This window comes from Bos taurus, chromosome 28 (assembly GCF_002263795.3).
Source record: "Bos taurus isolate L1 Dominette 01449 registration number 42190680 breed Hereford chromosome 28, ARS-UCD2.0, whole genome shotgun sequence".
Lineage (NCBI taxonomy): Eukaryota > Metazoa > Chordata > Mammalia > Artiodactyla > Bovidae > Bos > Bos taurus.
In genome coordinates this window covers 44,105,112-44,160,090 of record NC_037355.1, presented here as the reverse complement: position 1 = coordinate 44,160,090, position 54,979 = coordinate 44,105,112, and the positions used below count along the sequence as shown (strand labels likewise).

At 42.9% G+C, this 54,979-nt stretch overlaps 1 protein-coding gene and 1 long non-coding RNA gene across 2 annotated transcripts; one reads left to right on the top strand and one right to left on the bottom strand.

The window, feature by feature from the left end:
- Positions 1 to 2,271: 2,271 nt before the first annotated feature.
- On the bottom strand, positions 2,272 to 47,204 carry WASHC2A (WASH complex subunit 2A). Its single transcript, NM_001205767.2, is given in 32 exon segments — positions 2,272 to 2,610; positions 3,398 to 3,575; positions 4,704 to 5,309; positions 6,965 to 7,177; positions 7,531 to 7,593; positions 8,555 to 8,677; positions 9,260 to 9,340; positions 9,465 to 9,593; positions 11,826 to 12,008; positions 13,840 to 13,995; positions 16,063 to 16,165; positions 16,770 to 16,933; positions 18,688 to 18,819; positions 20,235 to 20,336; positions 22,309 to 22,395; positions 23,450 to 23,577; positions 25,691 to 25,864; positions 26,243 to 26,302; positions 27,320 to 27,377; positions 28,084 to 28,202; positions 28,909 to 28,980; positions 29,586 to 29,673; positions 30,242 to 30,352; positions 32,806 to 32,853; positions 34,088 to 34,149; positions 35,960 to 36,033; positions 36,035 to 36,054; positions 38,271 to 38,444; positions 40,285 to 40,347; positions 45,954 to 46,118; positions 46,892 to 47,014; positions 47,100 to 47,204. Coding segments are annotated over 32 exon segments (4,002 nt in total). The 5' UTR covers positions 47,103 to 47,204; the 3' UTR covers positions 2,272 to 2,470.
- A 103-nt stretch (positions 47,205 to 47,307) lies between these two features.
- Positions 47,308 to 48,492, top strand: LOC100848205 (uncharacterized). Its single transcript, XR_009493284.1, has 2 exons — positions 47,308 to 47,421; positions 47,717 to 48,492. It is a non-coding gene; the product is annotated as an uncharacterized lncRNA (long non-coding RNA).
- Positions 48,493 to 54,979: the final 6,487 nt, after the last annotated feature.

Genomic DNA, 54,979 nt, shown 5'->3' with positions numbered 1-54,979 from the left:
TCTTGTGACTCAGAGGAACCAGTCTAAAATGAACTGCAGTATCTAATCCTTGTCACCCATCCTTTCACATTCTCTGAGAACCTACCCACCAATTTATCTCCACAATTCAGAAAATTGAAAATACACTGAAGTTTATGAGGAGGTACTGGGGCTTTCACACATCTTCAGGCTGTCTCGCCAATGATTCCTTCTTAAATTCTGAGTAGATTGGAGCTCCTTGAGGAACAAGATAAGATTATTATCTTTGTAGACAGCCTATGATGGAGTGAATCTTACTGAATCAAACCTTAGCTTCCAAACCTGCCTGCCTCCCCTCCCAGTCAGGAGAACTGAGAGAACAAGCTAGAGTCAGGTGAATGAGCTGATGTCAATGTATGGCAACCAGCACCACAATATTGTAATTAGCCTCCAATTAAAAAAAAAAAAAAAGCCTTGGGTTCCAACACTGGAAGCCAATTCATTATCATCATCATCTACCAAGTTTCAAGTGCCAGATAATTAATGAAGATCTTTGCATATTCTCTCTCTTAACAATCCTGCAAGGTTGGTACTGAGGCCCCTACATGAATGACAAAGAAGGAAATAACTAAGGTAAAACAAGTTGCCTACACTCAAAACAGTTCTAAGTGGCAGATTTAAATCTAGGCCTCAACACAAAACTCCAAACTTGTTCCACTATGTTACTTTGCTTCCACATTTTGCCTCATCTGTGAAATGAGGGCAATATCTGTATCTGGTAGAGTTATGGAGACTGTATGTGTGTGTGTGCATGCTCAGCCAGGTCCAACTCTTTGCAACCCCATGGACTGTAGCCACCCAGGCTCCTCTGTACCTGGAATTTTCCAAGCAAGAATACTGGAACAGGTTGCTATCTCCTCCTCCAGGGGATCTTCCCAACCCAGGGATCAAACCCACACCTCTCGGGTCTCCTGCACTGGAAGATCAATTCTTTACCACTTGAAAACAGGAATAGTGCCAACCATTGAACCAGTGAGTGTTAAGTTCCCTCTCCCTTTCAAGCATCTCAAAATAGCAATTTGCATATTTTCTAACTTTACTGTCTCTTGAATTCCCTGGAATCAGTCCTAATGGTGGGTCAGTAGATTTTATCATTCCAAAAGAAACACATGTCTAACAAATGCTTACTGAGTGAGGAAGATCCCACATTGGGCTCTGACTCAAGAGCATACAAGTAGCTCTGAATACAAATACCCTAAGGCACAGAAGGAAGATGCATTACATGGGTAGGGAAAAGGAACAGCAAACTAGTATGTACCATCTGGGTCACTCTCTCGGCAGAGCAGGACGAACAGCTGATCTGTGACAGCTATACAAAATCTCCTGAGAATAAACAATTCTCAATTCAACTTTATAAAGTATCCAAGAAAGAAAGAAGTTAGTGGCTTCAGAATGGGTGAAGCCAACTGGGTCTGCTTACAAGATTGCACCACGTTACGGACTGAATACTCGTAAGCGAGAGAGCACCACACAGGAAAAGAGACTAGAAGTATCCGCCATCCACAGGGGACAACAGTTACAGAAAATTCCCATCAATGTGGAGTTCTACGGAACAGTGGTACTCTAGAAGCCGACATTCCCATCCTCAGCATTTCTCCCTACCATTATCTGGGTTCATTCCGCTGCTTTCAAAAAATAATGCAAAGCTCCAAGGAGTGGAGACGGATGCATTATGACAACGTCAGCAAACTGCTTCTGTAAAGGGCCACAAAGGACACACCGTGGACTCAGCCGTCCAGTCTCTGACGCGGCCGTCAGCTCTGGCGTTTACCTACTACGGGTGCAACAGCCATCAGTTCCGTTGCTCAGCTGGGTCTGACTCTTCGTGACCCCATGGACCGCAGCATGCCAGGACTCCCTGTCCATCACCAACTCCCAGAGAAATGAATGGGTATGACTGCCTCCCAGTAAAACTCTATTTTCAGAAATAAATAAATAAACAAACTGTAGAGGACTGTAGTTTGCCAACTCACTGTAGCAGACCTGTAAGGTCTCTTCAAAATTCAGTGGAATGCGAGGAAACCTGCTCTCCTAGCACAAAGACACGTGAAGTGTATAATCTCTCATCCTCTTCTTCTATCTAGTGCCCAGGCTCTAAGTTAGGGCTCCCATTTATTTAGGGAAGACTTCTGGTCATGTCAGGCATTTGCTTCCTCTGGGAGTCTCTACCCACCTATGAAAGGCACAAACAGGTTTCTTCTCTAATAGACCCTAAACCCATGGCCCCACCAAGGCTAATCAAAATATGGTTTTAAAAAATAGTAACACTGTGAAACATTTATTTTTGTTTGCAGAATTAAGCATGATTTTAAAACCAGTACAGAAAAATATTAAGTATGCTGGGCAAGAGGTGAGCAAGTTGTTTCAGTATTTGTTTTCTATAATTCAGTTAAGGAGCACAGAAGAAAGCATCATTAACTCAAGGATGTAGCTGAAAGATACCCTGTACACTCTACTGGCCTCCAAAGGCATTCAAGGGATCATCAAATATGTTGGAAACCTTCTGTCCAGATCTCGATTCAGTCACTTTCTGTGAAGATCGACTTTTTGATTTGGTTGTCTTAGTCTGGATACCAGAGGAGAAGATATCATCTTTAAAAATGGGGAAAAAAAAAGAAAGAAAGAGTCACAGAATAGACAAGAAAATGTGTGCTTTTAAGACGTATCTACACAAACCAGCAAAGACTCAAGTCTGATAATAGCACAGGATACCTAAAACCACTAAGAGGAGGTTAAGCCTCTAAGACTCCAGTCGGTCCTGACTCTGCTACTAACCAAGTTTTCTGATCACATACAAGTTATAGTTTCTGTCTGAGTATAATTTTCTCAGCTACAAAGCCGTGTGTGCACATGCAGGAGAGGAAACGCAGGAGGATAAGTTAATCTCCAGTCCAGCCCATGACTTTACCATCTGTGTTATTATACTTATTTCTACTCTACATTCTTTTGCCTTTGGGTTTTAAAAGGAAAAGGCACTAAAAATAAGCAAAGGGAAAAATCCAATCTCAGTCTTTCAGAATAAACACATCAATTTGCAGGATCTCAATGCCAAAACGCAGTCTAATGCCTACTTTGGATGACTGGCAGGGGGCACAGTAAGATGAAAGTTAAATTAGACTTCACAGTCAAGCTCCAGGCTCTTCACCACTAGGATATTTATCAAATTTCTCGACATCCATCATAACAAAACATGGTTTCAACAAAATGACTAGTCGATTTACTTATCCACCGTCAGTCTATCCCAGAAATATAGAGCAGGTCAAAGGAAACCGACTAGGGAATGTCTTTCAGGAAAGGGTCAAGACAAAGACAGCGAGAGAAATATCAAGTCACTGAACGGTGATGACTCTCTCTGTCATGTACAGAAAACCAAACTTACCTGTATCATCGTCAAATATAGACTTAGCTTCCACTTTCTTTTTGGACTTTTCTTTTGGTTTTACAGTTAGGTCAGCAAAGATATCAATGTTGTCATCGAACAAGTTGGAGTCAAATGTTCTTTCCTTCTCTCTTGTTTTTTGTGAGGGTTTATTTGCTTCTGTAGCAAATATATCATCCTTGTAAGCCAAAAAACAACCAAAACAATTTTTAATCAAGGTTTTTTTTTCTTTACTACATACATTCATTTCAACAAATTAAAGAAATGCCGACTGCCACGGTGTTCTGTGACAACCACATTAGCTGCTCCTCTGTCTGGAGAGCACTACCCAAAATCTCTGCCTGGCAAAGTCCTTTTCATTCTTCCAGGTCCCAGCTAAAACACAAGCTGCACAGAGAGCCCTTCTCTACCAGTGCTACCTGAAGAAGCACCTCGCACACCAATCTACCACTCTGCCCCACTGCCCTGGGTTGTTTCAGGCACTTAACATTACCTGGAAACGTTACTGCCCTGTCTGATCCAGTTCCCCTCCCTGAGAGCTCTGGGGAACAGAGCATGGGTCCTGGTTCACCTTGTGTATCCAGTATCCAGATTCTCAATAAACATCTGCCTAATGACATGCAGTATCCAGACGCTCAATAAACATCTGCCTAACGACATCCAGTATCCAGATGCTCAATAAACATCTCCTGAAGAGTATCACCCAAGGCCTTGCTGTCTGTGTTAAATCATCAGCTCCTGCCATGGCCCGTTTCCCCAAGAACCAGAGATTAAACATCCAAGCTGTAAAGATATCACTTTATATATGCTGACTGCAGCAACATCTATATAAAAATGATAAAAATCAAGACCTGTGTCAATGGTAATGGCCAAGAACAAAACAGAAAATCACTTCTGAATAAGTTTCAGAGTTATTTAATAAGAGAAAGAAAGTGAAAGTCACTCAGTCGTGTCGGAGTCTTTGCGACCCCATGGACTATACAGTCCACAGACTTCTTTAGGCCAGAATACTGGAGTGGATAGCCTTTGCCTTCTCCAGGGATCTTCCTAACCCAGGGATCAAATCCAGGTCTCCCACATTGCAGGTGGACTCTTCACTGTCTAAGCCACCAGGGAAGCCCTAATAAGATAACCTAATAAGAGAACCTAAGTATAATTAGTACGAAAACTTAAGTATAATTACTAAGCAAGCAGATACTGAGCAGCCACAAAACAGCTTTAATGTAATCTCTGGTTCGAATGAGCCAATCAGATATCTTCCTTAACAAAGAACCAGGCACAAAGATGTATTTTTATGTCCTATTACCTCAAATATATCTTGTGCTTTTGAGATAATATCCTGTTGACTGTTGGATTTTGACCCATTCTTCTTGCCTCTCTGGTCTGTAAACAGATCGTCCTCATCTTCCAGGAAAGGGAAAGGATTTGTTTTCTTTGCTGGTTTTGGTTTAATGGACTGAAAGAGATCATCATCACTGCCTGTCTCACCGAGAGCAGGGAACATGGGGCTTCTGTCTTTACTTCCCTCTGCCAGGTTGGCCAGGCTGCTGGCTGCCTTCACCTTGGCTTTTCTTCCTGCGGACTGAGATGCAATGCCCTTGGAAAAGATATCTCCAGAATCAAACAGATCATCCTCAAGAGGTTGACCCACAGATTTCACAAATGGGCCTCTGTTCATTCCAGGCACAGGACCACCTGCCCATGTTGGAGTGGCAGCTGCCACTGCTTCTTCTGCTCCACCAGCTGCCCTCAGCGGTGGCTGACGACCATCTGGTGATGTGGCACCATCTGTCAACTGTGCCACAAATCCCCTGGGGGAACCCACATCCTCGGCCTCAGTGGACTCCTGGGCAGCCAGGTGTCGAGCTGCGCGCGTCTGCGGTCTGCGCTTCCCTCTCACTTTGACCCGGGTCTGCAATGGCAAGAACCACATGTTGATCTGATGGTTTTTTAAAAGGTGCTCCAAGCTAACATAGCAAATAACCAACATCTCAAAATACTGTAAGGTTGTCTGGTCTGTTTCAATTAAGATACTATGTAACATACAGACAAGGTTATTTGTTAAAGATTTCCAAAGGCATTTCATAGCTCCTACTACTCCAAGACTAAGTCATTCTTAACCCTTTAGTATCCCCCATTTTTGAGTCTTTTGAGGACAATTTTTGTTCAGTTTGATAAGGCTTCCCTTACCTAGAGGCCACACCACTCTGTGTCCCACAGTGCTCCCTGGGCCCTACTCTGCCCTAGTTTAAACGCAGGTATCTTTCAAAACAGGAAAGAATCGGGGGGATTCTGGCACTAAGCTTTCTCAGAGGGCTAATGAAAAATCAGGCTCCAGAAACAGGGAACTAAGACAATGAAGAAAGAGAGGGGCTCTTTCCTTCCAGTCAACAAACACTAAATCCAAATTTAAATATTTCACATAAAAAAAAAAAAATGTGGCCTGGGAATCAGAACTTTCAATATATGCATCACTTATTAGTAATCACAAAATATGCATCACTTATTAGTAACAACCCAGTATTTATAATACTTTTCCAAAATACACTGTCAAGTAGTTTTAAAAAGGCACATGCTACTTTAGGCAAAGTACTCAATGGTGTTTGCCTATTTCAAGGAAATTTCCTAAATTATTTCAAGAAGTAGTCCATTTAAACTTAACAGGAACAACAAAAAAGCTAACAGAAATATAACAAAACGAGGGATGTTTTATTTTTTTGTAAGGAAAACAGTTTTGAAAATACTTAAAATGCATGTATTTGCAGGGTCATCCTATGTACTACTGCTTACTCAAAGTACAGCTAAGACTTCTTAGAGAAGGAAGACTGGATAGAAAAAAAAGAGAACAAACTAAAATAAAAGTAAACCCCCAAAGAGGTCACGGTCCATGCAGCACAAGTCCACAGTCTTGCGCAACAGTGTGACATGGGATAACTGCCATGGGATCTCAGAGAGGGAGCCCAGGACAAGGAGCAGGAGGGGAAATATGCCAGAAGCTGTGACGTCTGTGCAGAGTTGCCAATGAGGAAAGAGCACTGCTGACTCAGAAGGTGGCATGAAGGGATGGCAGCATCGCACTGGGGCATGTGTGTTCAGGGAATGGTGCCTGAGGACTCGATTTAGACTGACGGTGTGAGGGGACTGGTGGGAGCTGGAAGCTTCAGTTAGCACAGACTGTAAATGGCTTTAATACTAAACCACGGAGCTTGAACATTCTCTTTTGAGCAGTAAGGAGACAGCAGAGGAAGTACATGGTGAGGATATGATCCGCTCAGTGTCTAGAAGGTCTCCAGGGAGCAGCCAGAAGCTGGTGAGCCAGCCACTGAGTTAGAACATAAACATAACAAACATGGGTGGTGGAAGGGTGGACACAGAACTAGGGAGGTGGAAGGAAGGCGAGGAGGCTGAAGGAAAGAAGAGGTGCCTCCTTCAAATGAGGAATCGCGGTCAGCGGATCCTGTGTTACCGATGAATTCAGAAGAAACATGCAAATTGTTCTGGTTTGTTTTTCTTTTAAAAAAAAAAAAAAAAAAAGGGCAGGCAGGCAAGCAAAGAAGGCTTCAGTACCTTGTTCGCACAGTGTAAGGTATCTGCCTGAGCTGGAAGGTCAAAGCTCACACCAGCCTCCCCACTCCCAGGAGGAGTGGGCACACGGTCCAGACTCTGCATCCTCCCAGGTTCCGACGAAGGAGCACCAGATTCTGGCAAAACAGACTTCATTCCAGAGATCTGGGGAGCTGCTGGAGGCAGCAAGGCTGCTGGGTTGATCGCTAAATTTGCCTAAAAAAACGAAAGGAAGCTGACTCTGTATTGTTTTCTTAAACACAACAGTCAATTATTGTTACTGTGACACATGAGGAAAGACTTGGTGTACATGATGTATATAATATGAGAGGAGAAAGAGAAAGGCAGGGAAATCTCCTGATCCACTCTGAGCTGAGATGGAGGGCTATCACCTGTGCCCATCAAAGGGCCCAAGAAGAGGTGTTACAGACCCAGCACACAGGAAGCAACGACTAGAGGGTGGGGAAGGGATGAGAAGACACCGGCAGCAGCTGACAAAAAGGAAAACCCAAAAAAGTGGATAGATGCCACAAGGCAGGCAATGAAGATTCCAGACATGTTATAATTACTTGTATTTTCCAGATCCGAGGGGATGGCTCTTTGGTTTTAAGTGGAGCGGGACCTGGTGAGTCCTGCGTGAAATTACATTCAGTTAAAAATCCACTGGGGAAAAGAGAAGTGTCTCTTGGATCACATTTATATCTGAAAATAAATTTGTGATGGAACAAAGCTATCGGTTTCTGTAATTCTACAATGGAAAAAGCATTTGAATCTTTCCTGGACTCTCAGAACATTTCACGAACATTACTTCATTTGTGCTTCCTTATCCGTTGAGTTAGGGGAAGGCTGTTAAGACCATACATGGAGTAAAGGAGAGACAGATCATGAATAAGATTCGTAAGAATTATAGTGTTTAGAGCACCAGCTGGAAACATTATCACGCTGGTTATCTCACACAGTAAATATTAGCGCACACAGAAATTCACCCACAGCTTAATGCACTAGTTCTAGAAGCAAAAAAGAAGCTGAGACTTGAGTTACTGGAGATGTGCGAGTCCTGGAGCTTCATTTCCACAGCTCAGATCACCGAGGCCTCAGTGAGGTATCCCAGGACAGCTGTGAGCCAGGGCCGGGACACACTGTCGAGTCCTGGTCTGCTCTCAGAAGGAGCGCCTCAGAGAAGACTGCTGAGGAGGCCGGACAGCAGCAAGCTCAGAAGAGCCACAGAGAGGGAATCAAGAAACTGGATGCAATTGATACTTAATTCAAATGAAGTCCTACTCCAAGGTAGCCCAAAGGCAGAAATGAGGTTCCAGGGGAAGAAAACGTTCATTTTATCTTCACTCTACCTTGGAATCGAGTCTGCAGGCACTCCAAAAATAATAATGGTCAGTGTAGATTCATGGAAAGACCGTGCAGTGAGGAGAGGAGAGAGAAGCAAGGGCTGGGGAAGCAGTAAGCAAAGAAGCAGTCCCAGTCGCTATTTCTTCCTTCATAAAGAGAACTCTGAACGACCCTGGGGCGGCATGGTGGAGTTCATCTGTGTTATAAGGCAAACAGGAGACGCAAGTCCTTAAAGAGATCAGTTCTAACCTGAGGTGTTTCCGATTTCCATACGTCTTTTTCTTTGATACCCTGAGTGGACTCAGGATGTTTCTGGTTCTTGACAGAGGAAATAGAGTTGTCTTTTTTCACTACCTTCTTCTTTTCTGGGATCTTCAAAAACAAAGAACACCCAAAGTCTGTCAAGTATCATAAGACATTAAGGAAAAGTCATAATGCAAAAAAAAAAAAAAAAAGGCTTCTGAGTTTAAAGTCATTTCTCAAGGGTTGAACAAACAAATACAAGGGCAGCATTTCAGAAATAGCTTTCTGAAGACTGACTTTGCCGGCATCCTCTCTATGGTAAAGAGAAAACAGAGTCCTTAGAAAAGCTACTGCAGAAGCAGGGGCGGGGCGGGGGTGCGGGAAATGACAACACAGATGAACATTCAGATTTGTAACTTTGCGCCTGAAAGGCATGAGTGCTCAGCCATCCTATCACATGCAGTGGTCTTTCAATGAACAACTTTAGAACCACCCAAGATTTGTAACACAGTGAGAAAACCTGGTTAGTTATTGCTTTAATGCTAGTTAACTAGGAAACATAGGATGGGGACAACATGAACGCCCTCATCGGCACATCATTTGCTGTTCATTTACTTATGAGCATTTTCCTTAACTGTACAATTGGATAATTCATTTCCTTTCCCAGAAGTTTCCCCACATGCCATAGTATTGAGAACAAAAGGCTGGTACCAAAGGCTGCGACTTGGCAGAGCTGAAAAGATCATCGTCTTCATCATCTCCAAACAGGCTCCCAACACTGGGCTCTAACAACTAGAACAGACAAAACTCAAATTCAACATCCAAAACAAAACCAGTTCAGAGAGTCAGGTGAGCGGCAGAAGTGCTAGTTAATACAGTAACAAAGCTATGTTGTGCAGAACCACTTGGAACTGACCCTGGATTTTTTGGTGCCAGAGAAAAGGTCAACATCTGGGTCGTTGTCCTTTTGGAGCTTGTGACTAAAAAGGAGCTCTTCATCCTGAAAGACACCTGTGCTCTTGGGGCGGGTACCAGGATCAGGACTCTAGGAAAGAGGGAAGGTCATGTCCAGACTCCCAGCGATTTATCCAAGGAAATCACACAGATATAAAGATTAGACAACAAAGATGTCCCCTGTGGCTCTGTTTATAGTGTCCAAAGGTTGGACACAAGCTGAGTGTCCATCACAAAGGGAATGACACATGCACAGAATGGAATACTCAGGAGATACCAGCCACAGTGGAGAATGTATTTATAAAAACAGATAAAACATACATGATCTGGGAAGATGATCTTTCAACCTTTGTGTGGTATCTGAATTGTTATTTAACATCAATCTTTAGTTCTAGTTCTATACTGAGGAACATTTTAGGAATGAAAATACAAAATTAAACAAGTTCTTTCTATCTCATTCCCAGAGGGAAGAAGAGACGGCAGGTGACTTAATAGCAGAAACTCACAGGTGGTCAAGCACATTTACCTAACTTCTGCTTACCAGCACCTTAGGCCAAATACCGGGCACAGGCGGATGCGCCAACCTTCCACTTTGTCCATCCTCATTCCACCTCATTACCTTCAGATTCCAAACAAGTTCTTTCTGTTTGCTAGGGTATCTGACATTTGCAAATTACTACTCACATTACTTGGTTTGATACTATAATGCCCCAGACTTCACATTCTAAAATTCTTCCCTTCATTCTTTAGTATCACAAACACAGATAGAAACAAACACACACACTCATTTCTGACAAAATGTGTCTCATTAAAATTAACTAATGATTGATTACACATAAAAGTTAGTGTAACACAGCAACTAAGATTAAAAGTTTTATATCCGAAATCTACATACAAAAGCATATACAGTAAGAGAAGGGAAGAAAATACAGCAAATTATTACATTTACTGTGTGTAGCTCTCATTTATAAGCAAGGCTATCCTACTAGTGTAATAAAAAAATCATAGAACATTTGTTGTTGGACTATATCCTCAGTTTGATTTACAGAAAGTACTGGCAATCTACGGCCCAGAGCTGGTTTTTTTTTTTTAACACCTCTGTTGAGATAAAATTCACCTAAGTGTGTAATTCAATGGTTTATATTCACAGGGTTGTCCAAATACCATTCCGATCTAAGTTTAGCAAATCCTCACCATCCGAGAAAGAACCTCCACACCTGCCAGCTGTCACTCTCCACTTCTGTCCACTTCTTTCCCCAGACGCTGGAGCCACTCATCTAATACTTTCTATCACCATGGATTTGCCTATTCAGGACATTTCACATAAATGAATTCATATAATAACGTGGTTTTTTTGCCCCTGGCTTGTTTCATTCAACACGCTTCCGAGGTTCATCTGTGTTGTAGCATGCGTTAATAATTTACTCTCTTTATTGCCAGAGAATATTCTCTCGAATAGCTATACACATTTTGTCTATCCATTCATCAGCTGGTGGACATCTGAGCTGTTTCCATCTTTTGGCTATTATGAATAATACCTGTTAGGAACACTGCCTTCGAGTTTCTGCATGAACGTGTGTTTCCACTTCTCTTGGATACACACCTAGGTGTGGGACTGCTGGGTCACGTGGTAACCTTGCTGTTTAATAATACCTGTTAGGAACATCACCTTCGAGTTTCTGCATGAGCGTGTGTTTCCACTTCTCTTGGATACACACCTAGGTGTGGGACTGCTGGGTCACACGGTAACCTTGCTGTTTAATAATACCTGTTAGGAACATTGCCTTCGAGTCTCTGCATGAGCGTGTGTTTCCACTTCTCTTGGATACACACCTAGGTGTGGGACTGCTGGGTCACATGGTAACCTTGCTGTTTAATAATACCTGTTAGGAACATTGCCTTCGAGTCTCTGCATGAGCGTGTGTTTCCACTTCTCTTGGATACACACCTAGGTGTGGGACTGCTGGGTCACGTGGTAACCTTGCTGTTTGAGAGTCTGAGGAAGCCCCAAACTGCCGTCTGAAGTGGCAGCGCCACTTCACCCCCCACCAGCAGTGAAGGAGGGCACCCGCTTCCCCACCTCCTCACCAGCAGTGAAGGAGGGCACCGGCTTCTCCACCTCCTCACCAGCAGTGAAGGAGGGCACCGGCTTCTCCACCTCCTCACCAGCAGGTGGCCGCCATCAGAGCAGTCAACAACAGTGACGCCAGAACGTGAAGAAACCGGAACCCTCCATGATCCAGCAACTCACATCACAGAACTGACAGTGAGATGAGACACTCTTGTCCTTCTGAATGCCTGAACCTTCACAGCTTTGGCTCACCTTTCCTACTTCTTTTCTCAGAGCTTGGAAGCTGCTTTGATCTTCCGTTTTATCCTCTTCCTCATCAAATAAGCTAAGAACCGTTTTGGTTCTACTTTTAGTTCCTTTGTCCAATGGGGATGATGAAGAAAATAAATCAGAGTTCTTGGCTGTTTCCTGAGTAGGTACATTCAAAGATCCTTCCTGAAAATGGAAATAGTAAGGTTAAGGGAAAAAAGTGAGTAACATCTGGAAACACAAATACTATTGTGGGGCCTACCAAGCTCCTCACTAATTCAGTTACTAACATATCTGTTTCAGGGCACGACAGCTAATCACACTTATCCTAGGTGACAAAACACTCCAGCCAATTCTTGATCAGTCACTCTAATGGAAGGTCTAGAACAGGTAATTCGTAATCAAAGATGATTTTTCCAATTAAAGATGATTTTTTTTTCCCCAAAAAAAGATGATTTTTTATACGTACAGTTTAAAACCTGTATGTATAACTCCATCCAACCAAGATACATTATGTATCAGTTATAACCCTGAGTCACACAGCTTGCTCATGAGCTAGAAATAACTTCAAAGTCACAGATAGAACACAAAAGCCAATCACTACGAATGGATTATATATTCTCTACTAACTAACTAACACATAACTCCAAGGGAGGAATCTAACTGATAGAACTGGACACTTAAATTGTAGAAGCCTTTTCTATACTCTGCAACTAGAAGAATCTCTAAAATAATCGTAAAATGCAGCATTCATTCATTCAACAAGCACCACGTTTCAGGCAAGATACCATTGATTAGGATAACTACTGTTCCTGTATGAACTGCCAAGAAAAAAAAAGGAACAACTTCTAATTAAACATGCCATCAATTGTGAGGTGCATCCTAATTTCACAATGGTTAAACCGCGAAGAAAATAAGCTTCTTTAAATAAAATATGTGAGTTTGAATGTGGATACTTGGTGCAAGGTAACGCACTAAGCACTCTCACAGATATCATGGATAGCAAAACGAACGTGGCCCCAACCCTCAAGGGGCTTATCTTCAAGCAAGGGAGGCAGCAGTGCAACCCGCAGCTGGAATCCAGGGAGAAAGCGGCCGCAGCACCACAGGAAAGGCCCACGAGGAGGTGATGAGAAGAGAAAGTCACACAACGACGCAGATACAGAGAAAACATCTGCATCACTGTAGCCCCACGGAGCCTCAACAGCAAAAGTGTTTGTGACATTTCTTCACGTAGGCGCTAGAAGAGAGCCGATCACACACAGTAGAGAAAAGTTACCAGTGAGAGAAAGGCAGAGACTGAACGAACTGCCGATTCCCAGATGCAGCCAGCAGTCTTATTCACAGGCCTCCTATAGGAGAGGACAGACATCCCAGGAGAAGAAAGTTAATGCAGAAGAAACAATTCACTCCACTCTGTAATTCACAGGCAATAGCATCAAAGACTGGTAAATGAAAATGGAAATCTTCTTACAAGTTGTCACAGTGAATGTGATATCCTGGAGAAAAAGGGGGTGTATCAGGTTAAAAACTAAAGAAATCTGAATAAAGTATGAATTTTAGTTAATATTTTTTTTTTAAAGCTGTCACTATGATTCAAGTACAAGTGGAAACTAAAAGAAACCAAAGGGAAACAGACTCCAGAGAACAGAGTAAGTCAAAAAGGACAGATGTGCAGGGAGAAACCAAAAGGAAAAAGGAGCTGAGACAGAGAAAGGCAAAACACTGACAGTAACATAACCCGGGAAACGCGCGTCACGGCGTGCACACACGCGTGTCACGGCGTGCACACGCGCCTAGAAAAGAGAGCAAAGGCGCGAGCAGCGCTGGAGACCTCCGGGAACAGTGAGAGCAGGTATTGTCTTCTTCATGCTTTTCAGTGTTCTCAAAAGTTTCAACAACTGAGTCATCATTTTCTGTGGTAGAAAAATGTAAGGGTAAGTGCGTACATGTATAGGTTTTACAAGAACATCTGAGAGACAAAAATAACAGATGATACAAGAAAAAAAGAGTCCACCTTTCCTGACTCCTCGACCGCAGGAGTTCTCCCAAGTTCTGAGGTCCCCTTGGCGCTCCCAGCCTTCTTAGCTGCAGGTTTCACTCCAGACTGAGCCGCCTTTTCTTCCTCATCGCTGAACAGCAAAGGCGGTACTTCAGGGACAGTCTCTTTTTTCTATCAAAAGAGGAGTAAATGACATCCTCAAAAACAAACAAAAGGAAAGGGGCTTCCCTGCTGGCCCAGTGGTTAAGACACGGCGCCTCCACTGCAGGGGGCACGGGCTCGATCCCTGGTCAGGGACCCAAGATTCTGCATGGCTCACGGTATGGCTAAAGACAGAGAGCAAAGTGTGCCTGACAAGCATGGCAATGTATAGAGGAAGACAAACGTGTGCTCCTCTTCAGGGTTACTAGCTAAACATTGGGGTCAGCAGAGACAGGACAGGAGAGGAAAGGGGCACGAACAGGGAGGAGCAGTAACTACCACTGTCTCAGACCTGCCGGCAGTTTCTGCCCTGAGTCTGTGGTTGACTCCTGTGTCGTTAACCCCTCGTGGACGCCGTCAAGCAGCCTGTAACCTCTGCCACCAGACACTCAGCAGCCTCTCCTCTCTGCCCCACTCCCTCCCTGCACATTTCAGCTGTATGTCATCACCCAGAGCTGACCTGCTAAAAGAAAACACCTACCAGATTACTTCGTCTCCCATCCCAAACGTGCACAAGTTTGTATTAACTGTGGAAATGGCAATCCACTCCAGGACTATTGCCTGGAAAATCCCATGGACAGAGGAGCCTGGTCAGCTACAGTCCATGGGGTCACGAAGGGTCGGACACAACTGAGCAACTTCACACATAATCAACAGGCCCCGCTTTAAACCCGCATCTACCTGTGCCTCCTCAACCCTCACGCTTCCTGACACCTACCGTAAACTTCCACTCTTCCACACCGGATCCCCACTGTCCAGAGAAGCCAATCCTCCATCGTCCTAGCAAGGCTCAGCTCGGGTGTCACCCACAAAGATCTTCCCATTCCCTTTGGTAAGTTACAGCTGCTTCGTTGCTAAGAATATTTATATCTATGCCTGGCCTTTACTGCCTTCTTAACTTACACTGATAGCTGTCATGCATCTTTATCCATTCATTTCAAAGGATCAAGCAGTATATTTCTCTAGCCAGTCACAGCATTTTATACCAAGTAAGGGCTCAGCACAAGCTCGGCACAAACACGACCATAATGCCACCATCCTCTCACCCCTCAATACTCCTTTTGATGTAATTAACGTGAAGACTTGCTAATTCTTCAGCTCAAGTGATCATGGTGTAATGCCGTTTATATGTGATTGCTGAAAGCTATTTAGACTGGACAGGCACTAATGGAGTTTTCCTATCACACACCATTACCAGTGTTTGAAAAACTTTAATGTTGATTTAAAAAAACACAGAATTTACCATCTTAATCATTTCTAAGTGGAGAGTTCAGCACTATTAAGTACATCCACATTATTATAAAACCAACCTCCAGAACTTTTTCATCTTGCAAAGCTCTCTACCCATTAAACAACTCCCCATTCCCCTCTCCAGCACACTCCAGGCCCTGGTAACCACTGTCCTACTGTTTCCATGGATCTGACTGCCCTAAGCACTCACGCAAGAACGATGACACAGCATTTGTCGTTCCATGGATCTGACTGCCCTAAGCACTCACGCAAGAACGATCACACGGCATTGTCCTTTTGTGACTGCTTTATTTCACTCAGCACTATGTCCTCAAGCTTCATCCGTGCTGTAGCCTGTCAGAATTTCCTTCCTTTTTTACTTGTTTACTATTAATAATAATAGTGAATAATTACAATCCAGGACCAAACTGTTAGTTCTTGAAACCTGCTCCTGTAAGGGATAACCTGTCCATTAACTGGCCTGCTCTGATGCTCGCGGAATTCCATGCTCCTGGACTAAGCCCAGCAGCTCCCCCCGGAAGGGAGCAACCGTGCTGCTCCCTGGTCTCCCTGAGACTCGGATGCCTACAACTCGCACTGAAGGGGCTGTGTGATGCTTTCTCCAGGCTTTGCACGTGTACTTCACCTGTAAAACACCATTATCAGGAGATCTCTAAAGTCAGGCAAAGGAGTTTTTCCACAAGATTCAGGCTCCAAGGTTAGGTTTTAGGACCTCATTGAGGGGACCATCAGTATTCACATAACATCATCTCAAGGATACTTCATGGGCTAAGAGGTTAGGAATACCGTTGTTGCAGGAGGAACAGATGTGGGAGGAGAGCCGAACAGAGAGCTTCCGCTGTCAGCATCATCTTCAAACAGAAGTGATGCTCTCTGGGCCTTCTTTTGGCTGTACAAACAAACAAAGAGTCCAACTGGAGGCAAATGTGATTTTAAAAATATAATATTCTTTCCAGGCCATACCTACAGGAACCCACATACCACCAAGTCAATCGTTGACCTTACACAGTTGCATTTCTATCCAAATGACAAACCTAAGTAACTTGGACAAAACTCCACATTCTTTAGGGTATCCCGGGGGGAAAAGAAAAACAAAAAAAGACAAATCATACTTAAACCCCTAACAAACTTAGGAAAAACAGTATTTTAAGGTTAAAAAAAAAAAAGGGAGAGCACTTCCCTGGCAGCCTAGTGGTTAAGACTCCATGCTTCCAATGCAGGGAGCATGGGTTCCATCCCTGGTTGGGAAATGAAGATCCCATAAGCCATGCAGAGATAAGCAGAAGAAATCAGGTAAGGATCTATGAAGAAAAACATTTCACAGTACCAAAGGAGAATACCGTGCAAGTGAAAACCAAAGACATTCTCGTTTGGACCATCACCAGGTGATGAACCATCAGCATGTCACTCCCAGAAACTGACATCTTGCACATCAAATACCTTCACCTGTTACCAGACACTGACGAAATGATTTCTTACATGGACTATCTCACCTGTCCTTGGCAATAGCAAACAGGTCATCCTCGTCATCCTCCTCAAACAGGCTGGTCTTTTTCACGGCCTTAACCTCCTGGTGGGTGGGCTCAGGGTCCCTAGGTTCTCCTTTAGATTTGTCAGATGTGGAGTTGGTCTGTGAGTCAGTAACATGCCACTGGTCCTTAGAAGATAAAATACATGTTAAAGTCCTCTGGCAACCCCGAGTAAGAAACCTGAAAAATAAAATACAATCCTGCTCATTAAGCTGAGCTGCATGCAAACCAAGTGCCACTTTGGAGGCGAGTCCACGTCCACGGCTCCCGTGAGCTCAAGTCCAGACAGCTAGGCCCGCGGAGCCCACACAGCTGCTGGCGTCTCCCTCCATCACTGCCTACCACACTCTCTCTCCCCCTGTGTTAGGATAAGGGTCTTCTCTACTTCAGAGAACAAAATTAATTATGAAGGGGAATGAGAAGGAACAAGAATGTTTAAAAAAAGTCAAGAACTCTCAACTTTAGAGGAGAATGATATTTGAATTACAATTTTTTTAAATTCCAAAGTAAGCTGGGGAAAAAAATGCATAAAAAGCTCATGCAGGGGATTTCCCTGAGATTTCCCTTAGCAGTGGCTAAGATTCCAGACTCCCAACACAGAGAGCCCAGGTTTGATCCCTGGTCAGGGAGCTAGCAGTGACACCCCACTCCAGTACTCTTGCCTGGAAAATCCCATGGACGCAGGAGCCTGGTAGGCTGCAGTCCATGGGGTCGCTCAGAGTCGGACACGACTGAGCAACTTCACTTTCACTTTTCACTTTCATGCACTGGAGAAGGAAACAGCAACCCACTCCAGTGTTCTTGCCTGGAGAATCCCAGGGATGGGGGAGCCTGGTGGGCTGCCACCCATAGGGTCGCACAGAGTTGGACACAACTGATGCAACTTAGCAGCAGCAGCAGCAGGGAGCTAGATCGCATGTGCCACAACTAAGAATCTGCAAGCTGTAACTAAAGATCCCACATGCTGCAAATAAGACCCGACTCAGCCAAATTAAAAGAAAAAAAAAAAAAAATTCACACAACATAAATAAGACACAATGAAATCTGCAGGTAATCCTTATTCACAAATTATTAATCATGGCCTTCAGAAAGTTATAGGCAAACCACCTGGCCTAATGCTCACCCCTTCAATAAGGATTCTGAGCACTTGCTTAAGTGATCCTTTGGTCTCTGGAGTTTAAGAGCTTTCAATCAAGTGGGTTTTTGATTGATCTTCGTTCTTACACTAAAGCCATTACCACAGACACTAACAATGCTATACATCAACACAGAGTTACTTTATCATTAAGTGAATTTATGATTGATTATCCTGTAATTACCTCAAGAACACTTAACACATGTTAAAACAGAGTAATGTATATGAATAAGAATTCTTTGATTCTCACAGTTTTACTTATCATTATACTTAGTCTTTTCCTACACTGCTAAATCTGAACAGCTGCTAAACTGTACTCTCCGCTGGCTCCAACAATATATACGCTCCAGACACCAGATGGCAATCCTGTGAAGACTTACAGACGAGGAGTGAAACCAGCATAAGCCACTCCTGCCTTGTCGAGCTACAGTCCTTGATCAGTGAAACACAGCGATCATTCAGCAACGTGAAATAAGCCCTAATTCATTTGGATAAGTATGTATTATAAATTTGAGGACCATACTCACTTTATGCCCAAGTATTTTGAAAAGATTAACCTTTAAGTTAATGTACTATAATAAATATCTTTCTTCAAGAATAGAATGACAATTTTGTGAATACAGTCTTTAGTAACCAAATTTCACTAGATCTACACTAAGGAGAAAAAGAAGATGTTTAGGACAGCCGTAACTCTTAAATCCATCAAACCAACCCCGACTCCCCATTAGGAGATAAATTTCCACCCACCTCCTCATCACTGCTGAACAGTAAGGCAGATGCTTTCTTTTTGGGAGGCTCAGAGGGCTTTGTTTTCTTTTGGCTCTGAGTCGGTAGAGACGATGTCTGCTTCTTAGCAGCTGGAGTATCAAAAAGATTATCCTAGAAAAAAAAAAGCGGGGGGTCAGAAGAGTATGACAGCTTTGAACACATAAAACAAAAAACTAGATATTCTCTTGTGTTAAATTATGAGAGAGTAAGTCTCCAGTGAAGTGAAACATATATATAACATCTTTGGGGGGAAAAATCATACAGTGCCAGTAGATGCCACTTCTCTCTTATTATAACCCTGCAGCAACCGCTTACCATATTCTCTAACTGTATTCAGTCATAGAAGTGAAACAGAATTCAAAGGCAGCACACTCGGGTGGGAGCACAAGGGTGAGTAACAAGACAAGGTCACAGAAACAGGAAGGAACTTGGCTCCGTCTGGGCCTCCTGTGGGGGCCTTCTATGCTCACTGGGAGGGCCCAAAGCCTACAGAAGGCGGGGAAACAGCACAGCCCCTGCAGCAGCCGGCAGCCTGCACCTTTCTTTCTATGAATTACAAACCAGAGCAATGAATAAAAAGAAAGAAATGGGAAGCTTTCTCTACTCTCTTACATTTATGAAAGACACATACCTGGGGAAGAGAGAACAAACCATCAAAGGGCCTGAGCCCAGGTTAGACAGAAAAACACTCTTAACAATATACCACAACAGGTGAATGGCCCTGAAGCGTTAAGCTCAGATAAAGGGAGCCCTTAAGGAAATCGTGCAAAGGCAGGAAAGGCCGTGAGAGTAATGACCTGGCCCTCGCTGGAGATGCCCGAGACAGAGTAACATTCACCACGCATTTACTGCGTGCCAGGTGCTGTGCCGTCACAATGACGCTGTGGACTGTTAAGCCAGAGGAGACTCGGCAAGGTTGTTATCAGTACTTGCCCAAAGTCCCTGATCTGCATGTGGGGACCTACGGTATGAACATGGGCCCTGATGACAGAGCCCGTGAGCTCAGCCTCCCCGTGATTCTGTGTAAGAGCAAAGGCTTGGCTTTTCTTCCCTCTCATTTCTTTCCCCCACTTTGCTCTCTCATCCAGGGTGGCGAAGAAAAGCAAAGCAGGGACATGGCTGTCTTCTCCCCTCTACTCCCACTTCATCTGAGACACTCTTGTAGATCACTGGGTTTCATCCCCTGAAACTATTCTTTAAAGGCAGATTATACAAGTGCAATCTACAAAGTCTTGCACAGAGCTGGGTCAAGAAATCTAAGGGCTGCCCACTGTGCAGCTGAGAACTTAAGAAAGGAATCACTGAGATAAACACCGAGATGTGTGTGTTACGTGTGCCTCAGACGGCTCGGCTGCCTTCCCGCCGCCCCTCAGACGGCTCGCCTGCCTTCCCGCCGCCCCTCAGACGGCTCGCCTGCCTTCCCGCCGCCCTGTTCTACTGTAAGAGCCTCTGGATGCACAGCCATGTTAGCAATGGTTTTCTACCAACTGAAAACTCGATTAGCTTGTGTTGCAGAAAGTGTTTACCTGTCCATCTTCATCATCAAAAAGCAAGACTGAGCTGCGGTGTTTGCTAGGCAGGACACTTGCATCTTTTGACTTACTCACACTTTGAGAAGAAAACAAATCCTGTTGGATCAAGATTAAAGCTCCTGGTTAATAAAATGTATCAGTTTCAAAGTATCAGATATAAAATACTGAAGTTTATGGCACAACAGATGCCATCCATCCAGGTCTCTCTTGTCAGAGAGGAAAGCGGGCTGTCACAGTCCTCGAGGAACACACACCAGACTCTGTCCTTGCTGTGTGCAGGTGAGAAGGAAGAGACCCACACCTGACTCCAGGCGGCCTCACAGGAGCCCAGAGGCTCCATTCTCCCACCTGGATGGCAAAGGACAGGGTGAACTTTGCCAATCAATTTCCTACCATGCTTAAAAAATAACTTCCTTTTTCTGTCCAGAGAATCAGAGAGATAAACACATGTAACAATGGAAATAGAAGCTAGATTCTCAAATTACTGGACCTGTGACACTGTTTAATGTAGTTATACCCCTTTTTCCTCTAATAAGAGTAGGATACCAGTCAGTTCAGTTCAGTCACTCAGTCATGTCCGACTCTTTGCGATCCCATGGACTGCAGAATGCCAGGCTTCCATGTCCATCACCAATTCCTGGAGCTTACTCAAACTCATGTCCATTGAGTCAGTGATGCCATCCAACCATCTCATCCTCTGTCATCCCCTTCTCCTCCTGCCCCCAATCCCTCCCAGCATCAGAGTCTTTTCCAATGAGTCAACTCTTCGCATGAGGTGGCCAAAGTACTGGAGTTTCAGCTTCAGCATCATTCCTTCCAAAGAAATCCCAGGACTGATCTCCTTTAGATGGACTGGTTGATCTCCTTGCAGTCCAAGGGACTCTCAAGAGTCTTCTCCAACACCGCAGTTCAAAAGCATCAATTCTTCGGCCCTCAGCTTTCTTTATAGTCCAACTCTCAGATGCATACATGACTACTGGAAAAACGGAGCTTTGACTAGATGGACCTTTGTTGACAAAGTAATGTCTCTACCAGACCACCTCACATGCCTCCTGAGAGTAGGAATATGATTTCTTCTAAATAAATATATATTCAGTTTTAACTTTAAAATCTTTTGTACTCTTGACATGACAGCTAGGAAATGTTGCAAACTAGACAAAGATCTGGTAGATTATGAAGAAACTTCCAAAATGCTGTAAAATGTCAGCCTACAATGCAAAGCAAGACCTGCAAACTGAGTTACATGAATCAGAAACATGAAATAGGACAACTATTCCCTCGGGAAGAAAATCTTCAATGTGTAAGAGTCAGGCAAGTAGGACAAGAACACAGTTTCAAAGACTCTCTCGATGAAATCGTTTTAATCATGGAATCAATGTTTACTCAGTGCAGTGCTAATGAGTTCATTAAGTGAAAAGAGCTACACTCAGCCCCGTGGTTTTTGCCTGGGCCCCAAAGAGCCCCATAGGTCTGTTTAGGTAGAAAGAGCCACACAGGAGGAGCACCAGCTTCCCATGCCTCTCCTGCCTTTTACACACTGGCAACAGTTCACTGAAAGAAAGGGCTCTGTTGCTTTAAAAAAAAAAAAAAAAAAAAACCACAAGCATCTAACCCAGAGTTCACAATTTCCTGAAATTACATGTAAATTTCTGCCATGTCCACATCTTTTTCTGTGAAGGAAGTCTATTACTTCCAGGGATACAGAGTGTGTGTGTCACTACATACGATACCCACTGTTCATACGATACCCTATTCCTCCTGAAAGACGAAGCTGTGTGTGTACTTCTGTTCTGGAAGAAGCACCTCATTACACTGCACATCAATTCACAGCCTGAAATTCGAGCATCCTGAGTTTTCCTCCTAGGAGATGCACTGGATTTAAACCCAACAGTGACAGGACTGTACGCACATTGCTTTCTAAATGCCATGTGTTCTCAAAACATTGTTTTCAAAGAAAGAACTAAAGTACTGACTGAGTCTTCTACCTCTGAGACATCCTGAATCAGAAATAGTTCCCATTGTCATATCCATGAAGTAATTTCCAGAACTGAGAAAAAGAATTCCTTACCTCAGAGTCCTCCTCATCTGAAAATAAACCTTTGTGAGTCTTTGTTTCCGACGAGAGCTTGAGATTTTTGCTGGAAGGTAGCATAACCTTTGTTGAAAAGAAACAATTAAAGAATTAACAAACCAGAAACCTGGAAATAAGGGTTCATTCACTCACTTGTTCAGGAGATGCACTGACTCTCTGCTAGGTAAGGTCCCAGGCCACGCACCAGAGGAATGAAAACATCATGGCCGTTGGCCGCACATCAGGTGCATATAAAGAATTAATGCAGAAAGAGAAGCACCATGGAAAAGGATTTAAAAATTGGTATATGTTAGGGAAGAAGGAAGCAGCAGTCCTTGTAAAGTAAATTTCTCAGGACAGATGGGACCTAGACATGGGCCATGGTTCGAGCAAGGACATTCTGGGCAGAGGGAACCATCAAAGAAAAAAACCAGGTAAAGCAGAGGGCTCCTCTAGGGGCGTCAGTGTGGAACGACTGCCCACAGCGTGCAGAGCACAAACGGGATGTGTATAGCTGGAGCCGGGGTAGCAGCCTGCTGAGTTCTGAATGCTGGCACCCAGGTGGATGGCAGCAGCAAGGCCAGGGTTTCATAGGAACACATGACAAGAGATGTGCTTCAGCAAGAGGACAGATCGAGCTGTGCAGGATAGCAAGGGAAGCGACAGGAGCGAGCAGGGCTTCAAGACTGAGGTGGACGCAGCCCTCTAGCCAAAGACAGGTCAATCTGAGCATCAAAAAAACAACGACGTTAATGGATTATAAGATAATGAATGGAGAATCCATGATTCTATAATGATACTAAAAAGACAAGAAAGAAGGGGGAGAGAAAGCTCTTCTGTTCAGAAGAATCGCAGCTAATCCACACAGGAGGAATGACAGAAGTAAAGCAATGTTCTTTTGCACATGATAATGCGTCCATCTAACACACCCATTAAACCACTTGGGAAGGTAAAACCCAGTAACCGCTTACTCTAGGCGGTAGCAGTTACTTGGGTGTTTGCTGTATTCTTTCAACACTCTACACATCTGAAGTTCACCGTACATTTGCAAGGAAGCAATAACTCCCTGTGGGTTCCAGATGAATTAACAAAATGCCCCACAGATTCACACCGAAGTTCAGTCTTCCCTCCTGCTCACCTTTGTTTCTGCTCTTGCTTTGTTTCCATCTGTCTGATTCACAGTAGCTTCTGGCAAAGCCACTGTTCTTTCTTTGAACAGATCTCCTTCTTCATCGTCAAAGATACCGGCAGTGGACTCGACTTTGTCTTTAGAAAGAAACCACGGCGTAAAGTTACACAAAGTCAGAAATCCCACCACAGAATTCCACGATGAAAACAACTTCGCTCTCAAAGAATAAACAGAACAAGCATGTTACTGCTCGATTAGTTACAGAAGAAATATTAAGTGGACCAGCTGGAATTTTTCACAGAGCATGAGAGCTGCTCCAGTGAAACACACAGGGCAGACAGCTTCACTATCTCCTGCATCCTCTCCAAGCAGCGGCACGCGCTTCAAGGGGTCTGGACTGGCCTAAGAGGCAGAGAGGGACCTACGGAAAGATCATTGGCAAGTCAACCGCTCTAGGAATCTGAGAAGTGAGGGCTGGCTTCTGCTACCCAGGTTCAATCCTTGGGCAGAAAACCAAGATCCCACAAGCTGCACAGCCAAGAAAAAAAAAAAAAGCCAGGGACTTCCCCGAAGATCTAGGGGTAAAGAATGCTCCTACCAATGCAGGGGACACGGGTTCTGTCTCTGGTCCGGGAACATCCCACACGCTTCAGGACAACTGAGCCTGTGCTCCCAAGAGCCTGTGCACCCAACAAGAGAAGCCACCCAACGAGAAGCCCACACACCGCTCCCCACAACTAGGGAAAGGCCACGAGCAGCAAGGAAGATCCAGCACAGCCGTAAATAAATACTTCTTTAAAAGCACCGAACTACACAGAATCAAATAATGAAACATGCCCCATAATTCCACCTGCCCACCCAAACGGGAAGGCCAGCAGGAAGAGTTTGATGCACATACTTCTAATTTCCACAAAAGATATAGTAACATGTTAACTCTAGCAATTCACAAACATGGCTCTAAATAACATCATTAAAAAAAAATCTTATGATTTGCAATTTTCCTTCCAAATACCTAGGGTGTAATATCTTACCATGTCAACACAGATAAACTTCCATTTTTTCACAGCTTCACAAAATTCCACTAAATGGAAGGACCGTAGTTTGCCCCACTGGTGACTATGTGGGTGGTTTTCAACCTTTCGCAACCACAAGCACCGCGTCACTGAATGAGGTGTGAGGTGTGTGTCCCTGAAATGAGGGCACTGGTTCCTGAATGTCCCAGGAGAGCAGCAGGCCCAGCAGAGTGGCGCCCACTTACCTGGGATTCCAAATGAGTTAATGACACGAGTGAGACGCCTTCCAAGCCCCGGGAAGCAGTACAGCCTTTACTCACTGTCCTCTCAGTCAGCCTAGATGTGAGCGTATCACGTGTCCAGTCTGCACGCTTTTTAAAACCAGGCCATTACTTCCCTTGCATTTCTGCTGCTATCCTTACTCCACACTTATTGCTGGAAAATAAGCTAAAGTCGAACAGCCTGCTTCTCGATGCATCCTGGTCCACGTCCTTAGGAGAAAGAGCTCTTTGCTCAGGTAGCTGGAAACTGTGTGCACCTCAGCAGTGTCTACCTTTCTCTTCCGGAAAACAAACCAGTGAATCAAACCCTCTGCCACTCCAAGTGCAACAAACGGACCAGTGATCTCTGCCCACCAGGGAGCCTGTTAGAAACGGAGACTCAAGGGCCCCACCCTAAATCCACTGAACTGGAATCTGCATTTTTACAACAGTCCTGGGAGAGCCATCTGCTCATTAAATAACTGATTCAGAGGAGTGACTTCAGGAATGCAATGGCTGAGATTTGAGGGGTGAAGAAAGGACAGTGCCAAAGCGGTAAAGGGGCCAAAAACTCCATCACAGAAGAGAAAAGCCAAGGTCACCTGGAACTGGATACCTGGCATAGATGGTCTGTTCACATACAGTTTACTAAGGACGCCGGAAGAAAGCACAATTAAAACTGTCTTGGTAACTGAGAAGGTCCAAGCTAGAATCCTGATCATAGTAGAGGGGAGCAGCTTTTTCTCCCTCTGAGGAAGACAATCCTAGTAATTAGTTTCTAAAGAGGAAAAGCTCGGTCCATAACAGAGAGACTGTCGAGGCTCCGTAACCGACTCGAGATGAGACGCCCCTGACAGAAACGCTTGAGAAGGGACTCTCGCACTGTACGAGAGCTGAGGAACCAGAGGAACTTCATGCCTTTTAGGTCAACATTCTTCATCCAGCTACCTTCCCGGAAACACAGGCTGGAGCAGTACCTGTCTTGGGAGGTTTGCTACGGGATGCCGAGAAAAAGTCATCGTCATCGTCGTCATCATCGAAGAGGCCAGCCGACGCTGGGACGTACGCGCTTTTCCCTGGAGGGGGCCGCTCGTGCTTCTGGGGCTCCCTCGGTGCCGGGGCAGAGGTGGCACCAAACACATCAGTATCCCCTGTGGGTGGAAGGACAGGACAGACCAGCTGCGAGCCACTGTGGGTGGGCTTCCTGACTTCACAGAAAGAAAAAAAACAGTTCCACCACCAGAACTTGTAGTTCCGATTCATCCACAAACTAACAGGCCCCAACAACGTGCATCCTTTACTGATACAGATCGTCCCACAGTGGGAAACCAACTGATCACCCAGACTGGAAAAACCCAAGGCTGCTGGTTTCTAAGGGAACAGGAGCTAACACAGGTGAGTGAGCTCTCTGTGGATGCCCTCTGAAGGTCTTCCTGCTCTCCTCCCTAGTCAGCTCTTGGAAGAGGACAGTATTAAAAACACAAAACTACAGTATGTAGTTATCAAAAACAAACTCTGAGTTATGATACCTAAAAATACAGAAACAGCTCCTGCCGGGATTTTCTTTCCAGGTTTAGAAGATGAAGATGCTAAAATGAGAAAGAGAGAGAGAACATTTCAACAAAGAAAGCAACCTTCCTTGCTAAACGCAACTTCCTAAAATATGTACAGCACAACACAGAGCTAACAGGAGACTCAAAAGCTAACTTTTCCTCACAGAGCCATTCACAAGTTCCTTAGTATTATCTTCTCTACAGACGCCATGACTTTTCTCTTGGTATTAAACCAATCTAGGCCGTGACTCCCATGGAAGATCACGGACCCTGGACAATCACAGTGGGGCTGGCGGCCGAGGCCAAGGAGATGCAGAGCACAGATGGGGAAGGCGGGAGCAGAGCAAGCAGGGCTCAACAGTTCTGACTCCATCCATCCCGTTTATGAGAACATGCAAGTAAAAAACGAGCAGCAAAGTATCTGAGACGTCAGTGCCCAAAACGAAGACAGTAACAGGAAAGCGGGAAAGCAGGCAAGTCACAGATGCCAAAAAGTGGAGAGTAGGAACCTCAAGACAATCAGGTCAGCCAGCACCATAGCAGTCCAAAATCTGATGACTTCTGGCCTGGGGAGACCAGGTCACTTAAAATAACTCATTCCCAATTCTCAAGACTATCATAGACCTAACGGATTTTAAGTTTTTTAATAGCATATGTGTGCTTAAAAATGTCACAAATTATTCTAATGTACACTGGGCTAAGGCAGTACTGGTCTCCAATTTAGATGCAGAATTGCAGAAATGTTTCTTTGAACTGAACTTGATTAAATTAAGATGTCCTCAACAGTGCCAGAATGCTTTCCCTGGTTGACTTTTTCTGCTTTCTCTATGAAAGAGACAAAATTGTGATATGGGTTTACAAATGGTACTTTTTTGTTTTTGCAAGACACGAATTAGTGCAAATGAACCGCTTTTAACTAGATGAAGGCGAACGTAACAGCTTCCTGCCTAACAAAGTTTGGGGATAACTTCAAGGGCTCCATCTCCTGACAGGAAGGAACCAGTTCTGGAAATCTATAACGAAGAAGCACAGTCAGCCTCAATCCACGCTCACCTTCATTAACAGGGGTTCGAGCTCCCCGATCCTGAGGGGCTTCTGCAAAGAGGTCACTCTGCTTATAATAAAACAACACAGTTCAAAAACAGCACAGGAAAACGGAGCTGTATTTCAAGATTTCTAAAGAAAAGTGTCTTATAAAGTTTAAAAAATACACATCTACTGTCTTGACAGAAAATCAATTCCAAAGTGAAGACTATGATGAAATCAGACCCTGAAACAGTTTAGGTCTTATTGTTATTATTCAACCGCTAAGTCATGTCCAGCTCTTTGTGACCACATGGACTGTAGCCCCTCCAGGATCCTCTGTCCATGGGATTTTCCAGGCAAAGATACTGAAGTGGGTTGCCATTTCCTTCTCCAGGGTATCTTCCTGGACCAAGAATCAAACCCACATCTCCTGCATTGGCAGGCAGATTCTTTACCACCGAGCCATCATGGAAGCCCAATTTAGTCTATAGAGAAATTAAATACAAACATGTAAGAATATGATAAAAGACGTTAAGAAACAACCACTTAAGCAGTAAATGTAAATTTTTCACTACTAACACTCTCACATCCTCTCCCTACTTAACAAAGGCATCAAGATACAGTATTTCCTCACTTTGTGACCCTTAGTTCAAAATCTCCTAAAATATGAAAGTAGAAGCAACTTCCAACTAAAAAGCCATTGTTTCCTTACTAAAGGAACTGAAAGTTCTTTCTTCCTTGCAAACCCATGACACAGCTATGGAGAGCTTCACTGATTACCACGGGCTTACCTCCTCATCCTCATCATCAAAAAGTCCCTTCCCTCCACTGAACAGGCCGCCTCTAGAACCAAACGGCGAGAAGTCTTCATCTGTCAGCTTCGGGGGTGCGAATAAGTTATCTTCTTCATCTAGCAAACAGAAGGGAATGCTGTGCATGGAGAATTAAAGATGGGTTTGGAACTCCAGTTCTGGGGATTAACATTACAATACCTCCACAACCGGCAGGGAGTTTATCTAACCATATGTAATAAGCACTATTTGAATGCTGGTGGTCTGAGGGCCTTCAGACAAAAACCCATCGAATTCCTTAAAAGGTTCTTTGGGTTCCCACTCTCAAGTCTGTTAAGCGTCTGGAGCAGAGTGAACTCTGCAGGCGATCCCTTTCATCTCATTTCTTCTGAAGCAAGTATATGCTTCAGTTGCCATCAAGACCTATCCCACCAGAATTTGAGCGACAGAAGGGTAGACTGAGGGGAGATGAGACTGACACAGCCCCAAGTGGAAATACAATGGACATTGCTGCTGAACGTGAAAGGGCCTGATATGATATTCCTTACTGAAAACAAATGCTAGCAATCCCTAGTTTATAAATGTCTAGAAAGACAGCTAATGGTCCCTGTAAAATCCAGTAAATCAAACCTTTAAAGCATTTTTAACCCACACTCACTTCTCCCCACACCCCCAAAAGCATGCTGTTAAATCCTTTCTAAAAGTGAACGGAGACAGATCTCATTTGTCAGCTTTAAAAGAGGCATTTTAATGAATTACGGAAGCGATATTCCCCTTCCTGAGTCAAGAGCCTCCTAAAGAAGAGGATCAAGGGGAAAGACCTACCATCTGAGGGAGTTTTCCTTTCCTTCTTCTCTTTCAACGTCTTCTGAGGTTTTGCTTCCCCTGGGGATAAGGCTTGAAGAATATTTCACAGTTTAGTAACACTCAGTCTACTCTACTGAAGCTTCATGCACATCCGCCACCCTCACAATTCTTAAGATGAGAGCAAGACATTCAACTTTGTGTGTCTGCTCCACCAGAGCACCCACTCAGCGCCCTACCCAGAGAAGACACTCAGAAGTGCCTCTTTTTAAGGCAGAAGGGTCCAGCTATCACAGCAGGTCACACACATACCAGGATTGCACTTGCTGAAAGATTTCTTCTGATATCTTTCCACTTTGTTAAACCACTAGAAAATATTATATGCTACATTGTTAGTCAAAATAAAATACAGGAGTAAATACTAAGCCAGGGATTTTTAATCCGGGGCCGATGGTTCTCTCCGTTATTCATTAATCCCCTGAAACTTCATATATAGATGTGTGTATGTGCATTTTTCCTGGGGAAGGGGGCAGTCCAGTGTTTACTTATCAGAGAATCTATGAAGCAAACCTGGTAAGAACTGCAATTTATGCTTTTCATGCCTTAGTAATTAAACAGGAAACCCACCTCAGGGCAGCCCAGAGAGGGGTCCCGATGGCCCACCGCCCTGTGAGTGCCTCTCAGAGGCAGCGATGTACCTGTGCGCTCCCCTTCCATCCTGCTCGAGGCGTCCCCTTTGATCCGAGCTGCCAGTTCATCAGCAAATGATGTAGGCCTGCTTCTTTTCTACAGCCAGGGAAGACCGAAGGAATCACTTGTTTGTACTATTTTTTGTGACTAACTAGTAGTTTATTTGGGGACACCTAACATAACTATCCAAACAATGGCAAAGAAGGTGACTGATGAGAAGATATGTTTTCACTAAATAAATGTAAACATATGCACCCTATAACAGATCACCTGAGAAAGAGGACTCAGTGTTCCTTCAAAGGGAGATGCTCTCTATTTTTTTTTAATACTTCAACTTTAAAACTCGAAGATCTAGACAAGAAAAATACCACAAGGTCCTTGGGGGAGGAGTGTTAGGATCTTGAAACTCTGAATGTGAATATATATTGAATGATCTAACTAGTAAAATCTTAATATTTGGAGAAGAAAGTGGTACTTGTTTGGCAATGTGGGATGCTCAACTATTATTCCGAAAGTGAAAATGAATTACTGAGCAAAGTGATGAAGTGAAAGGTGAGATGATGCGAAACAAGACGGTTACAAATATAAATGACAATGAAAGGAATGAATCCTAGGGGTTGTTTCTGAACCCTCGCCTGGTGATGGCAAGTAAAGCCTTTCTTACAGGCCTAGAGTTTTCTTCCATGTCTTCAACATCTTCCTCCTCCTTCTCAGAGTCAGCAAAAATGTCGCAACCATCATCATCCTCTTCTTCATCACTCATCGTTGCAATGTGCTAAAAGCATAAACCATCGGATTAAAAGTATCAGATACGGGCATCAAGCTCAAAAAGATACTACCACTCAGCTTTAGACTTCTTCAAAACGGAACAACAAATAATGCAGCAAGAGTTCCGAAGCAGTAAATGTGCTGGAGCAAATCATACACGAGACTTATTTTCTGTGCAACAGCAAAAAATGAAATATTAAAAATGTCCCACCACTAGCCTAAAAAATCCCATGGACAGAGGAGCCTGGTGTGCTGCAGTCCACGGGGTCACTAGAGTCGGACGCGACTGAGCGACTTCACTTTCACTTTTCACTTTCATGCATTGGAGAAGGAAACAGCAACCCACTGCAGTGTTCTTGCCTGGAGAATCCCAGGGACGGGGAAGCCTGGTGGGCTGCCGTCTCTGGGGTCGCACAGAGTCAGACACGACTGAAGCAACTTAGCAGCCGCAGCAGCAGCATACTTACTTATGTTCATTTCTCTGCTGCTGCTGCTGCTACGTCGCTTCAGTCGTGTCCGACTCTGTGCGACCCCAGAGACGGCAGCCCACCAGGCTTCCCCGTCCCTGGGATTTTCCAGGCAAAAGTACTGGAGTGGGATGCCATTGCCTTCTCCGAAGTAAGTATACTACTATCTTAACAAAAATATTAATAGTTAAAAAGAATTAGCTGTAACAACTGGAGAGACACCCAAGGCGGTCCAAGCGACAAAGCAGGGAATGATAAACCCAGAATGAACTCGCTGCCCCCGACACACGCCACTGCTACGGACACGGGCATATCTGTGAAAGCGAAGGACAGCACTTGGAAATAATCTACTTTCAGATAACACCAGTTACCTCTAGACAGTGTAAAGATATGAAGAATAAATGACTCAAACAATCTTATGTGTTAAGTTCTAATTTTTACAAAGGTAGCCATTGTATATAAAAACTGTTTGGTTTTTTTAATTTTTTAACATTTAAATCAATAAACTGTGCCAATCACTATGCTTAGATCACTTTTTCAACTAATTTAATCCTTTGAACTCTGAGGTTGGCAATGGCACACGAAACAAGTCTAGTTTCAACAATACAAATAGCTGCACTAGTGCTTCTAAATCACCGTATTATTGGAAAACTGTCGGAATTTAAAGTGCTGTCCTTTGCTTTTACAAATATGTCCATGTTTGTAGCAATGGTGTGTGTCAGAGGGTAGTGAATCTTAATAGTAAACTGCGTAAAAATACACACTCTCTCCAGGAGGACCGACTATTACAATCATAAAGATAAGCCACATTTGTGACACACGGCAGTGAAAAACAAAAGTAACATCAAAAGGTGCTGAATCTTTCATTGATAGTTGGAAATTTTTGTGGAAAAATTTTTTCTCAATTAGGAAAGCGAAATACAAACTGGAATCATCTCAATGTACTGCTGAACATGTTCTACGGCAGAAAAATCATACGTAATTCCAGTGCTGATGAGTCTCAATATACTGCTGAACATATTCTACGGCAGAAAAGTCATACATAATTCCAGTGCTGATGAATCTCAATATACTGCTGAACATGTTCTACAGCAGAAAACATCATACGTAATTCCAGTGCTGATGAGATTCTGGGAAATCATTACGCGCCATCTGTTAATCTGCAATGTCTCTTAAACAGTAGTATCAAGTAGTATTAGATCACCTAATTTCTAAGAAAAGAGGTCAGAGGCAAAGGGTTTTTAGGAATGAAAACTCTGAATGTAGTATTATCTCAAAAATAAAAATCTTAAAACTATTTCCCATACACATTTAGAGACTACAACAGTACCATGCTGCTGCTGCTGCTAAGTCACTTCAGTCGTGTCCGACTCTATGCGACCCCATAGACGGGAGCCCACCAGGCTCCCCCGTCCCTGGGATTCTCCAGGCAAGAACACTGGAGTGGGTTGCCATTTCCTTCTCCAATGCATGAAAGTGAAAAGTGAAAGTGAAGTCGCTCAGTCGTGCCCGACTCTTTGCGACCCCATGGACTGCAGCCCACCAGGCTCCTCCATCCATGGGATTTTCCAGGCAAGAGTACTGGAGTGGGGTGCCATTGCCTTCTCCAACGACAGTACCATACATGTATGCTAAATACATAAGCTTACAAAACAACTCACAAAGACGATTTAAAACGACAAAGAAATCCTTGTGATGAAATTCATATGAAAATTTCAATACGGGTAATTGGGCTATTTAGAGGCTCTGTTTCTCAATTTTTTTTTTTTACTTCTTTGTTGTCCAGGAAAAATGAAGAAAATATAAAGTAAAATTGAGAATATACAAGGAAGTAGCCTAAAAACATTAAAATTTGAAGCAAACATGAATATCTATAAATATGAATAAATCCTTACTTTCCCGTAAGTCATTCAAAAGTAATTTTAATATAGATTTATTATACATGCTATGCTTAAATTAAAATTTAAAAGTCACTTCAATAGATGCATCTTACCCGGTTTTGATCATTGTCACTATGATTGGCAAAATCTTCATCTGACTCCTTTTTGGGGAGAAAAGAAAGGTGTTATTAACACTGGCTCCACTTGGAAGTACAGAAATGATGTCGTGTCTAAGTCTCTAGGGCAGCCACCACTGACTGGTTTCTGAACTGACTGCTGATCACCTGAAGCATCAAGGTGCAGATGAGGTGGAGAGTTGGCAATATCACCAAGGGCTACTCCAGTTACATATCACTTCTGTAATTCTTTTAAACCTCTCCGACAATGTACTCATATCAATCTGCCCCATCATTTCTAACCTTTGGATTAAGAGTTGCACATGTAATTAACTAACTTATCAAAAGCTAGTTTGCATTGGTTTGCGTTGGTTTGCATTCTCTATTTTCCTTCTAAGTAAAACCACTGCTTCATCAGGCCCAAGAAGGGAACATCAGTATTTAATACAAGCCATTAGGTAAAGAGTTGCTTCATGGCTAAAAGCGAAGGGTTTATTTAGCTACTGACAGTCAGTGAAAGCAAGGCTGTTTCACGAAGTTCATTTCCTCCTATCAGGTGTTCTGAGGGGAGGGCTGGAGGCAGGAGGAAAGGAAACCGATTGTGCAAACAGAGGAGCAGCAGCGGGGAGGAGCACGCTACAAAACTGTCGCCTTTGAGAAAGCAACATTCAGGAACGATCCTCTGGAGAGTTCCTACCCTTTGCAGTAACACATATTCCACTTAAAGGAACAATGCCAGGTACAACAGGCGTCAAGGCCAAGGCCCGCAGACTCTGAGGCCTCAGAGAACAGGGAGTCGGATCAGGCTCTTTGGGTGTGAAGATGCCAGAGGTCGCAGTAAAGCTAACATTTAAGTGGACGCTTTCAGCAAGCTTCTGGTCTAGAAGGTTTTAGAGTAAACAAAGTTTTAAATATGGACTTTTCTCCTAGAATTACTCAAAGATAGAACTTACTCAAAGACTGTATCTCAGGCAGAGATTCCACCAAACTAAGCTGTCCCCCTCAAAACACATTGGTAAGAAGAGGGTTTGGTGGGGAGGCAGGAGGGAGGGTAACGGTTAAGGTAATGTAAAGGTTAAAGCAGTTTTCTGTGGTTTTGTACACAGGAAAAAAAGGAACTTCCCATCCCAAGGAAAAGACTTGAGAACATGGCTTCTATTGCTATTAAGAGATTGTTGTAAACAAATTGCTAATTCGTGAATATGTTATTTACTGAGCCTGCTAAACCCACCGTAAGTTTCCTGCCCACTATGACCTGGACACACCTGCAAGCCCTTACCTCTTCCTCGTTCTCTTCTTCACTGTCTGCGATACTCCCACGATCACTGCCTACTGAACCTTCTGGTTAGAAGAAAGATAAAGGTTATAGCCAATATTCATAAGGAAACATTCTTAATTTCTTCTCAAGATCACAAACCGCCATACATCAACATCAAAAGATTTTGATAAAACCATCCATACTCATTCATTGGAATTAAAGTGTCTTCACTATAGTGAGGAATGGAATATTTACATAGGCTCAAAGTATTTCCCCACGTGATATTTATTAGTTACAAAAAAATATATTAGTTACAAAGGAAAAAACTGGCTTATACTCTCTGACGATGTCACGGTTGTGAAAAGCAAAAAGAGGCTGAGAAATGGTATCAAACCAAAAGACCAGAGAGATCTGACAACTACATGCAGTGAGGAGACTGGATTTTGAGCCAGAGAAAAAGACTGCAGAGGCCATTACTGGGACAACTGGAAAAATGGGAGTATGACTGAGGACTAGCTAGTATTAAATCCAGTAAAATCCCCTAACTTTGGTAATCATACTTTTTGCTACTGTTGTTGGAGACCTGTCAATTGGTGACTTTATTTCATATAAAAGTTACTAGGGGAAGAGGTCAAAAAGTCAAGTATACTTGACTTGAACACTCTTGCCAAGTCTCACAAGATGCAACCACTTGGATTAATTTTTTCCATTAATAAGCAGGATATAAAAACTAAAAGTCTCACATCAAAGCCCCATACATACATCCAACCAAGATGACAGATGGGCAAATGAATATTCAGAATGTGCAACGAAGTAAGAGAAAGTTCCTTTTCTTCAGATCAGATCAGATCAGTCGCTCAATCGTGTCCAACTCTTTGCAACCCCATGAATTGCAGCACGCCAGGCCTCCCTGTCCATCACCAACTCCTGGAGTTCACCCAGACGTCCATCAAGTCAGTGATGCCATCCAGCCATCTCATCCTCTGTCGTCCCCTTCTCCTCTTGCCCCCAATCCCTCCCAGCATCAGAGTCTTTTCCAATGAGTCAACTCTTCGCATGAGGTGGCCAAAGTACTGGAGTTTCAGCTTCAGCATCATTCCTTCCAAAGAAATCCCAGGGCTGATCTCCTTCAGAATGGACTGGTTGGATCTCCTTGCGGTCCAAGGGACTCTCAAGGGTCCTCTCCAACACCACAGTTCAAAAGCATCAATTCTTCAGCACTCAGCCGTCTTCACAGTCCAACTCTCACATCCATACATGACCACAGGAAAAACCATAGCCTTGACTAGACGGACCTTTGTTGGCAAAGTAATGTCTCTTATACTTAGAAATACACAAAGAAATACAGCTGTCCCTCAAGGGATAGGTTCCAGGACCCCCTTTCCCCAACAGACACACACAAAGACACCAAGATGGCATAGTGTCCACATATAACCCACATCCTTCTCCTGTAACAACCTTAACTCGTCTCCACGTTACTTGTAACACCTAATACAATGTAAACACTATGTAAACAGTTGCCTGTGCAGCATGGCAGCTATTTGCTTTTAGGACTTTCTGTAATTTTTTATTCCCAAATATTTTCTATCCAAGTTGGTTAAATACATAGATGCAAAACCCATGGAGATGAACTGCCAACCATATACATGAGTAAGGTGGCATGATGTCTCCTAAGTAGGTTCAGGAGAAAGTAATACTATATATAGAGAGGGAGAATGATACACGAATATGGCGAAGTATTCACAAATGGAAACCTGGGTAAAGGGTATGTGAGAGTTCCGTGTCCTAGTCTTATAACTTTAAGACTTTAAAGTGAAGTTTGAAATTATTTTTAAATAAAAAGTTAAGCTATAAATGTTAAAAGCAACAAAAGTATGCAGTGCAAAAGTGTACCTTCACTAGAAAGCTCTCCAAGACCAACATCTTCCTGCTCCATGAACAGCTTTGACCCAATTAAATAAGGTAAAGGGGCGGTCAATGTACAGATCCTGTGAACAATGGAAGGGAACAGGCAGTTAAATACTTAAGTTGAAAATCAAATTAGGTATTCCATTTGGCATCCTCTTCCATCTGACTACCCCAAAAAAGTTACATAATAAAAGAGGATAAGAAACACAGCAGGATTTTTTTTTCAATCACTAATTTTAAAAAAGTTAAATCCTAGGTAAAGATAGAAAAGTAAAGCTGATTCATAAAGACTTTCCCTTCTCAAGTGCCTAATTATATTAACAAAAATGGCAAAGGCTTGTAGAAAGTTTACCAGCAGTAACTGAACAAAGAAAGGGGCACAACCTCATAGCAACATGCCCCAGAGGAGGAGGACCAAGGAAAGAAACTGGAAATCCTGACAAGCTTTGATGATGGTGACCTATCTTCCTCCCCTGAAAAGCAACTTGGTGAACAAAAATCAACCAATCAACGACCCTTGAGAACGAAGTCCTAAATGTGGAGAAGCACACGGAGGAAATAACACAAATAGTCAGTGGGTAGTGGGGTGTGTGGACAAACAGGGCAGAAGGCACTAAGGGAGGGAACGGAGTAGGCCGCCTCCACGCTGCGTCGGGCAGAGGCAGGAGCACAGGCAGAAGGCACGGGCTGGACAGAGAGAGACAGCTATTTACCGAGGACTGTCAGCCATCTACAGGGCAAGTATCTACGGTCAACATAATTAACTAAAGGAATGTTTCCAACAGACTGATAAGAACCTATCTAGGAGAGGGAGGGGGAAAAAAAAAAACCCAAAGAAAATAATAATAATGCCCCTCAGAGGTTCACGTGGTAGAATTTAGAGAAGTGAAGTTGGTAAAATAAGATCAGAAGATCAAACAACAGAATAAAATGAAGTAGACTATCTACAGGTACATGTTAGAGATTCTTCCATTTCAGGCCATTACAAACATCAAAAATTTAGAGCCAAGAAAGCACTCCACCCTGGAGGCATGGTCCTTTGGCTTTAACAACTCTTCCCTATTAAAAAGACACTGGGAAAAGAAGAGAACAGTTCTGTCCTTGGAAAATGACAGAAAGTTTGGGAAGGTTCATGTAAAGGTCAAAGATACAGCAAAAACTAATTTAGTGCAAAGAAATCAAAGTGCTAATTGGGCTGACTGTTCAGTGACTCAGAAGGCTTGTTCCCATGTCTTTCTGTAACAGAAAAACTGGTGAGAGACTTGCAAGGAGGAAATGTGACCCAGGCAATACATTTCCCAAGGTCTGCTGTGTGAGTTAGTCACTCAGTCGTGTCCAATTCATTGCAACTCCATGGACTGTAGCCCACCAGGTCTGTCCACGAATTCTCCAGGCAAGAATACTGGAGTGGGTGACCATGCCCTCCTTCAGGGGATCTTCCCAACCCAGGGACTGAACCCTGGTCTCCTGCACTGCAGGCAGATTCTTTACTGCGTGAGCCACCAGGGAAGCCCTGCTGCTAAATCCCTACAGTGAAAAGGCAAGACAACGACAGCATATCAGGGTTAAAGGACCAGCCCCAGCTCGGCAGGGTTAGCTCTAACTGGAAGAGAAACGTGCGGTGAATACACGATCAGAAGAGACTGGTTTTGCAGCATGCGCCAATTCACAAAGCACTGCTGTGTCACAAGCACTCAAAATCAGTAAGGCGACCTCTTGTGTTTACTACTGAGCCAACCTGAGAGAAAGTAACAGTAAAGCAGTAAGTACCTGCCAGGCCAATAATCTCTTCATGAACACTCACAGCGGTTTTATTCATACTGGCTAAAACCTGGAACAACCCACATGTCTTTTAACACTTCTGAGGTCCCTCTTTGTGCAAGCTACAGAATGTCCATTTCCCAACAACCCCTGCCTCTCATGAGCCTCCTCATCCTTCGAAACCCAATTCAAATCTCATCTTCACCCTACTTTCTCCAGGCAGAAGTCAAAACATCTATGATGGTGACTTTTGTAACTGCCGCCTTTCTCTGGCCATCTGGTATGGTTATGACAAGCATCTTGAGAGTAGGAATGAAGCCCTGCATCTCTGTACTCCCCCAACTTGGCACGCTAGTACCCAGTAAGTGCTCAATCGATGCTCCTGAACAGCACCTTCTGACTGATGGAGTCAACATGAGAGCGATAAGTGGCACCGTCACTTCTTACAGCTGAAGGCCCCATCTTAACAATTCTGCGCCCAAGGACCCAGATCACAACAGGTGTAACAGTGAGTATTGCAGTTGAGTGTCTTTACCTTTGGCTCAAGGATCAATTCCAGCCGCTCATTAGCATCATCTTCTTCAGAGTCTGAGTTTCCCGCTTTTATATCTAGTTGCTCAAACGCACTGTCCAACACCTGTAAACCGTAGTTCACGGCCTCCTGGACTTTAGGAATCAGATCTACTTCTTTCTGTTCCCGGGTCTTTTCCTAGAAAAAGTAATTTTTAGTAAGATCTCCAGTATATTGATACCACCCTAATAAAACACTGGGAATGTTCACTGAAGCCTAGACTCATGCTCAAAAACAAACAAAACCAAAAAAACTTAATTAAAAATGTTGTTCTTAATCATTTACAGCGTTAAAATGTCGAAAGTCAAAGATTTTGCTGAATGCCTCAGCACCGACTTTGGAGTGTTAAGTCCCAAATGTGTCTATGCACTGAACACGCACCAAACTACAGAAGGTTCTGGAACTCCAGGTTCATCATTCACAAAAACGAAAGCACAACGGTGGGATGGAGCAGCCTCTGTAGACCATGTAAAAGCGCCCGAGAACAACGAACAGCACAGCACAAGACATCAAGGGCACCTTCCCTCCCTGCTTCCGAAGGAACAAAGGGCCTAGGGTTTTAGCTTGGCCATGACTGTACCCACTAACCTTGGTCAATGGTCCTTAGGACAATTTCGGAGGTTAAGACTTAGAAGAAAATACTCCAGGCAGAGTCGTTATTTTTCAATTACAGTTAAAAAAATAACTGGACGATTACAGTTTATAAACTTGTTTCAAACCGAGAGAGAGTCGGTTTCATCTCTAACCTATCCTGTACGTCACCCTGGAACAATGCCCCCCACCTCGACAGAACTTTGTACACAACACCAACCTCCTGAAAATATCCCACCCATCTCCACTTCCTGGAACAGCAGTGCTCACACACTCAACTGTGTCATCAGTTGCAGGAAGTATTGCAGAATATATTTAGTGTCATTTCCTCTCCTCACAAATATTCTGCAAGCTGACATATAATTACAGAAACAAACCATACAGTTTTCCCTTTTTCTGCCACACCACGTGGGATCTTCGTTCCCCAACCTGCGCCCCTACCCTGGGTCAGTGGCGTCTTGAGCACTGGACCCTGCAAGTTCCCATACACTGCTGCTTTGAAAGCCAAGGGAAAACTGAGGAGTGCTTGATACTTCTACCCCAAGTGCAGAAGTCTTCTAATTCACTTTTTCGTTTTGGCTGCATCTTTTTTGCACTCTGGTACGTTTGATTCTAAGTTAAACAGCTAACATGGTACCAAGTGTGCAAAAACATGCTTGTGGATTTTTTAAAGACAATTCACTAAATAGCTATCACTTTAAACTGAATCTTGACTTGGTCTAACCAGATATTACTACACTTAAAACAGTTTAGCAAATCTATTAAAAATAAAATTTTTTTAATAAATTTTTAAAGGCTAGAAACAGGCAAAACTGTAGCTGGTTGCTAGTACCCTTTCTTAGTCTACACGTTCATAAGTGACAAGTAGCATGGCTTTCTTCTTACTTTCATTCTTAAACTGGTAGTAATAAGCAGCAGCACAGTCCTGAAATGACAGGGATACACAATCTTCAGAGAACTCACCACCTACTGCCCAGTATGGCCCGTTTTGGTTTTTTTTTTTAGTAACCCTCAAGGTAAAAAAGGTTTTTACATTTTTAAAGGAGGAAGGGGAAGGGACAGGAGAGGAAGAAAAGAAGAAAAAGAAGCAAAGGATAGAAATCAATGCAGCCAGCAAACAAAATATTTCTTACCTGGTCCTTTACAGAAAATCTCTACCCACCTCTGCTCTACTCTTAAGCCAGCAATCAGGAACTTAATCTACACATTTCTTAATACAATGAATTTCAGAAACAAACAAGTTCAATTGTTGAGCTGTCAAAACCAGCTTCTCCCATTTCTCCCAAAGTCCATCTCCCTGCCCCACTCTCCCTCCAGCAGCCGTACCATAAATCACTACTTTTCTTCTCTAAAGGAGCCCAAGAGAAGAGTAATTCAAAGCAAGTACCTGTTCTGGTTTTTCCGCCTCAGTCTTGAGCACCGGCTCCTCCACCTCCTCGTCATATACACGCTAAACACAGAAGCAAGGTTCAGCTTTTAGTCAAAACAGCGTTTGGAATCAATCACGATGTAAGAATTCAATATACAATTTAAAAAGACAAAGACAAGAAGAAATGATTATTCAAGAAATGGCTGAGGCCAAGCAGAGAAGAGTAGACAACTTGCCCAAAATTAAGTTTAAAGAAAAGACACAAAAGACTAGGAAACATGAAAACAAAACAAAACCTTCAATCTCATGGTTGACCACAGTCACAAAATTAACAAGAAACCAGAGTTCACATGTTCTCGTTTAATCTAACCCAACGCTGGCAGAGCACTGGCGCAGGCCCTCGACGTGCGGCTCTGAGCGTGTCAAGTGGCAAAACTTACCCACCAGGTGTAAGAGCTTTCACATTTATACAGTAGAAACCATGAAGCTAAGTTACTTTTATCCTGTTGCTTAGAATGGTTGATACATTTTTATTACCTCATCTATAAGAAAACAGGCCAAGCCCACCAATGATGTGTCAGAAGACCGGTCGTGGGACTCGCCCACACAGCTTGGGCAGGCGGCTTCTCTTTTCTAATACAGAGCCATCGTTCTGGCAACTCATTGTCATTTTTTTTAACTATTTATTGTTGCCTAAACTCCCAAAGCAAAACATTCTCATTATAAATAGTGCAGTGATGAGAATGCTCTAGAATTAGACACTAGTAATGGTCACAAAACTCTAAGAACACACTAACATCTACTGCCTTCTATACTTTTAAAAGGGTGTATTTTATAGTGTGTAAACCCTATGTCAAATAAAATTACAATGTCAATATAAAGATAGTTGCAGAAGAGATATATTTAAAAATAATTCCATCCCTGCCTCCAACCTCATCCTCAGAATAATTAAGTTTGGTGTGTGCTCCTCTTTGTTTCCCAAGGCTCTTACACAAATTTATACGGACATAGGCACACATTCAGTTTTCTGCCCTTCCAGCTTTGAAACAAAACTGCATTCATATGACACGTATCCTTCTGCCCCACTTTTTCACTTGATATTCTCATAAACCACTTTCTAGGTCAACGCATATAGATTTGACTCAATTGTTTTTATATCTACATAATATTTTATGGTATGAAGTTGACTATAGTTAGTTCAAGAATTCTCTATTACAGAACATTAAGGACATTTCCAGTTTTTGCTAGTGCAAACCAGCTACTATAAATATGTACTAAGTTCTTAGGCCATGGATCATTTATTTCTACAGGCTTCTCAAAAACAGGATTGCGAAGCCAAAGGACAAAACTCTGGTTTACTCTTCAGAGCTTCTTCTAGATCTCAGTGTGGAACAACTCTCACTGCCATGGCAACACACCCCAGTGCCCACTTCCCGGACCTTCGCCAGCAATGGAATGAGGTCGCCCATCTTTTCAAAATAACTATCAATCTGATTAGACAATGTTATTTTCAAATGTTCATATCTTCTAACCCAAGGTCAATCTGATTAAACGGTGTTATTTTTAAATGTTCACATATTCCAACCCAAGAATTCTACTTCTTGAAATTTGGTTCCAAGAAAAATAAATACAAGCAGTCAGATGCTCATGGCATCAGATTTACATTCAAAATCACAAACACCAAATCTGTAACTCTCTGCAATTCCAATCAAAATACTAGTAGACTTTTCTGGGGAAATTAGCAAGATAATCCTCAAATTCACAGAAGTAAAAAAGCCAAGGATAACTATGAAAATTATGAATAAAGAGAAGTCACAGAGATTTGCCCTATTAAGTCTTACTAGAAATCTCCGGTATTTAAGATTGTGACACTTACTACAGCAGATAAAGATAATAAAAGACAGAGGTAAGAGGCAGACGCACAGTCCCACGTGAGCCTATTTATATTTACAAGAACACACAGTCACACGTATGTCACTGACGGAAAGACCTACACGATAAAAGTTACCTTATATGGAAAAGAAACAAAGGAGACCCCCAGCTCATACTACACACACACGTACCGATACACGCCCAAAGACTATATACATACTCTCCACGTAAGAAGAGTAAAGAGACGGCAAAACAAACGAGCCCACACCCAAAGTATTTACAGCTGAGGAAAAAAATATTAACATCTGTTAATATAAGGCAGTGCACATTATTAGCATTTGTGGTTATTATCTGTTCTTTCCTACATACACAAAATATTTTATCTTAAAAAGTTTTGTATGGGGGATTGTTAAATAATGGTAGCCATAAAATGAAATAGAAACAGAAATTAAGTTCAGTAAATCTTACAGATGTGTTAAAATGCTTATAAAATAATATGCTAACATGAAGAAAAAGGCAGGCTGCAAATACATACATATAGACAAGGTTAAAGTTATGCACATACATATGATTAGAAAAAAATATGCCAACGTGTTGAGTGGCTGGTTAATTTGGGGTGGTAGAATTATAGTTGACTTCTGTAGCTTAAATTTTTTCACATTTTAATACTTTTTATACATATTTATCTCTCCTACTATAAGTGTCCATTATTCTTACAACAACAAAGGGAAAAACTTAAAGTCCAATGTCTGCATGGGAATGAACTTGGAATATACATGTCAAAATCTTGAGAGGCTCTTCTTTAGTATCTGAAATTTCATATGCTGTTTCTTTTTCCATATTAAAAAAAAATCATTCTACAAAGACGAGAAATTAGGGGAGTAATTTTCAAAGGCATGAACAAAAAATGGCAAATAAATCTTAAAATTGAGACTTTAAGACAAGACAGCTGCCAAGGTCACTTCAGACTTTAAATAGCAAGACCATTTAACTTAAAAGACTGAGCTTCAAGCTTAGGTCTGAACAGCATCAATACCCTCCTTTTCCTCCTGCCTGTCATTAAAAACACCTCACGAGACATCAGCAGGCTTCCGAAAGCCAACATGGCATCTGGGAAACCAGCCAGCAAGCACACAAAACCCGTGGGGGCTTCTAAGGGTGGGCAGGACCACGCGTCTCAAGTACTCAGTTCACAAGCAGGTAAACAATGCTGACTCACCTCACCCTTCAGACTGAACTCATAGCTTCATGGGTTGCTCAATCATTTTAAAATCAGGTAGCCATTCACACAACTGTCAAATATCTTTGATATTTCTACTTGAAGAATCTTTTCCTCATTTGGGGAGATGAGGTAAGAGGTGAAGGTGAGGAATTAAGAGAAAAATCTGACAAGGGGCTGAGATTTCCTCCCACGTTATACACAGCCATGGTCCTCTTTACTTTTATGATCTCTCATTAATTCATGCAAATATTCACTGAGTCTCTATGTATCAGGCTCACGGTGAACCCAAAGAACATAACACTTAGTAAAAATGTGGGGCTTGATTTAGTAGAGAAGTTTAACACATCAAACCATATCGATAGATGTAGAATTACAGTCATAGGAAGTGCTATGAAAGAAGTCGTTAATTAGGTCACTCAAGGTTTCAGGACAAAATTCCTAAAGGAACAGATTAATGAAGCTGCAAGAACTGTATTCCCTACCAATAAGGCACTGATGCACTGGCCACTGCTAATCAGCATTTCTCCTCCTTCAGAGTCCCCTCGTGAGCCTTTACTAAAGGTACTGATTTTTCTTGCCCTAAAAAGTCTTGATTGCTTTTCAGTTTCACTAACTCTATAATGCAGTTTGCAATCTACTAGCTGCCTCTGAGGTCAGTTACTAAAACCTAAAAACCTATTACTTGGTGTATTTTTCCAATAAACTACCATGAAACCAAATAGCACCATCATTTAAGACCGAATTGTAATACATGAGTCCTGATGTCAGGGTTTGAAGAAAACATTTGCAAAGCCAAATCACTGCCAAATGTATTATCAGCAGGTAGATTCCTCCAGTTTTATTAAGCGTTAGCCATCCTTTTAACAACATGACGCTCTACCACAAATGGAAAGAACATGTAACACGTGGCATTACAGGGAAGTCTGGAAACCAGTTCGACTTGGCAGTGGCCACAAGCACATCTAGAGCGAAATTTGGCCGCAGACTGGAAGCAGAAGAAGCACAAGACAAAGGAGACAGAGAGATGGATGTAGGGAATCCAAGGAGCGAACAGAAATCATGAACTATTACCAAAAAATAACCAACAAAACCAAAAGTAAACAAAAAAACCTCCCACAAAAATTAGATTATCAGAAACTCAGAATCTAAGAAAACTTGGAAAGAAAAGAAGAGCTGGGGAAAGAGAAGACCTGAAGGTTATTATTCAGAGAAAGAAGCTTATAATGCCCGTTTCCCCCAAAGTGCCAGTCAGGACCAAGCCAGTATCAATGTGCTACAGGCACACCAGGTACAAAAGGCGGCTCCCAATTCTCCTCCTTGCCCCCTCTAGGGCTGCAAGGCTGACTGCTGAGAAGAGCTAAGCACCTGATCCAGCGAGAAAGGTACAGAATGAGAGCAACAGATATAGTGAAAAGGACACAGGATTCAGCGCGATGAAAAACTAATAGGACCACACACACACTACTAAAGCGGAGACGAGAGTCCTGTAGACTGCCTCTCCCAACAGGAACATGCTCAGGACCAAGCACGGACGTTCTGCGCAGATGACCAGAAAATGATTACAGATTTAACTAGAAGATCGGCTATATCTTCAGTTACAGGCAAAGAGATATTTAAAACCTTTATTCAGATCTTATTTTACACACAGGTTCCCCCAAAATCCCAGTAGTGGCATTTCAACCTCAGTTACTAAAAATGTACAAACATGCTGTGTAAGATATCTGCAGGACAATATTTAGTCTCCTCTTAACAATCCTAAATCTTTGTATAATCTTGCAATTTTCAAAATCATTTTTATTACTTTGTATCTAACAGTCTCAGGAGATAGCCTAATTTAATAATCCTCTTTTCACAGTATAACTAACACTGATACTTAGAAAGTTAGTCACTCTATGAGAAACACAGGTCAGCTTAACTAAGCTTCCTCTCCATCTTCTAGAATAATCTCCCCTACAGTCATGGAGCTCCAGCCACATTTTATTCTTTTTTATTCTGGAATAACACTATTACAGAAAATTGTGATGTTCTCTAAGAGGGGGCTCTAGTTTATCTACGTGTTCCTAGAATCTAAAACTTTGAAACTTGATAAACCGACAAAATTGCACTTGGGTTAAAGTGCAACAATCTGTTTAGAGTTGATTTTATGACACAGCTTCAGCCAGCATAACAAAGCATTAGTTCAGAATAGTCCAAGTAGACACACACATGCTTTTAATATAACTTAACAGAACATAATGCATACAATTAATAACATGCTGGTGCCAGAGGACCAGACCAGGTGTATGGCTTTCCTTATAGAGGATAACAAGGCTTGTTGGAGGGCCATGCAATTCACCAAAACTGCTGACAACTCCAGAATTAACAATGGATGAAAACATTGGAATATCAGGAAATTTTTATCATTAGGTTTTCTCAAAGGCTTGAAAAAACAGGTAAACTTTACTAATAAAAAGGGAGGGAACATCAATTACCAAGAAGTACTACTTACATCAAAATTTAAGAGAACCTAACAATAGGTCACTTAATATCAATGACTACAGCTCCTTCTAACAGTATTATTTGTTTAAAAATCGGATGTCACTAAGTAACTCACGTTTTCAATGAACTGGGTATTAGACAGCATAAGGAACTCATTGAAGACATTATGCAGGCGGCAATCTGTGGCTTTAGTCTCCCGAATTAGTCCATCCACCTGTTTCTTGATTTCATGAGTCCTAGAGATAGTCTGTTGTGAAAATTCCTGTAGAAACTGTAGTAGCTATTTAAAAAAGAAACACATACAGTAGTGTCAATATGCATCTATTACACGCATCTATTCTGCACATCAAAACAGAGAAGCAGCCACTTCCTTTCACCTTGGTGTGTGTGCGTGCTGGAATGGGAAAGGGATGCTGCTTTTGACAGTACCAAGACCAAGCAGCACAGAAAAACATTGAGAAAGCTCGTCAGAACAGTGGCAGTGAGTCAATGGACACTTCCTGTCTCGTCTCCGGAGAAATTTTAAAGTGCTGTTTGGTTGTCATTCTTCAGGGATCACAGACGAGAGGCAAAATAACAAAGCACTACTCATCCAAAACTGCTACGCAAATGGGACTTTGGAATCACGGCTCTGAGCTTGTCGGGCCCCAGGCGTAAGGTGTCTTACTCAACGATATTCATATACTGGTTTGTCTCCCACCCCACTCAGTCCAGGTCTCAACGGGGAGTCGCCTATGAGGCGCCACTGTAAGCCTGCGGCGTGGTGGAAGCCTAACTCTCAGGATGGAGCCGGCGCCTGGCTGAAAAAACCAAACAAGGAAGAGACCACCCTGCGATGGGCGGCAGTAAGTCAACCGGCCGGCATCCGCCCAAGTGCCTGAGGACTGCCGCCAGGAAGTTTTCGAGAGCAAGAAGGGATGTTATTTAGTCCACGAGAGCCAGAGCGGGATCGACTGGGTGGAGAGGGGCTGGGACTGATGTCCTCCGCTCGCAGGCCGCGCATCACCCCCAGACGGCCCGCCCTCCCCTCCCGTCCCGGGTCCCGCCTCTCACGCCCGCGTCGGCCGCCAGCGACCAGCTCTGGCTGCTCCTGCGGATCTCCTCCACCGACCAGGGACGCTCCCACACGGGCTCGGACGCCGGCGCTCGCTCCTGGTCGGGGGTGGTCCGGTTCATCTGCAGCGGGAAGGACGAGAAGAGGGGCTGAGCTCCGGGGAGGCGGCGGACGCGGCCCAGCCCCAACCCAGAGCGCCGCCCTCACCATCCCGGCTGTGCAGTTTGGTGGGCTCCGAAGCCGCAGGACCGCACCCGCCGAGCCCCCAAAGTCTCCGGAAGCCTAGCCCCCAGCAGTGCGGCCCTGGCACGTGACCAGCCTCACGTGACCAGAGCGCCCCGTGACCTGCCCCTCACGTGACCGGATGTGGGGCGTGCCGCCGAAGGGAGGCTGCGCCAGCTGGCTGCGGGTGAGTCACGTGCATGGATCTAGCCATGATCCCACAGAAGGAGCTAAGAGAAAAGGAGAAAGGCAGATGTATGATATCACTTACATGCAGAAACTGTATGTGAAACGACACAAATGAACTGTATGTGAAACAGAGTCGCAAATGCAGAGAACAAACTGGTGGTTGTCAAAGGGGTAGGGGGTCAGGGGAGGAATGGATTGGGAGTTTGGGGTTAGCAGATGCAAACTATTACAGATTTAACGGATAAACGACGCGGTCCTAGGAAACTATATTCAATATCCTGTGGTAACTCGTAATGGAAAAGAATATGAAAAAGAATGTATATGTGTATAACCCTCACTCTGGTGTACAGCAGAAATTAAAACACTGTAAGTCAACTATACTTTAATAATTTTTTTAATCTGTTTCACTTTAGAAAAGAAAAACAAAACAAAACAAAACAGGAAGACTGCGGAAGCCAGGGGGCGCTGAAGGGGTGCATGAGTCAAGTTGAACTTCAGCTGAAGGGCCCGAGTGGCAGGCGCGTAATTAGTCCGGAAGTACGCAGGGAACCAGATGTGTTCAGAGGGGAGCCAAAAGGATCTTGGAAAACCCATCCAAAGAGCTTTAAACGTCCGGAGATGTGTGCAGAAGAGCTCGCAGCTGCTGCGCCTCTTCCTTGCTACATCTCCGCTTACTGTCACTGGATCAGCACACAGAAACACAGATTTACTGGAGATTGATCTATCTCGTTATCCTCCTGCTTTTAAGGACATGCGCGGTTTCAACTCACTGGGTAGGGCCTCCTTAAAATCCTTTACTCCCTAAATCCTTTACTCCGTAGGCAATGCCCTCAGATTCAAGTCCAAATTTCTCGTATGACAGGCAAAATCCATTTGTAATCTGACCCCTGCCTGTGAATCCATTCTCAGCTTTCCCGGCTTCCCAGGAGCGCTCAGTGATTCAGCTGCTCTGCCTCACACTTCCCCGAAGGTCCATCTGCAGAGACCTTCTTCTGCCAGACCAACTTACCTTTTAAAATGAAGATTCCAATTTCTTTCCATTCCTATGTGCCCATGGGCAAGTTATTTAATCCTTGTCAGTTACCTGTCTTTCAGGAATGTGGTGTTAAATGTGGTAAATGTGGTATTTGTGAAGTACCAGGGTGCCTGCCATACTGTAAGCATTAAACGTAGCTCTTCCCGTGTTTTCTATGCCCTTTGTTTATCAAACTCTTGCCCTATGTTTTGTGTTTGCCTTGAGTGAAGACTTCCCTGATTACCCCAAGGATAGTTTTGAGTGCCCCTCCTCAGTTATTTGGGTGGGGCTTACCTCCTAGCTCAGTTCCTAAAGAATCTGCCTGCAATGCAGGAGACCCGGGTTCTATCCCCGATTGGGAAGATCCCCTGGGGAAGGAAATGGCAACCTACTCCAATATTCCAGCCTAGAAAATCCCATGGAGGGGGAGTCTGGCAGGCTACAGTCCATGAGGTCACAAGAGTCAGATACAACTTAGTGACTAAACCACCACCACCACCTCAGTTATTTTCTACAAGTTTGCACAAATATCCAGGCTTCGCTGGTGGTTCAGAGAGTAAGCAATCTGCCTGTAATGCGGGAGAGCCTGGTTCCATCTCTGGATTGGGACGATCCCCTGGAGAAGGGAATGGTCACCCACCCCACTATTCGTGCCTGGAGAATTCATGACAGGGGAGCCTGGTGGGCTGCAGTCCATGTCCCGAAGAGTCGGACATGACTGAGAAACTAACACCGTCACACTTTTCCCAAATATTCATCATAGAGTATCACATTATATTATGTTTTATAATGTCTCATGTATAATAATATATAGCATGTTTGAAGTACTAAGAATTTACTACTTTATACATACTACTTCATTTAATTCTCACAATGACTGTGTGAAGCAGGTACTCTGATGCTTGCATCATAGTTGAGGAAATAAGAGGCACAGAGAGGTTAAGTGACTTAGACAAAGCAGTAAACAAGCGGTGCCTGGAGCCACGCTATCAGCCACTTCGTTGCTCCATAGCTAGTCTTACTTTCTTGAAGCAACTTCACTTTTAAGTTGCATCTACCAACCTCCTGGCCATTCCTTCACATTCATTTAAAATATTTTTAATAAATAAAACCGCTTTAGAATTTGGTTGGTAAAACTGGGCCGAGCCAATTACCAAACTTACATCTCCTCTGACATCATCATGGACAACTTCAGTGGGCACGTGGGTAAGCTTGGCCTCAATGTACCTTAATCTGCATTCCAATTCTCAGAGCCCCTCAATTACCCACACCCTGGACCTTATCAAATGAAACTGCTGACTTCTCACTGTGGACTGTAACAGAGCTGCCTCTTAAACTTCCAAGTCCCTCTGTTATTCCCTGGTCTTTTCTCAACTAACCCAAGTCTCTCAATGCCCCACCATGCCATTTCACCCTCTCAGCTTTATTTTCTGTCCTGAGGTGTCTCCACGGGGATCTTGCTAAAATGCGGATTCTAAAGGAACAGGTACAAGATGGGGCCTGAGACATTGCATTTCTGACAAGCTCCCAGGTGATGCCCAGACTCCTCAAACTAAAGAGTGTTGGAATAAAGAGCCAGGCTGAATTCCCTGGTGAGCAGTACAGCTGCATGGCCAACCTTGTGAGCCAGTGTGTCTCTGTGCCATATGAAAAGTCACTAAGAAAGGTTGTCATAGAGGAGAGAGGCCAAGTTTTGCTTTGGGAGGCTCCCATGGAAGCCAGGAACTGGGCCCTACAATTTATGTAGAGGGTCTTCGGTGGGAGTGCAATGTATTAGGGTCAAACCCTTTGCATGGTAGTGGAAGAAAATTGCTTAGGCTTAGAAACTGAAGTAGCCCTCTCTTGAACTGTGGGCTTTAGGGGGGCCCAGACATAGCAGCACTCCGCAGTTTCCTTGCAGCCCCCTGGACCACTGGACCACAGGGGAGAAGGAGAGGGGTCTGCCCAGTCATTGTCCAGGCACCAAGCCAACACAAGTTCAGGGGATCAAGCATTAATGATGTTTATACACCAGGAACTTTGAGAGTCTAGTCAGTTAAGTAACCAGTAGCCACTGCATTAGGAACTTCAGAGGGGAGAAAGAAATAGAACCAGTGGTACTGAGAGAGTCCACTCCCAGGCAGGTTGATAAGAAGTCCAGGGTCCCCAAGGAGGAGAAAGGGGTCTGGAGCCCTTGAGGAGGAGAAAGGAGTCTGAGGCTCTCCAGGAGAAAAGTACAAACGTTATCTTCTCCATTGTTTTGTCTTAGTCAATATAACAATGTATCTCCTTAAGGACAAGTTTCTCCTTAAGGAGGTTTTCTGACTAATCTTGTTATCTTAAGACATATGTTGTGGGAGTGAGTCTGGTAAGACCTTTCTATTATTAGCTCTAATCTTGTTAATTTAAGACGTATATTGTGGGAGTGCGCCTGGTAAAAGTATATAAGGCCTTGATCAGGCTAGTGAGTGGGGGCACTGCCTCTGTCCCCATTCTGATGTCTATGTCAGAAGCTTTCTCTGTCCCTTTTTATACTTTAATAAAACCCTGCTACATGAAAGCTCTTGAGTAATCAAGCCTGGTAGCAAAGCTAAATCTTCAGAGATCAGGAATCCAACATCATTCACAGTAAGCTATCATTACAATACAATCAGCAGTACTGTAAAAATTCAAAATGTAAATTCCAAATAGATTCTGCAAATTTTGACTTAATACTGGGGTTTCAGAATATGGATAAAGTTCTGAGGGCTGTGGGGCTAGAGAGGAAATACTTTAGACTTTGCAGTATGAAATTTGAATTTAATGTTCTCGTAGTATTTTATTTCTACAACAGCATCATTTTAGAAGAGCAAATTAAATTTTCCAGGTTGCCAAACAGAAGGATTTATAAGCAGTTGATTGGAAAGAAGGGACAAATTTAAACTAGCAAAATGCGTAAGCCTGATACTAATTAGTGACATAAAGAGTTGTTCTGAGTGTGCTTCCGGATTTCCCCTTTTCTTGATATTATATGCTAGAGCTCGGAAAGTGGATAGCTCAAGAGAGGTCACAGAAAAGCTTTAATAGTCTAGAAACTATTGGGTCGGTTTCATTGTGTCACTGAAACCTTACCTGAAGTATAATTTTTCCAGCCTGCTTATATAAAAGACGACTTTCACACACACACACACACACACACACACACACACACGCAAACACACACACGCCTTTGCTTAGCAAGGTGCTAGTAACCTGCATATTCAAGAGTGGGTGCTACCATCCTTAGTCCACAGCTGAGTATGGCGGACGCCTCTCCTTCCTTAAGATCCCAGCGTCTGGTGAGTACTGTGGGGTAGAAGGGAGGGAGGAGAGAGAGAGCGTGCATCCTGTTGTGCGAAGGTTGGTAAGCCACTTGCCTACACAGCCCATTCCCTGAATGCATAGCTAGTCTAGGTTAGCAGATCTGCCGTCTATGCAAAGGCAAGCGTGTCCAGAAGGAAAAGAACTGTAATCAAACTCATTCAGCAAATAATCAGACTTTGAAAGTAAAATCAGACTTTACAAAGAAGACTAAAGCCCTGGTATGTACCCCACTCCAAACTCTCCCCACAAGCCAACATGTACCGCTCACCCCACTCTTCATCTGAGCTCATCCCTTAGAGATGACCTTTTTTTTTTAAATTTTATTTTATTTTTAAACTTTACATAATTGTATTAGTTTTGCCAAATATCAAAATGAATCCATCACAGGTATACATGTGCTCCCCATCCTGAACCCTCCTCCCTCCTCCCTCCCCATACCATCCCTGTGGGTCGTCCCAGTGCACTAGCCCCAAGCATCCAGTATCGTGCATTGAACCTGGACTGGCATCTCGTTTCATACATGATAATTTTACATGTTTCAATGCCATCTGATGTTTAAGTTTTCAGAGCTTTTTCTGTGTGTTTATTTATATGTGTCTACCTATCTATCTATCTGATCTATACATAAAGGATTTATTTATGTGGTTTTACACATGTAAACTGCTTCCCTGATGGCTCAGTAGTAAAGAATCCGCCTGCAATTCAGGGGACGCAGGAGACTTGGGTTCAATCCCCAGGTCAGGAAGATCCCCTAGAGGAGGAAATGGCACACCACTCCAAGTAGTCTTGCCTAAAAAATCCCATGGATAGAGGAGCCTGGCGGGATACAATCCAAAGGGTCACAAAAAGTCAAACGTGACTAAGTGTCCCTGCCTGCACACATGGACACGGATTCTGTACCTTTCATTGTGCATATTTTTAAATATTCACAATATACCTCTCCATACTATCAGAAGCTAAACTATTCTTTTTAACTACTGTGAAGTATTCTGCAGTAAGAACATACTATGGCTTATTTAGTTGTTACCTCACTTACTTAGGTTCTTTCTAATATCTCACTGTTACAAGGCAAGCTGCTAGATATCCTTGACTATGCTTCCTTGCACCCATATGCAAATATTTTTATTTTAATAGATATGCTAAATTGTTCTCCAGCTTGTGCCAAAATACACCTCCAATGGTGGTCTATGAGGGTGTAACTGTCCAACTTTCTAACTAACTTGTGCTATTATCAAAATTAAAATATTTGCAATCTGATCAGTAAAAATGGCATCTCGGTGCCATATATTTGTATTTCCTTCATAACTAGGGAGATTGAGCATCTTTTCCTTAGCTTATTGGCAATTTTCCTTTTCCTCAAATAGTTTTTTCACACAAATCTCCCATTTTTTTAATTCACTTTAAATTTTTTTCTTATTACAGTCAATCGTTTGTTTGAATTTAACCATGTTCTCTTACTTTGCATTTGCTATTTCCTGTGGTCTCCTTTTGATTCTTTTTCCTCCCCATTCCTGATTTCTGTTGGGTTGATTAAATTTTCTTTGTTCCATTTTTTTTCCTCTGCTGGTGTTAAATTTATATATTCCATTGCTATTTTTTTACTCAATTTTTTATATCCACACAGAAAGTTATACTTGCCTAACAAAATCTAAAGTTAATCAGTAGGCATATACTCGTCCCAAACAGGACATTTTCACTTCCTTCTGCTGTTTCCCTTCTCCCCAAATCCTCCATTGAGATCAACCAGAATTCTAATTCTAGATTGTTCTTGTAAACATTTTTGGTAATCAGTACTAACTTAGTCTTAAACTATAGGAATAGCTGACGCAGTGGTTGAGATTACTTTTTTCATACTGCTTTTTCTTCCGGATTCCTTCAGTCTTTCTCCTGTGTGGGTGTACACCTTGAGTACTTGTTCTAGTGAGAATCTGCTGGTGCTGAACTTTCTTAGAGGCTGAATGCTTAAAATATGCCTCTTCACCTGTGCTTTTAAGTGACACTATCTCTGAGTGTAGAATTCTAAAATGACAGGGACTTTTCAATAGCTCGTTGAAAGTATTGCCTCATCGTCTTCTTGTATACAGTGTTGCTAATGAAATTGACAATGAAAATCTGATCCTTATTTCTTTAGACCATCTTTCTGCTTTGGTAACTTTCAGCGTTTTTTTCCCTTTATTTTGAAGTGCTGAAATTTTATAGCTTTCTTCACTTCTGGGGAACACTTGGCCATTGACTACATATTTTCTCCTCCTTTCTCTCTATTCTCTCCTTCTGGAATTCCTAAGTGAAAGCTAAAATGTCCTTATCTGTTCTTTATGTCTCTTAACTTTTTCATTTTCCTTTCTTCTTTGTACTGTTCTGTAAGACCCTCTCAACTTAATCCCCAGCTGGCTAATTTACACTTTAGTTTGTCTGTTCTGTTATTCAGAATATAATTTGACTTTTTTCTTTTCAGTAATTTGGGCTTAAATTATCAACATTTCTAATTGGTTCTTTTTCATAAATCTTTGGTTTTATTTTGCTTTTTTAAAAAATTTATTAATTTATTATAACAATAAATTCATTGCATATCAGCATAAATTACATATTTTCATGAAAAATTAATTATATGTTCACAAAAGCAATTTAGTCAGAGAGTGCATTGGCTTACATTTTTGCAGACCTCTTCAACACCTGGCTTAATAAAACAGTATTTCTTTAGTTGGGTAAATAGGAGAAATAAAAAATGCCTACAGAAATAATAGTTGACAAATAACATAACTTTCTTAAATGCACTGAATAATAGTCTATGGCTCATAAAGAACCATAAGTTGAACTTGAGTTAACAATGGAAACTTAACTCCAAAGTATCAAACACAAGGTCCCACAAGTTTGTTTTTCTTTGTGGTGCTAAGATGCTGAATGAACTTGTTTTAATAATCTACTGATCATGTATAAGATCTTCCGTTTGCTCAGGGCTTCCTCTGACACTGGCACTTCTGACTGTACACTAATTCTGGTTTAGAGTTCTCCCGCCTGCTTCAGAATTCAGCAGAACCTCCTTGTGGGTGTAGACTTGGGTTGCCTGAGGCCTTGTCCTCTGTCCTGGCTTGCTGTCAGTCTCTTTCTTGGGGGACCTCGCTGTGTGTTTCTGTACTCTCAAGCACTCCCTCCTCATGATTTCAAGCTCAGGCGTGACCCCAGAGATTTAATTCTTATATCTGTTTTATCAGGTATAAGGATAGGGCCTGGACATGAGTAATTTTCAGACTATCTTTATTGCATAATCTTAAATTCCTAAAATATTAATACATTTTTTAAAAAATCTCAGCAAAAGCTTTGCTTTTTACTTAGGGGAGTG